At 42.4% G+C, this 72,089-nt stretch overlaps 1 protein-coding gene and 2 long non-coding RNA genes across 3 annotated transcripts in view; 1 reads left to right on the forward strand and 2 right to left on the reverse strand.

Moving 5' to 3' along the window:
- Positions 1–28,147: 28,147 nt before the first annotated feature.
- LOC115569568 (uncharacterized) lies at positions 28,148–30,382 on the reverse strand. Its single transcript, XM_030397551.1, has 2 exons — positions 30,264–30,382; positions 28,148–30,136 (listed from the first exon to the last, which is right to left on the reverse strand). The coding sequence occupies exon 2, from the start codon at positions 29,273–29,275 to the stop codon at positions 28,397–28,399; it is 879 nt and encodes a 292-aa protein (XP_030253411.1). The 5' UTR covers positions 29,276–30,136; positions 30,264–30,382; the 3' UTR covers positions 28,148–28,396.
- LOC115569578 (uncharacterized) lies at positions 29,710–31,012 on the forward strand. Its single transcript, XR_003981561.1, has 2 exons — positions 29,710–29,891; positions 30,770–31,012. It is a non-coding gene; the product is annotated as an uncharacterized LOC115569578 (long non-coding RNA).
- A 40,641-nt stretch (positions 31,013–71,653) lies between these two features.
- Positions 71,654–72,089, reverse strand: part of LOC115569579 (uncharacterized) — a 607-nt gene continuing 171 nt past the window's right edge. Inside the window, exons 2-3 of the long non-coding RNA XR_003981562.1 lie at positions 71,984–72,061; positions 71,654–71,776 (exon numbers count right to left, since the gene is read on the reverse strand). This is a non-coding gene — a long non-coding RNA (uncharacterized LOC115569579). The remainder of the gene's footprint in view (positions 71,777–71,983; positions 72,062–72,089) is intronic.

Here is a 72,089-nt window from a genome sequence, read left to right on the forward strand (position 1 = left end):
GTCCGTGCGTCATAATGTCTATAATAAAACAGGCAGCCCAAATCAAGCAACGTGAATAGTGCTTTTCACACTGTGCTGTTGTCCCCAGGCTAAAAAAGTGTCAAACTGGCACATTCCAAAGTGGGTTAACCCTGACTTTAGCCAAGGGCTTGCTGGCCCTGCTCCATAGCAGGGTTAGCCCGTACGTTGTGAGGTTATCCCCAGAAAATCAACTAAGCTTGGGGTCTTAGCCCAAGGCTAAGCCTAGGGCTATGGATAGCCCTGGACTAAGAAAATGCAGTGTCAGAAAGCCCTTTTGGGTGTTAGCCATGTTATAATAATTGTAAATAAAACAATGCATCTAAGTTCCATACAATTCTTTATCACTCTGCCTGCCTGCTCAGATTTTTACAGCTGTATGTATAAATTTCACAATTTTAACTGCTTCATAATAGGAGAGATCTCAGGGAACTCATCAAGATTATGAACATTTTCTGAACATGTTAATACAAATGATTTGTAACCATTTTTTTAAAAGCAATAGCACACTCTGGACCACAAGATATTATTATAAGCTTTTCATTATTTTGCATATGGATAATATGACAATAACATGTAATGTATTTGTAAACTTTTTTCAAGTCTAAAATTACAAGAAAAGCATGGCCGTACCGGCATCATGTAGGCTCACCTCCCATATGCAAATGTTTATTTTTCAATAATTGTTGTGTCAGTGTTGTCTGCCTGTAGATATACATCCCCTTCAGTCTTTGTTTTTGGATAAGTGAATGTTTTTAACAAAGAGAGAAATGAGACTTTTCAATTGCCTCTCAGCTGGTTGGTCACAGCCGTCATCCAGTTCAGCACCAAAGACAGAATTAAGCTACAGCACTAGTGTGTTTTGTCCCAGCAGCTATGCTTAACGCAAGCCATTGTACCTTATACAGAGGGTGCACTACAGGATTTTAGCCCTGATTTTCCAGTTGTGGAAGATTTTTTGAGCTCATTGACAGAAATCTCCAGATCAGAGGAGAATTGGCATCTATTCCCATGTGCAACAATTGCCATGGGGCCTGTTATATCTGGTCCTGACTTGTGTATGGGTCTCTTTCTGGTGGCAGTTATGTTTCTCTGTTCTCCTGTAAGTTTATTTTAAACTAGTAGCTAGGAAAAGGTGATTTTAGAAATCATACTGTCATTTGTTAAAGCTTTATTTCAACCAATTACTATTTATTATACAACAAGTAGTTCCGACCAAGCAATCTGATTGGTCAACAAGACATTTTGACCGCGCTCAAATCAGCATGACAGCACGCCTGACTCATTACTCAAAATATTACTCCGCCAAGTGTATCGGTGTCCATGGCAACATAGTAACTGTCAGAGCTGGAGCAAAAAAAATAAAAAGTACGGCTTGAAATTCAAACTTTCTGCCGTAAAACATGCAGAGGAAAAGTCGGTAGAAGCAGCCGCTAGACGTTTCTCCGTCGACCACAAGAGAGTGAGAGATTTGTGATAAAATAAAACGGAGCTGTCAGAGGAGGACAGCAACAGGGCCAGGCTGCCTGTTGGAGGGAGGAAGAAGTCCAGCGAGGAGCCTGAGATAAACATGCGGGAATTAGTTATCAGCAAACGGGCATGCCACAGCAGTGGCGTGCACAGACTTTTTGATGGGCAGGGGCGAAAAGAAAAAAAAAGGAACATACAGCGCGTTCTCGCCACTGAAGAGGGCACTAAGTAACTTAAAACAGACTAACTAGACAGACTACTCAAGTTAATTTGTAGTTTGGATCAGCATCCACGAGAACTGTGTAGACAACATTGGACTGTGAAGAACACACAGAGACATGGATGTATGAAGGAAATAAAACCCTAGGGGGTCTGAGGGTCCCCCAGAACATTTTCAATTAAGTAGATGCCATTTCCTGTATTCTAGTGCATTTTAACACCATATTAGCACCTGATAATCCAAACTGGTTCTGTGAGATATAGTTCTGGCTCAATATAGATCAAAAAGGGGCCCAACATAAAAGTCATTGCAACAGTAATGTTTCATAGTATTTCTTGATATTAATAGTCTTCTGGAGTTTAGTGTGTTTTCTTCACTCAATAGGGCTCTGTGATAAAAACACAGGGAACAATACACATTTAAAATATTTATTTGACACCTCAAAAGAAACAAACTATGATGAAGCATGGACATACAGTGGCTTGCAATAGTATTCACCCCCCTTGAACTTTTCCACATTTTGTCATGTTACAACCACAAATGTAAATGTATTTTAATGGGGTTTTATGTGATAGACCAACACAAAGTGGTGCATAATTGTGAAGTGGAAGGAAAATGATACATGGTTTTTAAACATTTTTAAAAATAAAAAACAGAAAAGTGTGGTGTGCAAAAGTATTCACCGCCCTGAGTCAATACAGTGGTGAGGTTTTGTCTCGTCTGGGTTTTTGTCTTGTGAATTTCCTGTTTTATTTTGAAAATCTAATTCCCCTCTCGTTTCAGGTCACTTGCCCTTCCTCATGTGTCCCTGGTCTGACGCCATCCCTGATTGTTTCCACCTGTTCCCCTCCCCCTCATGTGTTAAATAGTCTGCGTCTTCCTTTGTCTTGTGCCAGAGTATTTGTGTTCGTCCTGCATCTCCAACCCTTGCCTCAAGCCACGACTACGCCAAGATACTGTGTTTGTATTTCTGTTATCTTGATCCTCTTAAGTGAGTGACTTTTTGTCTGTAATTTTCTCAGTAAAGTGAAGTTTAAGTTTATAACCCTTTTGTTTGCCTCCGGTGGAGTGCCTCCTTTTGTTTCTTAACTTTCATAGATATTGATAGAGTAGTCTTGTTTATAGCCCTTGTCTTCCAACTCTTTGGAGCGAATTTTTGTTGTAAGTTCTTTATTGCCTTAGTGCCAGAGTAGTTTAGTTTTCCTTGCCATTTTATTTTCCCTCCGCAGTGAGCGAATTTTTGTTATATTTTTTCCTTTTTCTTTGGAGGTCTTTTGCCTCAGTCTGTTTTATGTTTTGTTTCCTGTTCCTTGATCAGCAGTTTAGAGATTGTGGTTTATAGCCTATTTCTTTAAGTCACGTTGCTTAAAAGAGTTCAAGTAAAGGAAATAGACACAGAATTAAAGCAATTCAATCAAATTTTATTGCGAAATATGAGTCCTATCTTCAGCCTAGGCCTGACAGTAGAACCACCTTTCCCTGCAATGACAGCTGCAAGTCTTTTGGGGTAAGTCTCTACCAGCGATGCACATATAGAGACTGAAATATTTGCCCATTCCTTCTTGCAAAATAGCTCAAGTTTAGTCTGATTGGATGGAGAGTGTCTGTGAACAGCTATTTTCAAGTCTTGTCAAAGATTCTCACTTGGATTTAGACCTGGACTTTGACTGGGCCATTTTAACACATGAATATTCTTTGATCTAAACCATTCCATTGTAGCTCTGGCTGTATGTTTAGGCTCGTTGTCCTGCTGGAAGGTGAACATCAGCCCCAGTCTCAAGTCTTTTGCAGACTCTAACAGGTTTTCTTTCAAGATTGTCCTGTATTTGGCTCCATCCATCTTCCCATCCCATGGTTTGAACAGTGCTCTGTGAAATGTTCAAAGCTTGGGATATTTTATCATATCCTAACCATGCTTTAAACTTCTACACAACTTTGTCCCTGACCTGTCCGGTGTGTTCCTTGGGCTTCATGATGCTGTTCGTTCAACAATGTTCTCTAGCAAACCTCTGAGGCCTTCACAGAACAGCTGTATTTACACTAAGATTAGATTACACACAGGTGGACTCCATTTACTAATTAGGTGACTTCTGAAGGCAATTGGTTGCACTGGATTTTATTTAAGTGTATCAGAGTAAAGTGGGGTGAATACTTTTGCACACCACACTTTTCAGTTTTCTGTTTTTAAAAATGTTTGAAAACCTTGTATCATTTTCCTTCCACTTCACAATTATGCACCACTTTGTGTTGGTCTATCACATGAAATCTCATTAATATAAAATTAATTTTGTGGTTGTAACGTGACAAATGTGGAAAAGTTAAAGGAGGACGAATACTTTTGCAAGCCACTGTATATGTTTCCAACTGAGCTGTGCACTTAAAAAGGCATTTTAAAGAAAAGCATTTTTAAAAATCAAAATAGAATAAGAAATCCCAAATGCTTAGCCTGGCAGGGGGTCAACTTAAACCTGGCGGAAACCCTGATATGCAATGCTAACCCCACTTTTAATTTTACTGGCTAGCTTTAAAAAGCTATTCCCGCAAGACTTAGCTAGGCTAGCCCCTCAGCCTAGGCTTAAACATGTGATAGGCATCTCTACCTGATAATAGCACTTCCAGGCTACATACACTAGTATTTAGTAATGCAAAATTGGTAACTTAATAGACAGCTTGCTATATTAGCTACCTACCTCACACAACAGTAGGATGCCGGGTTGCCCCTCACCTATTAAGTCCCCGCTGACACGCGACCATACGAGAGAGTGTGTCTAAAACTGAATACTTACATGGATGGAATGGACTTATTTTAACAACGGGAATGTGTTCTTAAAACTTAAGTTACCATCTATCTAGCTGCTGTCAATTTATTCCATCATTTACTAAATACAATGAATCTAACTGACCTAACCTAAATTGAAAATACAATCTAGAAAGTTTATTAGCCCGTCGGCCATTTGCAAAAAAGAAATAAATGCATAACTTAAAGGAGTCATCACCCAGAAATCGCAATTTCTCTCGTTAAATCATGCATATTGGTGTTGGACCTCTGTTGAAACTTGCCTGAAAAGCTGGTGTTTGAAAGTGGCTTATTTTTTCGCTTTGGCTCTTTTTCCGAACAGGAATAGCGCACAGTAGTGCACGTTCCTAAAGCACGAGATTTTGACTCTGCTCCTGTGGTGACGTTACCACAGGAGGCTACTTGCATATTAAGCATCGGCTCACAGCCGTCCTCAGCCAGAGTGAGCACGCCGAATCTGCTTATTTCTCTGTCATTTTCACGCCATACATCGTGACCGCCAGCATTGAAACTCAGGTCTTACATGTAAAACATGAGTGTGAAAAGTAAGAAGGAAAAAAACAGAATTTACCATTCAGAGACGTCCTGCTGTAAACGTGTCTCTTCCACCGTCTCTGCCTCTTCACTCTCCCGTTCGGGTTCCGACTCCGGCTCGTACATAAATGCCTGAATTCCGTAAGGTTCGTCATTTAGTGTGTGCGCCATAACAGGGGGCTGTTTATGTTTTGGAGTCTGTGTGCATGCAGGCTCGCCCCCCATTCCGGCTCTGTCCTTCCTGCGGCCAATCAACACGCGCCTCATTACATATTAATACAATGCACATCCGGACCAGTCAAAACCTTGCGCATAATCTCGCGTGAGAAAGTCGCGGTATGAGAAAGGGTCAGAACAAGCTCTGTTTGTTTTTTTTATTTTATTTTTTCTAATAAGTTTTAAGAATTGATCCAAAGCGATCCATGAGGGACTGGATATGTAAAAAACCAGGTGATGACTCCTTTTAAAAAAAAAAAAAAAAAAAAATATGGACTAATGGCCATAAACAGGGTTTAACTTGTTGAGACCATAAAATGACTCTGGGAAAGCTTGCATGCCTTAATTGGAATCAATACTCTCCATCCAATGGCAGAGAGCACTTGTGTTTTACCAACCACGAGGGCACTTAAGCACGCGTTCATACCACCCAAGACTAGAGGGCAGGTTATCATGTTTTGCCAACTGGGAGTGCGCTTAAACTTGTTTTAACCACCCAAGAGAGCAATTAAGTGTTTTATTTTCAGCTAAGAGGGCAGTTTCGTGTGTTTTGCCAATGAGGAGGGCACTTAAAGACGCCCTTTTGCCACGCAAGTGGACAGTTTATCATGTTTTAACCAGCCAAGAGGGCAGTTTAGTGTTTTTCACCCAAGAGGGCACTTTAGCATGCGTTTTTGCCTCCCAAGAAGGCAGTTTATCATGTTTTTTCCACCCAAGAGGGCAGTTTAGCATGCGTTTTGGCTACCAAGAGGGCACTTTATTCCATACTCGGAGTGCTGTGGTCGGGATACGCTCTGACATCTCAACAATCCGCGACTTCGTGATACAGATGCGAGTTGATGTAGCCACCAATCGGGAGGACATGGCGAAGCTAGCAGCGATAAAAGCTGCAGAGGAGACTGATGAATAACATGAAAATGCATTAAAGGGCTCTTACACCATCCCAACACCATCTCAACAAATAATAAATACACTGAATTTAGCGCTTGTTTTTCCAACAACTGGTCCACAAGGGGGGGCGACCACCCCCCCCGTGCACATCACTGCGCCACAGGAGAGTGTACTGCAAAATGATCAGGGCGTTGGAGAAACAAATGTACACCACTGTGAGTGACAGCAGAGATGAGAAGTTATCTGTGAGTGCTGGTTGGCTGAATCGTTTCCTCCACTGCAACAACTTCACTTGCAGAAGACAACTACTGCCCAGCAGGATGCCGGAGAATTCACAGAGAAGCTGACGAAGTTTGTGACATTTCATCCCGGATTTTTGAGAGGAAGCAATTAAACGCCTGTCCCAAATAAACGCCTTGTCTGTTAAGTGATTGAAACACATAAATGCCCCGGCTGTTATTTATTTTCCCTTCAGTGTGAGAGACACTATTGTGACCGCGGTGAAAACGTTTTATAAAAAATATGAACGAAAAAAAAATCAACATCTTTGTTATAACTTGGGCGATAAAAATAAGCATTTTCTGTTTATGTGTGCAGTATTGATTTAGTTCGGGAAATTCCGAGACTGTGATGAAACATTACGGTCAGCTCAGAGTTCACTCTTCTGGGACTAGAAAATCCTTTCTGTTGCTAGGTTGTTACTAAGGGTTGGATTATTTGCTGGACTGGTAAACTACGTTCCATTACACATGATTCTACTGACGTAACTGATTTTGTTTCAGTTATTAGTCAGACCCCATGTGTTTCCATGTGTGGCGGCACGAGGTGCGTGCTCTGGACGGCACTCAGTTAAGATGACATTTTATGCCAAACAACGCCACCCTGGGGGTTTCACCCAGGGACCTTTTTATCTTTTAAAGGACAACTTGTAAATTAAATAAGGCACTCAGGTCCGTTTTACAATGAGGCAGAGACAGCACAACTGGGTACAAAACATTTATTGATTTTAGTTTAAATAGTCTTAAAAACATATTAAGAAGTCACTCACTGGTCGCAAAAATGGGGACCAATCAGGGCTGAGACTTAGTTGGGGGAGATGGGTCCAAAACAAAGGAGATCCCAGGAACACCACACGTGAAGTAAATAAAAGTGAAGCAAAATCAACCTAAAAAGTGCAAAACACAAGAGGGACACCGCCACCAGGACACCAATCCACCACCCTAGGCTCAGCACCTGAATGGAGGAAATCAGACAGCAGGTGAGAACACAAACATTAAATGCAACTAATCACAAACAAGAAATCAAGACTTAATCTCACATCTAAGAATTGACACAATATCAAATCAAATAGAATTAAGATTTACATCAAATGAAATTCACCTGCAACCTGCAAAGACCAAAGAAGCACCGCACTGCGGATGCAAATAAAAGTCTGTGTCCGGACTGCGATGCAAATAAAAGTCTGTGACAACGCAGTGTGAGGCCAAGCAATGAGTCAAAGCAATAGCTACGTAAAGCAATGCAGCTGTTAGCAGCACGGCAGCTAGCGGTGAGGCAAAGCAGCGAAGCAAAGCAGCGAAGGCGGAAGTGAAGGGCGCCAGGAAGTGACGTGACCCAGGCTCGGTCAGGCAAGAGGACAACCAGGTGCCCTATGCCTGCCTTTATAAGGTGCTCCCTCACAGCGATTGGCTGGAGGAGCCACACAGCTGAAACCCATCAAACGCTCCTTCATACTGCTACACATGGAAACGCGACGTACACTCGCAAAAACCTTTAAAATTTGAGAGCAAAATGTCCATCAACATGGATATATTTTGATGATACATTTTATTTGTGTTGGTATTAGTTGTATAATCGCAATATTACCCTCGAGGGTGTGCTTTAACGTCATTTGAGCACTTCAGTGCTGCTTGCGGACCGCATCACTGTCGTGCTCAAATGACGTTAAAGCACACCCTCGAGGGTAATATTGCTTAAATCACTCACGTCTCTCAAAGATAGAGGAGGAGCAACCTTTACCTGCCTGGTTACGTGAATCCTATTCCTTCAGGACACTCTGTGTTTCCCCTACCATTCTGTTGGAGGGGCGGCCCGCCCCGCCAACGCGGGCCCCCGCCCCCTTGAAAAACGTGAAAATCTAGGTGCCAACCCGCGCTTGTTGTCTGTTTCTCTGCACACTGTCGGATGCTATTTACATTTTACACTTATCATTCAAATAAGCTAACGTAGCTGCCACAGATGTTTGTTTCCATCTATGAGACCTACATTTATCTTCCGAAATGAAGCTATCCAGCCCGTGTTTAATATCCAAAAAGCTGCAGGTAAATGAATCGGCTCGTGTTCTTCTACCGATATGACGGTGAAGTTTTGACCGCAGATCACCTCAGCAGACCCGGGCTGGGCTGCTCCGCCGCTCCGCTACAGGTGCGGCTGATCTGGACTTCTCCCACCACGTCGGAGCAAATGTGCAAACAAGCGTTATTTGGATAAACTGGCGGCACAACGGGGAACTAAACGACTACTTTCTCACACGAAAAAGCTTTAAAACCTGATGTTACTGGCGGAATTTAAAACAGAGTTACGGCGGTTTCAAGTTAGCCATAGCGAGGGGAGGTTCGCTTCCTGTTTATAAAATAAAAGCGCAAATTCTATCCTTATGGTTTTCTTTATAATTAAAGGACAACGGGTGTTTTATTTTTGTGAAAATGACCAGAAGTGCGTTACTTACTACGGCTGGCTTGGGTAGCACCGAATTAATCGGAACAAAACTTGTAACAGCTGTTATTATTATTTTATGTAAGCCAGCTTGTATGATCCTTGCAAGATAGCAAGTCAGCTGGCCTTGTATTGATGGCTAATTTTTTAAATAGATTGTGATGTGTGTGTGTGTGTATGTGTGTATGTGTATATATATATATATATATATATATATATATATATATATATACACACACGTATATTTTTTGATTCAGGAATGTTCTGCCGGACTCACAAAAAATCCCAGCCCCTACCTGTCCTGTCCAGCCCCGCGCAGCCCTTCAATGAAGTGTTTGAGTGTTTATGTTTTGTTAATGTTGTTCTGTTGTGTTTCAATTGAATTAAATTGTTCTATTCATTACCTTGAGATTTGAGGAGTTGCTGAATGTAAATTTTCAATGTAAAACTTTTTCAGCCAGACGAGCCCCCCCCCCCCATGGATACCACCCCGCCAACAAAAAAACCTAGGGGAAACACTGCACTCTGAATAGCTTCTTGTTTTGAGGAGTTAACTTATGCTGTTCAGATTGTGGTAGATTTTCAACTGTTCCCTTTTTGAGTCATGAAGACCTGCAATGAAGAGGACTGAGATCGCCCCCTCTTAGTATCTCTACAGGATAGTTTTGAGTTTAGTGTTTAAAAATGAACTAACAGAGATACGAGCCAATTTTCTTTTAGGAATCCAACAACCAAAGAGGCAAGTTAATGTGGTACACCCCAAAAATATAGTGACCACTTGTGGTGTTTCTTTAAGCTGAAAGATAATGATAAGATGAAAAGTAATATCCTTTAATTTCTTCGGTGTAATATTCTGCCAAATAATATGGTGAACCCTCTAATTATTTCATTTTTCATGTGTGACAAATATGTGTGGAAAATGTTAGCAGCAAACAGGTGGAACATGTGAGACAGGAACTATTGTGCCCCAGGTTGTTTCGGGGGGACCTCCCGCACGTACCTCAGATGCAACTTGGATGACGAACGATTAACATGTGTCTTCACTGCTGCTGATCTTTATCTGTATTTTACAGACATCTCTTTTGTTACTTCGGTACCAATCCTGGGACCCGTAACATTAATGTTCACATACATGGAAATAGGGCTGGGCGATTAATTGAATTTCAATTTCGATTTTGGCTTCCCTCGATCATGAAAACAAGATAATCGTAATAGAACGATCATTCTGCCGCAAGCCGTGTCTTGTGTTGTAAATGCAGCGAACCCTTCCATCTCCACCTGTGCACTCCGCCCCCGCCTGAAAATGTTCGCTGTCAGCCACGCCGGTGCGTGTTGCCGGTGCATGTTGCAGATGTGTGTTTTGAAAAAACATGTAGAAGAAGACGGTAGAAGATGGCAGAAATGCAGCCTTTGGTCGGGAACGAAAGGTAAAGCGAATTCTGTGGTGTTGAAACACTTCAGTTTTGAAGAGTCTGAATCGGAACAAACAAAGATATTGTGCAAGATATGTCACACGACCGTGTCTGCACCTCAAGGGAACACGACCAATTTATTTAACCATTTAAACTCCACACACAGTTATACATGACCAAGTAGTGAAGGAACAAAAAAACTCAAAAATGAAAAGCTCCTCAACTCCTGCCACCGCCACACAGTCCTCAGTTAAGGACACATGTTACAATGCCACCTCATATCCACCCAGCTCCCACAGGCATAAAGGAATAACGGATGCCGTCACATACATGATTGCCAAAGACATGTGCCCTATCAACAGCGTTAGCGACCCAGGGTTCAATAAACTGATTAACACATTAGACAAGCGTTATGTGTTATCATCACGTCACCATATCAGCAGAACTGCGCTGCCTGTCCTTTATGACGAATGTCGCGGAAAAGTTTACAAGAGAAGTGTCAACAGCGTTATATTTAGCCACCACAACGGATCTATGGTTGAGCCACACCGCGATAGTGTTTATTTTTTATTTTTTACATATTATTCAATTCATTTCATTGATATATTTTTCTGTTATTTATTTGCATTTTTCTTGTTTTTCAGGTCAAACTCATCGTGTTAAAAGAAATACCAGAGTTCAAAGTTCAATAAGTGCTTGTTCTCAAATCAATGAATAATCGTCTTTCATAATCGTGATTACAATATCAATCAAAATAATCATGGTTATGATTTTTGCCATAATCGAGCAGCCCTACATGGACAGTTTGAACTAACAAGAACAAACTTTTGTTGGTGAAAGATGTTTACACTTAAAAATATTTAATATGTCAAATAGCCAATTTAAATCGTAAGTCAATTCAGTAGAAACGGTATTTATTTATGGCTGTCATGTTTCACTCTGTGTTATGGTTTGTTTTCCACTCTGTTTTATTTTGCAGTATTTACCTTTTCCTCTTGTTCGGATCCCTTCTCCCTCCACCGTGATCTTTCCCCACCCTGATTTAATTCACCTCTTCACTATTACCTGTTCCCTCTAGTGCAGGCCTGGCCAACCTGCAGCTCCCAAGCCACATGAGGCTCTTTGCCTGGTTTCATGCGGCTCTTATGTTCATATAAAATTTTGTGTTCATGTTTTTTTTTAATGTGTATGCGTGTTCACTTGAGTTCAATATTTTCATCTCACACAAATGCACGTTTGATGTGCCTATGATGGAAATCGTCAACTACATCTGCACACATGCGCTTAATCACAGGCATTTCAAGAATCTCATCGCTCAGCTGGACCAAGGGCTTCCAGGTGACCTGCCGCTGCACTGCACTGTGAGGTGGCTGTCAAAATGCAAGGTACTTTCTTGCTTCTTTGAGCTTTGGGATGCCTCGAAACTATTCATGGAAGAGAAGGACAAGAACTATCCTGAGCTCTCGGAGCCCAATTGGATTATGGATCTGGCTTTTTTGGTCAACATGCTGTGTCAGTTAGACAGACTGAACCTGACCGTGCAGGGTAAGTTAAAAATGCTACCTGACCTGCTGCAAAGTGTGTTTGCATTTGTCAAGACACTGAAGCTGTTCAAGTCTCTTAGTTATTGTTAAATCTCATATATTGTTAAAGGGATAGTTTGTGTTTTTTGAAGTGGGGTCATATAAAGTACATATCTATAGTCGGTCTGTTCCCTGCCTTAACAGTCAACAGCCAACAGCGGTCTCCACGCTGCTCTCGACCGCTTGGTGTGAACAAATGCCTCAGACTGTTCCACCCATGAGTTGTTTGAGAATACAGACATTCACGACAAAGATATAAGACTGACAACATGCACTTTTGGACGATTTATAGACGGTTGCGTTTTTTCGGACAGACACAGTCACCTACACTGTCACTGTGTGCTCTGTAGCGCTCGTCTAGCAGTGGTTTGCAGGTCGCAGACTCCGGCATCTCCGTGTGGAATAGTAGTGTTCAAGCCACGTCAAAACGAATACACATATACATGACTTGGATCGATGAGCAGAATGTTTTTCCCGATTAGTGGATATGGCCGAGGACCCCTCTCCAGACAGGATTCTCAAACCACACCACCAGCACATCTGGCTCCCTCGCCAGTTAAAATGAACGCCGGTCGAGGCTATTACGCTAACTGGAGCTGGTTTGCAAGTTTACAGGGAGCAAGGCTTGGGATCGGGAATCGTTTGCTTTTGTCTGGCTCTCCCATTTGACCAATCATGCTGTTGACTGAGGTTAGGACCTCCTACCTCATTAACATATGGACACAGAAATACAGAAATAAATAAATGTGGGTGTGTCATGACTCTGAATTTATGTCTTTGTATCATGTCTTGTTGTGTCTTTGTTTTGATGTTCCATGCCCCTCTTTGTCCTTTATGTTTCTCCTATGTTCTCCCCTCTGTCTCCCTCTGTCTGTAGTTTTGTTTCCCTCCATGTTTCTCTTCTGTGCTCCTCCCCCGCTCATTACCACACCTGGCCTCCTCCCTCCTCTCTCTCCTCACCTGTTCCTTGTCTGATCATTAGTGTTGTAGGAAAGTATGTGGTCCTGACATGGGCAGCACCATAAATATATGATGTAGGAGACACTGCTCACACATTACTTTGATATATATATGATAATTAATCACTGGTAATTAATATTACACTCGTTAAAGGGGCACCACCTCGATGTTTAGTTATTGGAATAATCTGGAGGACATTATTCCAAACACCTAACTGTACCAGTTGGCTTGGACGGTTAGAGTCCATTCAAAATCAATTTATTCAGTCTCAATATTCTGAAGTAGTGACTTCTTTGCACGTATCCATCGGTTCTCCACATTAAAATTAAGTTCCAGACAAAGACAAATGATTATATATATGTTTATTGACTAAATAATTGGGGGTAAAATAAATGACATGACAATTTTAGACGAACAACAGATAACAGAGAAGGCTGTAATAAGGAAATTAATAACGTTGTGTGACCGTCGGTAGATGGTAAAGTTAAAGGGTCGGGTTATATATATATTAAATATTACGGGAGTAATTTTTAATACTATGACCTACTAAGACCCTAATCTTAATTCTCTTAAGTTAATAAGATAGAAGTTAGAACTTCGACAGAAGTCAGAACTTCGACAGAAGTCAGAACTTTAGACACCACTCATTCTCACGTGTGTGGATCCAGCTGCATGAAGATGTTCAGCCGGTTTTGTCTGGGAGTCAGGAGGCACTGAAGTTTGGTGTTCTTGAGAGTTCTGGGTTGGACTACGGCACGGCGCGTCGGTCCAGTAGCCAGAGGGAAGGCCGGTACTCTGTTGAGGAACTCTTGGTCCGAAGGCCCAGCGGGGTTTCCGCCTTGGGAGCGCTGGGGGCAGAGTCGGTCTCGGCTGGGAGCACACAACGTCTCTTTTTGTTGGAGACTCCTTGCAAGGCTTGCAGCGTTCTTCATCAGATGATCACAGTCTTGAAAAAGACTTTTTTTGGTGGTTTCAAATAGTGGTACTCAAGTTCTGATTCTGAAATTAATTCAACTTCTTCTGAATCAGGCGGTGATACTTTAACAGTAAAAAATCAAAAAGAAAAGAATTTGTTCTATTAAAAACTTGAATAAAAATAAAATACTTAAAGTAGGGATTCAATTTGCTTGTCCTAGAGCTTGTTGCAAAAAAAATTAAAGATTACTTTAAAAATAAAAATAAAAATGAAAAACAAAGAAGTGAAGAGAAAAGAAGAAGAAGAAGCAGGGGGAGAAGAGGACAGGGAGAGAAGAAGCGCCCGGAGAAGAAGAGTGAGAGTGTGGAGAAGGGGAAAGTGTCTGTTTTAAGACCTGCAGCAGGGGGGCCGGCTGACAGTGTCACACCTCCTGTGATCTGAGTTCCCAAAACTTCACCATCTTAAAAGTCGAATTTTTGCCTTCGTGAAAAGATGCAACATGATAATGATCATTTGTCATTCAAAAGAATTATAACCTGATTAACACATGAAGCACTTAAGTATACAACATATAACAGTAAAGTATACAATACACAGTAGAACCAAGGACTTATACATATTCCTTGTAGTTCTATCTTTAACAAAACATATCGTGTTATTTACCAGTTAAATGTCTAAATATTACACAAGGAATAATGATCTCCAAGTCTCTCCTCCATCGACAAAGGGGAGGGGTGGTTTCTGTTGACCTCAAACTTATTGAGTAATAAACTTCATTTGGGCTTGACAATAACATGGGAAAGATCTATTGTATGACCTTCTTAAGCTATTTTGGAATCTGCTAAAATTAAGAAGTTGGAATTGTAGTTTATTTAGGATGTATTTGAATTTGGGTGAGGATAGACTGAAAGGGGGATTGGTATGTCAGTCCCAGGAACAACAACGGTCGTAAATAACAGTTGGACATGTGAGGAGAAGAACACAGATTAGGTTTCCCATTAAGCCTTTCCCCACTGGAGAATGTTCCAGAGGCAGAGACATGCAGATTAGTAAGACATGTTAAATCACCACATCTATGTTAGAAACCAGTCCTCCTTCCTTTTGGTGTGACCAAAGAAAACTCTATCGGGCTTGACCTTGTTTGACCTGAGGAAAAGGGGTTCATCTTCTTTGGAGGAAGGGGAACAGACCAGATGTGCTTAGTCATTGTAAATTACTAAAAGAAGGTCTCTGGTGATCTGTTTATTGCAAGAAAAACAACATCTTCCCACTCGTGGAGAGGAGAGGATTTTGCCAGGCCAGGATATGGGGGCTTTCAGTCCCATATGCTGGAAAAAGGAGTCGATTTGGGTTAAAGGTAATAATGGCCGAAATGAGACCACTTTAAGATGCAGAGACAAAGGCTTATGTTCCTACAGTGTCTGTGTATTTAGTCTGTGTTTTCCCTTCACTCCTTGTCCGGTCATTGTATGTATCTGTCAGCCTCAGATCTTGCCTCATGTTCATGTTCATGTTCATGTTCCTGCTCATGCTCCTGCCTGCGTCTTGTCCTCCCAGAGCTCCTTTTGTCTCCAGTCTCTCCTTGGTATGTGTTTTTGGACTTTGAGTTTTGCATTTTGCATTCTGTTTTGAACTTTGGTTTTGAGTTGTACTTTGCCCTATTTCTTTGCACTTTGCTACTTTGTCTTTTGTCCCCGTTTTGTCTGCTTTTGGGTTTTTGTACTCAGCTTTAAATAAAGCTCTCTTTTTGTTTTTCCCTGATCTTGCCTCCTGTCCAACTGCGTTTGGGTCCACCTCCTTTATCCATAATTTTCCCCTTTAACCAAACCTGACAGGGTGAACAGAAATGTAGAAATAAATATAAAGCATTCATTTATTTCTTTTATTTATACTTTTATTTATTTATGTATGCATTTATTTAAGCATTTATTTATGTATTCCTGTATTTATTCATACATTTATTTATGCCTTTATTTATACTTAAGTCATCCATAGCTCAGACGCTCAACTTTGTACTGCAGTGAACAGGGTCCAGAGTTCAAGAACAGTTCAAGTGTACGTTGTATAGAGAAAATTTACACCGCTTTACATCGCCGTCAGACCGGTCTAAACTTGGGGGAGTAACTTGATGGTTAGAACTTTAACATGGTGATTTTTTATTTATTTTATTTTTTTCCCCCCCAATAATTTTAGATTTTCTTTTTTAAATAATGACAATGGCCTGAAAGAACTGTATTCATTCAGTGACTTGAACAGTGCGAAGACAAGGCAGGAGCTGAGAGGGAAAAAGGAAACTATGGAATTGCAAGGGCAAAAAAGATGTCTCCTTCTTGTGAACATAAAAGATGATGCCGTACTGTCTGTATTTCAAATGTGCACAGCAAGGTGGCTGGCACAGTGCAGCTAAATGAATGTTGTGGGCAAAATATGAAAGGCTCCAACATATCTACTTTCTCTTCTGATATGCCACAACGAAACCAAAATCCTTTTTAGATAATATCAGAATGTCAGATGCATTTCTCTTTTTGAGAATTCCATTTTTCATCAAAAATCAAACACATCAAACCCCAATGGTTTACCACAATGTTGCTACCTCTCAGTGCTGGCATCTGTTGCATTGATATTACACACAGTGACAGACATAAATCCTCAGCACTGATGCTTGTTTATGACAACTATTTTCACATATTGGTAACTCTTTTTGAAAAAAGATTTTTTTATGTTTGGACTACATGATTTCATAATTTACTTTGTTCCTCTGTATTACAATGTTTTTTTCCTATGGATTGTTAATACGGAATTGTATTACATGTCTTTGCTACGTAAGTTTCTGAATGGCTTCGACTTCTAATGTAATTACAGCCAGTGTCATTATTGGAAATCTGTGTAATGGTACTGATGTATGTAACTATGATTAACTGCTGGGGCACTTAAAGGGCATGGACTTAACAGGTAAGACATGACCTTTAAGAAGATTTTCACATCCAATCAATCACTAGTAAGTCTGTCATTAATTAGAGCGACTCGTCTTAATGTATCAAACTACAATGTGCTACAACCACATGTATGTGTGTTGTTTAAAGACTAGTTTCACATGCTACCTATTCTATGCTGTACATTGGTGCTAGTCTTTTGAGTTTAACTGTTTTCATATTTTGTTCTGCGGTCTTATTGTTTTGATGAAGCTGATAAGATTTCTCTCTTTGGTTGGAGAAGGCCATCAGATGGCGGATTATTAATTTTGGTTAATAAATTAATGATTTATTTTTTTTTTACTTTCAAACCTGTAATCTTCAGCCACAGTTGATGCAGACTCAAATGACTTAAGTTATATCACTTGAGGACATTTATCAGACTTCGCACAACTCCTTCTGGAGACACTGACATTTTTATACCTATGCAGTTATACTCCCCAAGACCTAGAAACATGCTCTGTGTAAAATATGTGGAGTTTGCCTTTGATTTGAAAAGCACTTTGGGAATATACCACTTGCATGAATGTCTCTGTTGTGTTTTCAAAATAAAAATTTAATTATGTTTGGAAGATAAACTTTGGTCCCAGAACCAATGTCTGTATAGTTTTGTAAAGGAATGCAAATGCAGAAAGTTAGCTCCACCCTGTTTTGCTTGAGAAAAAACGTTTTTTATTTTTAAACTTTATACTTTAGCATCCAATACTCTGTACATCTTGAACATATGGCAGTAATGAAAATAATAATTATACCTAAGAAGGATTTAAAAAAAAAATTCAGAATGAAAAGAAAAAAAGATCAAATAAACCCCAACAGTTTGTCACTAAATTACTGTGAAGAGTATTAAAAAAAAAACCCAAATCATTATATCAATACTGTGTCCAATGTTTGTTTTTTATTTAGAGTACAGTGTACATTCTCTCTCTCACTCTCTCTCAAATTCGCTTTATTGGCATGAATGTTACGAAAACTATGTTGCCAAAGAATCAACTAAACAAAACAAAAAATACAGTTCGTAGGTTAAAGTACAAATAAATGAAACTTAAAAAATAAAGAGAATAATGTGTGTGTGGAAGGATTAATAGGTTTGGGTATCATTAGGCAATTACAAGTTGTCATATACAATGAAAAACATACATACACATATAGTTCATGTTAAATGATAATAAAAACAACAATATTATACTATAGCAATAATGGTTCTGATCAGCATTTGTGGGTTTCTCTAGCATCATGGCAGAGTGTTACATATTGTGCAGCTAATTTTATAAATCGTGGATCTTCTCCCAGACATACTTTTAACAGTTGATCACATTTTGTTCCCTGATATGATGGATCTGCTGCAGTTATCTGCTGGAGGAAAGCCTCTCTCTCAGTTTGGTACAGGGGGCAGGAGAGGAGAAAATGGGCCTCAGTTTCTATTTCTCCTGAAGAACAGTGTTTACATATTCTTAATTCTCTGGGCTTCCATTCTTTCTGATGCTGACCTTTTTCAACCTGTAGTTGATGGTCGGTGAGTCTGTACATTGTTAATGTGCGTCTCTGTTTGGGTTTTTTTATGCTGACCAGATATTGCGCTGGAGAATATTCTCTATCCGTTAAGCGATAGCATTCTTATTTATTGATGGATTTAATTTCATTCTTCCAATTGTCAATGTAAGTCATTTTGTTGTTTTTGTCTATAGATGCTAGGTGAGTTTTGGAGAGATTTTGGAGGTCTTGGATTTTGAGGTGGCAGATTTCTCTGGTGTTTCTCAGAGGGTCTGTCTCTGGACAGAGGCTGTTACTGAGAAAGGCTCTGTGGTGGTAGGAATCAGGATCAGCTTGTGTTAAGTGAACCTGGAACTTAATTGACCTTTTGATCATGTGTAGAGAGAGAGGGAAGTGTCCCAGCTCTGCTCTACATGCATGGTTTGGACAGTTTCTGTGGACCTTGAGGATTTCCTTGCAGAATTGAAGGTTAAATTTCTCTGTGGGTGTTGTGTCCCATGAGGTGTGCCTCTAGGTAATTAGAGGGCCCCACACTTCACTTCCATACATAAGTATGGGTTTGATTACACTGTTAAATAGTTTTAGCCAAATTGTAATTGGGGGATTGAATTTATATAGTGAGCTTTTGATGCTATAGTAGGACCTGTGTGCTTTTTCTGTGAGGGAATTTATTGCTTTGTCAAAGCTGCCGGATGCACTGATGATGATGCCTAGATAATTATATTCCATTGTATGCTGAAGTGTGGTCCCTCTTACCCTGAAAACATGTTTGGATTCCTGTAGCCTGGCCTTTTTTTGGAATACCATGACTTTGGTTTTGTCAAGGTTGATATCTACCGCCCAGTTTTGACAGAACGTCTCCCGCAGAGAGAGGTTCTGCTGTACACCATGTTCTGTTGGGGACAGTAGAACCAGGTCATCTGCAGACATGAGGAATTTTATTTCTTTGCCTTGTAGATCTAATCCTGGGCTTGGGGACTGTTCAAGAAGAGTGGCCAATTTATTGATATATATGTTGAACAGAGTAGGAGACAGGTTGCACCCCTGATGCACCCCTTTTCCTTGTTTGAAGAACTCTGTTCTTTTGTTTCCAATTTTGACACAGCACTGGTTGTCAGAATATTTGGAGTTGATTAGATCATATATTTTACCCCCAATTCCATTTTGTAGAAGTTGTAAAAGTAACCCATTGTGCCAAATTGTGTCAAAAGCCTTTTTTAGATCTACAAAACATGCAAACATCTTTCCTTTGTGTTTTTTGTGAACATGCTGCTGGATGAGTGTATGGAGAGTGTAGATGTGGTCAGATGTTTGATGATTGGGTAAAAAGCCAATTTGGCTTCTAGACAGAATATGATGATCAGTGAGATATGTGATTAATCTGGAGTTAAGGATGCTACAGAAGAGTTTACTCAGGTTGCTGTTAACACAGATGCCCCTGTAATTGCTGGGGTTGTACTTGTCTCCACTTTTAAATATAGGAGAAATGAGACCTTTATTCCAAACACTGGGGTAATATCCAGCTGTCAACACCAGGTTGAAGTGTTTTTGCACGGCAAGTTGGAGTTTTAAATTACTGTGTTTCAGCATCTCTGAGTTAATGCTGTCTATACCGCACGCTTTTCCATTTGTAAGTGTTTTGAGTTTGTGCTTTATTTCTTTAATGGTGATGGGGTAGTCAAGGGCACACTGGGTGTCCTTCACTGTCATTTCTAGTTCTTTCAGTTTTTCTATTGTTAAAATTTGTAGGGGAATCAGACCGTGACACTCTGGATTTTTATAGAGGTCATCAAAGTAATTTTTCCAGATTCTGCTATTTTGAATTGGGTTGGTCTCTGTACATGGGTTTCTGTTGATGTTTTTCCATAATTTCCAAAAGGTGTTTTCATTTATAGCTTTTTCAATTTTTTGGAGTTCTCCCTCCATATAATGCATTTTTTTCACATGAAGGAGTCTTTTGTAATCTTTCAGAGCTTGGACATATTCAAGCCGTCCCATTAGGTCCCTTGGGTTCCTTTGTTTTCTGTTTGACAGTTTTCTCAGGTTTTGTCTGGATATAGCACATTCTTTATCAAACCATCGCTCTTTTTGTTTCATGCTGGATTTTTTAGTTTGTGAGATTTTTAATTTAGATTATTTTGCCAATTGAATAAATATTGTGTTTAAGTGATGTGTGGCCTGATTTATGTATTCCCTTTCAGGCTGATACTGGGTGTTGAAAAAAGTATCATGCATGTTGTGAATTTGAGCAGAGTCTAGTGCATCGGTATAGGCAGCAGTGCTCTCTTCTGTCCATTTGTATCTCCTCGGTAGAGGAAACAGCCTTGGCTCAGGGTTTGGATTCACAGTGGTTGACAATGACTTTTTCAGAAATAGGGTTATTTGGCTATGGTCTGAAAGGGGCTGTTGCGGTGATACAGTGAATGCATTTATATATTGTGGTTCAATGTCAGTAATGGCATAATCTACAACACTACTACCTAACACAGAGCATTGTGTGAGTCTGCCCAGAGAGTCTCCTCTGATTCTGCCATTAACAATGTACAGACCCAAGCCTTAACACATTTGTAGTACCTGTTTGCCAGTTTTGTTAACCATGCTATCATAGCTCAGTGTTTCCCCTACCACTGTACAGGCCGCCAGGCCAAGGAGACCTGCCGCAAGGCCAAAAAAAAAAAAAAAAAAATGCCAAAAATAAGCCACCTATCAATTCATTTATAAATCAATAATCATTATATTAGGAGCGCCTCTGTGCAGCGCAACGTGAGTCAACCTGCTTTGTTGCCTAGTAACGATGCGAGTACAGCTGCTGAGAGCGTGGGCATATATTCTGGGATGTTCTGAAGTTTGTTAGCTAACCAACTATGGCGCCGCCGAAGAAAAGAAAAATATCGCGGGTGACAGACAACTTAATATAAAGAAATTCTTCTGCCAGACTCCGGAGCCAAGGAAAATAGATGAAGGGAGAGTAACAGAGGCAACTCCAGAAAAAATGACAGGTGCAGGTGAGACGGAAGAAAGGGGGGCAGAGTGCAGTGGAGAGGGGGGCTGCTTGAGGACCGTTACTGTCCCTGACACCGGACCGACTGCCGACCCCTGTCCGGCAGGTGACCGCGGGCCCGGGCCGACTGCCGACCCTTGTCCGACGGGTGACGCCGGTCCGACTGCCGACCCCCGCCCGGACCGACTGGTAACGTTGACCCAGCAAAAAATAATACAGCTAAACACAGAACATCTGGCAGGGATCCCGAATGGCTTAATAACCATAACTACAGCCCTTGGTTGTACCACACTCTCCATGGTGAGTTTACAAATTGTTGTTTAGCTTATATTTTTGTTCTGATTGAAGAGTCAGTCTCTCTCTATCTCTCTCTCTCTCTTTCTCTCTCTCGGAGTGCATGCTGGGAGTGAGTGTGCTGAGTGCGAGTGGACGGTGGTGAGTTTCGGTGTTTTCGAACTTTTTCTTTGTTTTTTCTGACTTTCTGTTTAATGTTTGTGTTGTAGTTTTATTGTTGTTGTGCAGTAAACAGTTGTTTGTGTGATCAGAGGTGTGTTAGTGGAGGTAGAGCCGGTTTCCACGGTGAGGATGGCGTCCGGCACGCCGTTCGGGTTCAGCCTGACCCATCTGTGCCGGTGGAGGCGGTTCTCCTGGCTGTGGGGGACCGTGTGGGGCACGGTAACCTCTGCTACGCGTCCAGGATGAACCGTGGCGTGGTGGTATTTCTGAAAGAGGAGAGGTTTGTGGCGCAGCTGATAGCGGGCGGTGTCACGCTGAGCGGGGTTTACCTGCAGGTCTCGCCAGCACAGGTAGTATGAAGTGTTTTGAATGTGGAGATGTGGGGCACAAGCGAATCGCTTGTCCGCACAGAACAGCCGAGGGGCCCGAGCCGTTCGTGGGGCCGAGCGCCACGGCGGCAGCCGCCAGCCGAGCGGTGCGCCGGCGGCCGGGCCCGACGCTCCGCGGGATGAATCGCCGGAGAGTGCCCCCCCGCCGAGTGAGGTTGCAGCAGGAGAAGGATCCAGCGGACAGGCAGATAGACAGGTAGGAGAAAAACAGATGGAGAGAGGAGCAGAGGAGGCGATGACAGTGGACGAGATCAGGGAAGGAGAGGCAGCAGGTAAATCTGACGTCAGTCTGTCTGCTGCTGGACAGGTGAAGGAGGCAAGTGTTGTGGAGAGTGTTACAGGTGAGGGGAAGGATGAAGACATGGAGGATGACTCTGACTTGGTGTCTGTTGATGGATCACAGTTGGGCAGTGCAGAGCTTTACACACTGCATGAGATCAATGATTTCTTAGATGAAACGTTTGGAAAGTCTGTCAGTGTGGCTGAGTATTTTCCAGATGGAGAAAAATGTATTAAAAGTGTGTCGACTCTGCAGAGATAAGTGGGACTTGATTTACTGGATGAGAAGAAGCGTTTCCATCTGAAGAAGCACATGACCAGTCTGAGAAAGATGAAAGCAGTCAACAGAGGAAAGGCATCAAAGAGGTTAAAAACTAAAAATTAAAATGAAAATGAATATTGTGTGTGAGGCGATCTTCTTCCTACTGTCTCTTCTACCTGTCTCTGCTCTCCTCTCTCAGCCCTTCATGAGTAAGATCAGGGTCGGCTCTTTAAACATAAACGGTGGGAGGGATGGACAGAAGAGGGCAGTCATTTCAGAGATGATATCACAGAAATCACTTGATGTTGTCTTCCTACAGGAAACTCACAGTGACACTAACAATGAGACAGACTGGCGTCTGTGGTGGAGAGGACAGCATGTTTTCTGTCATGGGACGAACGTGTCTGCTGGAGTCGCTGTTTTGTTCTCTCCTCGGCTCCATGGGGACATCCTCTCCACCACAGAGCTGGTTGCAGGCAGAGCTGTGTTGATCAGAGCACAAATACACAATATCTCTTTCTGTTTCTATAACATCTACGCTCCAAATCGCTCCTCTGACAGGGTCAACTTTTTCCATCAGATTAGAGACTCAGTCAAACAGTGTGATCAGAGCGAGTGTGTAGTGATGGGCGGAGATTGGAACTGCACCACAGACTTCACTTTAGACCGGACAGGACAGGAGCCTCATTTACTCTCATCCTCCACGTTATCACAGGTGGTGTCGGAGTCAGGTGTGGTGGATGCGTGGAGGGTTAAACATCCTAAGGCCAGGCAGTACACATGGGTGAACGTGGTGGATGGGAACATGAGTGCAGCCAGGTTAGACAGGGTTTACATATCACACAGTTTCAGTAATAGACTCTTGAACAGCTTCATTCATCCAGTTGGTTTCACAGATCATCACTTAGTCACTTTAGATTTTCACACCTCACAAACCACTAGATGCAGCTCATACTGGCACTTTAATGTCCGACTCCTCCAGGACGCAGATTTCTGCCAGAGATTTGAGACCTTTTGGGCTCTTTGGAGAGAGAGGAGGAGGGACTTTGAGTCCATTAGTCAGTGGTGGGAGGTGGGAAAAGCACACATACGAGTGTTCTGTCAGCAATATACAAGTCATTCCACAACCAGAGTGAGACATGTCATACAAGATCTGGAAAAAGAAATTAAGGATCTGGAAGATAGCATAGCCACTGATGGCAGCACAGACAGTCACAGGCTTCATCAGAAGAGACAGGAACTCAGTTCATTCCTACAGGAAAGGGTTAAAGGTGCTTTGGTCACGTCACGGTTCACCAGTGTTCAGGACATGGATGCTCCCACATCCTTCTTTTTTAATCTGGAGAAGTCGGTCTCTCAGACCAAGCAGATGGACTGTCTCCGGCTCCCTGACGGTCGAGTGACGACTGACCCGACGGAGATGAGACAGCACGCCGTAGACTTCTACGGCAGCCTGTTCAGGAGAGAGGACGGTGACGGGGACAGCATGGACCAGCTGCTGCAGGGACTTCCTCAGCTCACCTCTGAGGACAGAGCTGTCCTGGACGCCAGCATCTCCCTGGAGGAACTCACTGCTGCTGTGACTAAGATGGCTTCTGGTAAAGCTCCTGGTCTGGATGGACTGCCTGCAGAGTTTTATAAACATTTTTGGAAGGTTTTAGGCGCCGACCTGTGGGAGGTGCTGCAGGAGTCCTCTCAGATAGGTCTGATGCCTCCATCCTGCAGACATGCTGTACTTTCTCTCCTTCCTAAGAAGGGAGACCTAGCTCTTCTGAAGAACTGGAGACCAGTGGCTTTACTTTGCACAGACTATAAACTACTTTCAAAGGTGCTCGCCAACAGACTAAAAATCTTCCTGGACTTGATTATTCATCGAGATCAATCATATTGCATACCTGACAGATCCATCTTTGATAATCTGTTCCTCATCAGAGACCTCTGGGACATCTGTAAACTTTGCAACATTGATGCAGGTCTCATTTCCTTGGATCAGGAGAAAGCATTTGATCGTGTTGACCATGGTTTTCTGTTGTCCACATTAAGGGCCTTTGGTTTTGGAGAAGGGTTTCTTTCACATTTGAGCTTGCTGTATAAAGATGCACTGTGTTCAGTGAAGGTGGGAGGTGGCCTGAGCTGTCCAGTGGAGGTTCAGAGGGGCATCAGACAGGGTTGTCCGATCTCTGGACAGCTCTACTCTTTAGCCATTGAGCCTCTGCTCCATACTTTAAGATCTAGGCTATCAGGGCTAATGTTACCCGGTATGCCGCAGCGCCCCCCACTGGTGGTATCAGCATATGCTGACGATGTCAGTGTGTTGATCAGGAGTCGGAGGGATGTAGAGCACTTGGGTGATGTTTTATCTTTGTTCCAGAGGGCATCATCTGCACGGGTGAACTGGGGTAAGAGTGAAGCTGTGTTGGTTGGGCAGTGGGCTAACAGGATGGTGCCAAAGTTGCCAGGAAACCTCAGCTGGGGCAGGCAAGGTTTGAAGGTGCTGGGTGTTTTTCTGGGAACGGAGGCTTTCATGGAGAAGAATTGGGAGGGTGCTATGGAGAGAGTGTGTGCCAGACTGTCTAGATGGAAGTGATTGCTACCTCAGCTTTCCTATAGGGGCAGGGTCCTAATTGTCAATAATTTGGTTGCTTCGACCCTTTGGCACAGACTGGTAGTCTTACCTCCACCCAGAGGCCTGGTTGAGGGCATTCAGAGGACAGTTGTGAACTTTTTCTGGTCGGGACACCACTGGCTGAGGTCAGCAGTTTTACACCTGCCGGTTCAGGAAGGGGGGCAGGGCCTGATAGACATTACAGCTCGAATCAAAGCCTTCAGACTGCAGACGGCCCAGAGACTGCTCTACAGCTTTGGTTCACCATGGATCGACACCGCCTGTGTGCTGCTGAGGAAGGCTGGACGGCTGGGATACGACAAGCACCTGTTCCTGCTGAAGCAGCAATCCCTCGATCTAACTGGTCTAACTCCATTCTACCAGACTGTTTTACAGGTTGTTACAGGTGTTTTTTTTTTTTTGATGGTCTTTGGATGAATTAGTTTTGTGACGGGAGAGGATTTATGTTGACTGGATGAATCTGAAATAAAGGTTGTTTTAAAATTCAAAAAAAATTCTCTCTCTCTCTCTCTCTCTCTCTCTCTCTCTCTCGCTCTCGTAAGCAATAATGATGAAAATAACAGACAATAGGCTAGTTTTCCCAGGTATTGTCAAATGTATGTAACTCTGTCATAATAACATGAATAAAGAACTTGTTTGTTAAAAAAAAATATTTATAACTGATAGAATCTCGTAGGGATGTTTTGTCGCCAAATGCCATCAGCATAAGCAGCCTGTTAAAAGAGGACCATCCCAGAGGGTTTTCATTGAAAAGATGTGCTTGATTCTCGTGTGGGTTCAGACCACCACGCCAAGGGCGGACTGGCGTATGGGGACACCGGGGATTTCCCCGGTGGGCTGGTGTGCCGGTGGGCTGGTGGGCCGGTGGCAGGGGCGAGCTGGCCATTGGGAGGTTCAGGTATTCCCGAACTGCCGGTCTGTTCCAGGCTGACCCGGCCGGTGGTCGGAATGTTTTTTTTACCCCATAAAACGGCCGCAGGTGGCACAGAGTGGAACGTCAGACTGGGTCAATCTTATATTTTCCATATTAAGGGGGGATGCGAGCGGCCCCACCCAACTTGAGCTTATCCTTGTTTCTATTGAAATGTGATTGGCTCAGCCGCTCAGTCTGTCATTAAACTGTTATTTTCCTGTTTGAATAAAGAAAGTTAGCAAACATGCTAAAAAGAAAGAAGCCGCAGAAAGAGATGAGTGGAGCAGAAAAATGAAGGGCAAAAAAGAAAAAACGGTTAAAACAGGATGCAGCCAAATGCGCCATATTAACGGCGCTTTTAGTGGTGGAGGGGTGAAGGTCAGCAAGGCTTCCGTCAGCCAGGCCAGTGAAGAAACGGACCCAGCAGCAGACCCAATGCCGGTATGTCGGGCTGCGACAGGTCGGGTTGTAATTTCAGGCCCCTTGAGAACTCTAGTTTGTGTTTTTGGATGTGTTCAAGGCACACAGAACTAAGCTGTCTGCCGATCGGATCGGATCGGCCGATATTTTGCATTTTGTGCAATTTGTAAGATCGGCCGTAATGTCTTAATTCACCGGTCCGATCAATGACGTCATTGTCGTGCTGAAACTTTTTGCAGATGCTCCCGTTGCATAGATTGCAGATGGCTTGTGTTTTATCTGTCTCATTTACTCCGAAGAAGTTCCACAGCACCGACATGTCTGTTTGCTAACTTAGTGATGATGTTGCTAGCTAATGATACAAGATTCAAAAAACTTTATTGTCCGTCACATAGTGACAGGGCTCAAAAAATAAACGCCACAAAGACATGAAGACAGAAATCCTGATCGTATAAAGCCTACACAGAACATTAAAGGTAGCCTATCAGCAATGTTACACCATACCTGCGTAAATCCTTAATCTGCTTTTTCAATTAAAAATAACATCCATACTGGCTGACCAGAAAAACGCACACATTTCCTTGTTGCAAAGAAAACATATTTCAGGAGAGAGTCTATGTTCAAAGTTAAAAAGACATTATTTGAAAATAAAGTTATAGGTTATACATCATGTTTTCCTGTTCTGTTTCTACATTAATATATATTTAAGTTTGTTTATTAGGATAAAACCCCTTGAGATGTACCATCTCGTTTTCGAGGGGGTCCCAACATGTAACACAATATAGCCATTTTTACCAGCTCAAGAAAAATACATTAAAGTGAGTAATTCATTTACAGCGTGTGTGTGAGGCAATTTTGTTGATTTTTATATTGTATTTGTGAATTCTTTGCAAAAGTGCCATAACGTTTATCTTTGTTGCTGTTACTGTTATTATTAGCTGACAAGGCCAGTGTCAGTCATGGAGTTGATGCAGAGGGACAGGATAATGCAAGTCATAGGAGTGAGGAGGAGGAAGAGACAGATGAGGAGGGACAGAAGAAGGAAGAGGAGATGGAAGAGGAGGAGGAGGAGAAGAGAAGGAGCAAGAGGAGAAGGAGGAAAGTGGAGCAGGAAGCACCAAAAAAACAGTGCCAGGTACAGGTGCAGTGTGCAGGACTGGGTTGGCAATTGGAATTATATTAAGATGTCATATGTTGATGTTCCAATTCCAGTCACACAGAAACAATAAGCCCATCCTCTCCTGCAGTTATTATAGTGCAAATAAAGTATTCATGTTAAAATTATGGTTCCACTTGCATCCGTCATGCGATCGGATAAAAGGCCTCTCCAAACCAAGCTCCCGGGCTGAATTTTAACCCCAGTCTGGGGTTTAACCACGCTGCAGCCTTTCAGGCCCATGCAACTTTGATTAAAGGTTAGATTAAGCCTAATGATGTCATTTAAGTGATATTATTCAGCAATATAGGCCTACAATGATTTTTAATGCAAATGTTTGTTATTGCTGTATTTCGCGTCTCGTCTGTTTAGGGTTTTTTCGGTGGGTACCACCGGACCTGAAAAAAATTCTAGGGGAAACACTGTAGCTTTGTCTTTGTGTGTTTATGCAAGTCTGGTACAAAGGGGGATGTTTGAAGATATGTTTGTTTCCTTCATAGTTAATGAAATCTGGCTCTCTACCAGTTCAGCTGGAGACTGGACCTGAGTCTGAGCTGGCTGCTGATGCTGCTGCTGCTGCCAACTGTATTGTTCCTGGAGAGCTTGAGGATGTAGAACAAACTGCAGTTCAGGTCCCTGAAGAGGTGACGTGTAGTGTGGTGCGGTTCGGTTGTGGTCTTGAGGAGGTGGGGCTGAGGTTTACAGCGGTGTGATGGGGCTGGGTCCCTGAAGAGGTGGGAGTGGAGGAAGGATGTAGTGTGGTGCAGTGGGGTTGTAGTCCTGAGGAGGTGGGGCTGAGGTGTACAGCGGTGTGTTGGGGCTGGGTCCCTGGAGAGGTGCGGCTGGGGCATAGTATCTTGAGGCAGGTCCAAGTCTCTGTGAAAAGCTCCGGCCATTGTTGGTGGTGCCTCTAGTGTGCTGCAACCTTCTGTGGAGGTTCCGGTGGTTGGATGTGCTCTTGTTGGTGATGTGAGGTGCTGATCTGTTGCGGTCGAGAGCTGTATCTTTAATATCTTTTATGAACAGTCGCACACCGCTCTGGTTTAGATGTAGGCTGTCATACAGGTGCTGGCAGAGGATCTCTGCGTGATGTGCCATATGGACGTTTGGTATTCCTGTGCAGGCTTTGGATATTTCAGCATTGATTTTGTTGATCTCATGCTGAGGAACATCTCTTCTGGGTAACAGGGTGGATATGGTTACCCTGGCTGTGGGGGCCACTGAGGTTGCTCTCTCTGCCACCTGTCGCAGTGACTGAGGTATGTTCTTGTTGTGTGTGAGGTCATTAGTTCCAGTGTGAATCAGGATGTGTTTAACACCCTGGAGGTCTGTAGTGGCCAGCTTCTTTATAGCCTCTGAGATGGTGGGACTCCAAATCATCTTGGATCTTCTGCCTGGGAAGAGACGTTTCATATTGATGTACTTTCCATTGGAATCACACAGAAATATTATTTCTGTGTTGTTGTGTGAAGCAGGTTCTGGTCTCCTTTTCTGGGTCCCCAGGTCTGTGGTGTCCAGAGGGGAGAGGGGAGGAGAAATTTGGGGACGAGAGGCTGAAGATGTCTGGGTGGCAGACATATTTGGTTTCCTACCCTGAGTCACGTGGTATGGGGACTGTTGGGCCTCCTGGTGCAGGGACTGCTGGGTCTCCTGGTGCAGGGACTGTGTTGGGCCGATGCCAGCTCCTCTATCACTCTCTTGAGTGTTCCTCTCAGTGAACGGTTGTCTTCTTCCAGTTATCTAACAGCTTGCTGAAGTTCATCTATCTGGTATCTCTGGTTTTTGACTGTGGCGTACATCTCCTTCACTAAATGGCTGTTATCAGACCTTTGAAGATTGCTCAGTGTCTTCTCTCTGAACTCTATGAACTCTCGCTCGAGTACCCAGATACCGTCCTTCAGGACTCTGAGATTGCTGGAGAGTTTTGGTGATTCAGAGTATGGTGTATGTGGAGGTCTGCTGGAGATGGGTGACCTATTCTGGAGCTCTTGTGGAGGAGGAGGAGGAGACACTTTGATGCTGCCACAGTCTTCAGTGTTTGGAAGCTGTTATCAAAGTTATCCAGACTGTTCTCAGATCCCTGGATCATAACTGTTCCATTGTGATATATGTTTACTGTTAAAATGGGACTTGAGCGGTCTGCATCTTCATAGGCAGTAATCTGTCTGCCTTTGCTTATCCCGTTCTTCTTAATGTGAGTAAACTGCTCACATATTACTGTGTGCCAATTTTCAGGATGTTGAGTGAAGAACACTAGGTTGCATTTTACCTTCTGGTTGTTCTTCTTGCTGAAGTCTGCTACCAGTGTTTCTGGGTTGGCAAGTAGCACATTCATTTTGAAGTCTTTCTTCTGCTGTGCTGTGATCACTTGTTCAGGGTATTGTATTTCACAGCTAGCGACCTGTCCTGGTTGCCTCTGTGTTACTACAGTTGATATATCTGTAGATTTTGAGATCAGTTGCTGCTGCTCAGCTGTTGCTCCACAGTGTTCCATTTGCATGGTTGGTTTCAACTGACAGTTGGTTCACTGTTAGTAGTTTCTGAACAGTTATTTTGGCAGAGATACCTTATTTCCCAGTCCTTGTCCTGGTGATGTCCCCAAAATGTTGCCAGTCCAGTTGTGATTGGAAAATCTTCTCTTCTTTTGAAGTTTTCCTCGCTGTATTATTTCTTCAGACCTTTGTTGTTGTCGTTGTTGTTGTTGTTGCTAGCCAACCGTCATTTGCACAGTAGCAGTAGAGTTCTTTTCCTCCAGCTAGCTATGTAGCAACTTCATTTGATAAAAAAAAAATACTTAGAAATCATAGAAAAGTCTGGTTTCTTTTCTTAAGTGGTTGAGTGTGCCTTCCAACCACTTGATGTTGTAAATTTGCATTGTAGATCAGATATTTTAAAGTGAAAACACAAAAAAAGTGAGGTTTTCAGGAGCTCATATCTTTTGAGCTCTCTCTCTCGCTCTCTCTCTCTCACTAGATGTCGTACATGGCTCCAGTTTGACTGTCGCTCTCCACGACTTCAAATTGTATTGTTTTCATGCTCTTGGTAAACTAAATACTCTCATGCTGTCTCTAGTGATCACCAGCCAACCGGCTTCCTGTGTTTCCTGCTCCAGCCATCCAGCCCTCCGCACCTATGCAGCCACTGACTCACTCCGTGCTCTTCGGCATCTTGACGCACCACACTACCACCAGCGTCACCATGAGCTGTCACATCTGTGCCTCCAACTCCACGCTACCAGATGGGGACCCTGCCTGGAGCAATCAACTCCCTCACTATCTGAACCATTGTGAAATCAATAAATCACTCCTGAAACTATGTCCAGCTTCAGTGTCCGCATTTGGGTCCTCACTCTACCAAACCCTGCATAAAAGCCTCTACAATATTACCATTCTTTATCAGTTCAATAAACAACCTTCCAAATGTTCCCTCTTTCAAACAATATAGGTCAGATTCTCAAGAGCCGCACTAGATGTTAAGTTATTTAAGTCTCGCATCCACTCCTGTCCCTTACTTTCGGAGTCATCGTTATGGTGTCCAGCCAACATGTTCTAAAATTGGAAGAACAGTCTTTTGACACATTTTTTTTTTAAAACATATGTTTCTAAGATGGAGAATGGAGGTTGTTGCACTGAATTCTTTAAGTGTACCAAAATAAAGCTTCTAAATGGTAGATATCTGAAGAAGTGTTTCTGCGGTACATCAAATTTTGCCTTTATCCCATTGAATGTCATTAGATTGTAATCCTCATATATATCCAGCAGTTTTACTATGCCCATGTTCAACCATGCTTTAAAACCCATGTTTTTTTTTTTGCCAGGGTGAAGTGATCATTACCCCTGATTGGGTGACTCCCCAGAGTTGTCTTGTTTCTCCCCAAAGTTTTTTGTACTACATGCCAGACACAATAGTGTTTTTTAAAAAAGGATTAGCAGTACTTTTCCTTAGTTTCTTAAAAGATGCTGAGTATAGATAGCTATTCAAATGTGACAAACCCATTTGAGGGCAGTTTTTCAATTTCTAAACGGGGCAAGAGAACATCCTTAGAAAACCAAAACATTGTGGCTTTCAACTGGGCCGCCCAGTAATACAATTCTAATTTTGGCAACTGTAACCCTCCCCTATCATAAGGTAATATAAGAGAGAAAGTCTGAGTCTTGGTTTCCTATTATTTTCTGACCTTAGGGGAAAATGAAGGAGGAGGAGCTAGTTGAATTGATTGAAAAACATTAGGTTGTATAGTCATCTTTATTATGTTTATTCTTCCCAATATAGAGAGAGGCAATGTTGTCCCTCTGGTGATCTCTTCAGACACTTTTTCTAGCATGGGCTCAAAATTGACTGGACTAAGATTATTCATCTTTGGGGTTATTCTAATACCCAAATATTTTAACCCTTCTGTGGCGTTCGCAAATGGGTGACATACTACTGGCTTCTTCCTCTCATTTTCATTGATATTCATATCGATTCTGCAAGCTGTGTTAAAAACACAATAATATCATCAGCATACAATGCTGTACTGTGTTCCATGTCCCTGGTCTTAATATCGTGGATTGAGGGACTGATCTGCTCGCTATTGCCAATGATACCATGGCTATTACAAAAAGTAGAGGTGAAATTGGTGATCCTTTTCTTCTGCCTCAAAATAGCTCAAAGGCTTAGTAGATACCATTGCAGAAGAATCAACAAGTATAATTTCAACCAGAAAAACTTTTTTGAACTGGATTTTGGAATGTTGCCAAAAAAATTCTCTGTGGCAAACACAAGTTTTTGATATTTTTATGATACTCTAAGAATAAAAGCTAATGTTATACATCACCGCCATTAAGGGTCTTCCTAAAGCTGGCCTGTAAAGACGGACTAGTGAGTAGATGACTCTCTGTGTTCCCTGTGTTGACGTTTAACCCCGAAAACCTCTGTAGTCTTATACATTTTTAAGGCACGCAAGCATTGTAATTATGGGACATTAAATGATGTATTTTTTTGTCATGGAACAAAATGTGTGACTATCTTCAGCCCGTGGTAACCACAGACCTTATTTCAACCATTTTAGGTTTTAGTATTCATTATTACAGCACTCTATTGATTGCAATTGATATTTGCACATATCTTGTATATCATATGTCTATATCAATATCCTAACAATGGAGAAAAAAAGTTTTGTAGGTATTTTAGAGTTTGTAAATTCCAGGAAAAGTCCCCTCTGCACTCGGGGGCATATACTAATATTATTATACAATAAATGCTCTCTTAATTCATATGAGGGCACCGGGTTGTTTCTGGGGAGCTAGACTTAAAGACTACTGTGCAAAAACACATTGAGTTTTAGCTTTACTTGTTACTCAAGGAAATGCTTACTGCTGTTAACCAGCTGCCTCCAAACACCTCTGGACTAAGACTGTACACAGCCTCTGACAGCAATGTAGCTTACAGTACCATTATGATTTTCACGATGGGCAAATACCACTAGCTTTGCTGCTAAAGTGATCGCTTACTGTTGCTAAATGTAGCTGCTATTAGTTAATTGTTGGTCCTATTTGCTGACACAGCCCTAGAGTGCCAGTAGCCAAACCCAGAAAGAAAACCACCTCAGTACTGTAATCACCATTGCCAAACTGGCCTTTATCTTCATGGGTTCTGTGTTGTTCCATTCTGTCTTTAAATCATTATTATACCACAAGTAGTTCTGACCAAGCAATCTGATTGGTCAACAAGAAATTTAAACCGTGCTCAAATCAGCATGACAGCACACCTGACTCATTACTCAAAATATTACTCCGCCAAGTCTGTGGCAACTTTGTAACTGTCAGAGCTGGAGTAAAAAAATAAAAAGTGCGCCTTGAAATTCAAACTTTCTGCCATAAAATATGCAGAGGAAAACTCGGGAGAAGCAGCCGCAAGATGTTTCTCTGTCGGCCCCAAGAGAGTGAGAGATTGGCGAAAAAATAAAACGGGGCCTCAGTGTCTGTCCGAGGAGGACAGCAACAGGGCCAGGCTGCCTGGTGGAGGGAGGAAGAAGGCTAGCGAGGAGCTTGAGATAAATATGCGGGAATGGGTCATCAGCAAACGGGCACGACACAAGAGAGTGTGATCAGAAAATGATCAGGGCGATGGAGAAACAAATGATATGCCACGGCGAGTGCTGGTTGGATAAATCAGCTATTATTTGGTTATTTACGGTAGTTGGGGAAATTACGAGACCGCGATAAAACAATGTCAGCTCAGAGTTCACTCATCTGGGACTAGAAAATTCTTTCTGTTACTTGGTCGTTACTACGGGTTGGATTATTTGCTGTAGTGGTAAACTACGTTCCATTACACATATGAGTCTACTGACGTGACGGATTTTATTTCAGTTATAAGTCGGCCCTCATGTGTTTCCATGGAAACGCGACGCACACTCGCAAACAACAATTTATCTTTGTTGGCATTAGTTGTATAATCGCAATATTACCCTTGAGGGTAATATTGCTTAAATAACTTTTACCTCCTCTTAGGCTTCAATAGAAGTGCACGGCATCTTCAATATGTAACCATTTACCATTTGGGGGCTCACACTCTCTCATACACAATCTTAACTTGCAATTTAAAAAAAAAAAAAATTTTGGCCTTTTTATGGCTTTATTGAAAGTACAGCTGAAGATGTGACAGGAAACAGGGGAAGAGAGAAGGGGAGTGACACGCAGCAAAGGGACCCGGGCCGGGAGTTGAACCTGGGGTCCGCTGCAGAGCCTCGGCACATGGGACTCGCGCTCTACCAACTGAGCTAAACGGCGCCCCATCTTAACTTGCAACTTAAACCAGAATGAAATAAAACACTCATTACAGGCCTGAGTCGATGCTTGTGAGCTTGGCGGCCTAAAACTGTAGTGGGTGGTTCAATTGTTTATACAAGCAAGGAACTAAAAACGCACGTGCAAGAAGAAGACAGCAGCAGTGCGAACCAGCAGGAGGCAAACTGTTCTCCACTGTGGTCCAGAGGAGCTTTCCCAGTCCGCAAACAGTCACAACTGTCCGTGTCTTGAATCACATGAATCAGCTAAGCAACAAGTCCATATGCTATTTCTTGGTGATTTAACAGTAGCTTGTTTTAACCATTTCTTCAAATGCAAAGCTAACAATTTGAAAGCGAAGGAATTACCAGCTATGCTAGGCTAATGGCTAATCGCGATTAGCAACACACACCGTTTATACACTATAACCTGTAGTCACAGTATAAAAAATTAAGGATGTCCGGATCAGGTTTTTTTACCCCGATCCCGATCCGAGTCTTTCAATATTTAGTATCTGCCGATACCGAGTCCCGATCCGATACTTAGCCTTAACTAATATTTTCCTGGATAATACAGCTGCATTAAGAAACAAAAAACTACTAAGGAACAGCTTGGATGGAGGTACTTTATTTGTTGAAACAAAGTCTATACTTTCATATGGCTCTTCCTTATTCTGCATATGCTATTGCAACATTGGCCTCCACCTTCCTTGTGTTAGCAGGTGAGTGTGTGATGCTGCACTGTGACAGCAGACCCTCGTGTACAGCCAGCTGAAGTGTGTGAGACGCAGCCCACGCTTGGTTCCTCCATTTCATCCACTGCTTTTTACAAATTCCTCATGTTGTCACGTAAAATGACGTGGACGCGTTGCTCGTCTATTTCAGAGTGTTCAGCATCTCCTCGATTGCCTGTTTTACACACTCTGCTGTATTAGACCCAACTAGTGCGCATACCCCCACGTTGTACTCAACTCAAAAGTGGAGTCAATATAATGTGATGCCTGCTGACGAAGAAAACCCTGATCCTCTATCACGGAGATGAGCTGGTTATCCAGAGCGATTCATTTAATTACGCTCTCTGTAATGTTTGTGGTCATGTTGCTGTCTCGAGGATATTTCTCTTTTCTTTTGAGAGTATCCGCAAGTGTTTTTTTGCTTTGGTGTCTTTGCCTGTATTGCTTGAGTGAACTTGTATTCTTTGAGAGTTTGTTTTTTATAAGCCGTATCAAATGAGTAGTATTAAATGCAGCTCCGCGAAACGGTCGTATTGCAGATGTTACATGTTGCCGTTGGACTGCTTTCGCTTTCTAATTTAAGTTATTTCCACACTGCAGACACTTTATCCACAGGTTTGCCAGAGTAACGTTACTTGCGCATCTGCGTTCTGCCACAAATTGTGCTCTGACATTAAAAAAAAAAAATCGGGCTTGGGTCCACATTCAAAATTGCCGATTCCGATCAGCGGAAAAATGCCCAGATTGGCCCTGATCCCGATACTACAGATCGAATTGGGACATCCCTATAAAAAACCATACAAACACTCACCTCCGCCACCCCATAAAAGGGATAAAGCGGTTACAGACGATGGATGGATAGACACTCACCTCTTTACCTCTTGTAGATCATAAACATCAAAACCCTTAGGATAACTGGTTGTCAATCCCTGGAGTTATAGATGTTATGACTCTCTTTATTTTCCTGTTCACTCTGCGGTGATAATCAGCTTCTGCCTCTCTCCAAAACTCCAGACCAAGCAGCTAGGGCTAAGCCCCGCCCCTCTACCTGAGAATGGAATTGGGTTAGCTGTTTGTTTCCGGACATTCCAATTAAATTAAAGTTAAATAGAGATACACATGCAGGCTCACTGACTCAGGTGCATATCAAACAAACTATTACCGCTACTTAGCATGAACTACAAACTTTGACAAATGATCAATAAAGATTAAGATTCGTATTTTTCTATATTGTCAAACCTTTCAAGTTACATTTATGTCAATGTTTTAATCATATTTAAACATTTAAAAGTGTTTTTCAAGACTATATACAGGCTGATGTGTCTACATTAATTATGTATCTCCAGATGTCTAAATGTATTTTAGCTGGGGCTACGAAAGTAAATAATACTCCACTAGTCGTTTCATTGGAACTTTTAATATATTCCAACAAACACCTGTCTCCTACCCCAATAAAGACCCACAGAGAATGAGAAGTAGAAGAAACAGAAGAAGTCAATATCAGACTGAATAACAGAGAGGGAACTGCATGATCATTTAAACTTAATATTAAGTATTGTTGTCAAAGAATGAGACTGCTAAAAGGGAATGTTAGGGTGGCTAATGTGCCATGTAACTATTCATTCATCCACTGTCTCTTAACTGTGAGGCTCTGCCATCTGACCCCACTGTTTTCCCATTCTTTTTCCTTCCTCCAACACTCTTTCTATGCCCTCTGTCAATAGTAAGTACTTCCCTCTTCCTGGCAGGTTGCCTGATGCTACAAGACTGATCTACTGCCACCTTTTTAACAAATTCTCAATTTCCTGCTGGGGCTACACAGATCGAAGGAGTCTGGGGAGGAGGAGGAAGAGGAGGAATGGGAGGCGCCCACAGACGGAGACAGAAAGGGGGTGAGAGAAAAATTGGCAACCAAAGAAATATTGAAAGAGAGGAGGTGGATGCATGAAAAATGAAAAGTAAAAATTGGTCACCATCAAAGTGGACTCCGCCCCCCTCCCCTTCTTTATCCATCTTCTCTTCTTCGTCCTCCCCCTCAGTTTCTCAGGGATCACTTGGCAACATTTCAGGGTTGGCTGCTTATCGGAAAGCTGTCTGCCCACGTTAATACAACACTTCCTTAACTTCTACCACACACTGTATGGGAAAGTAGCTGACTGCAGTTTCCCCAATACGTTAACAATCTGAGTCACGAACAACTTTGTGCTTGCAACAAACAAAGCTTAAAGCTGAAGTCTCTACTCTTTAGTTGCTCAGTAAAGTCATTTACTCACAGTGCAGTGACACATGTAGGCATTGATAATGCACTGATTAGGGTGTTAGGGTACACATATTAGTAACAGACATGGACAAATACTAACAGAAAAGCTTTTTTAAACTCAAGCAGTGTGATTTCAACAGAGAAAAAAACAAAACCTCCCACCACCCCATAAGAGTGTAAGCAAAGTTGGCGATGTTTTTTCATACTTAGAAACAGTACATGGGGACATTTGAGAGTGACAGACCTATGGGATTTCTCATTAGTATTAGCAGTACTGAAGACCTTTGTAGGTACTTAAATAATTCTAGTAACTTGTAATGGCTTTTCAGTTTTTATTTATCAGGTATTTCAAAACATAAATCAGGTCACAGAATGAAAGTTTTGAAGATATTTGAACATGTGTATACTGATCTAAATATAAGCTTGATAATGTAATATTGCCTTATTGATGAAAAAAATCTATTTCAAATGTTATCATCATTTTATTAACTTGTCATATATATTAGCATATTGGTGCACTCCCTTACTTCTTTGCAGAATATATATTACTTTGGAGTTACCTCCATCCTAAGTGCATCAGAATCAGTATCCCCTTTGTGTCCCACAAACGGGGAAGTGTGTTTGCCACAGCATCTAAAGGACGGAGTATTACAAAAAAACAATAACAATAGCAAAAAAAATAAACAATATAATTAAAAAGGTAAGAAATAGAATTGACATTGGGGGGTAGTGAGTGTCAGCGAGAAAATCAGCCAGATTTCATTGTTTCTTATTCGAGTTTCCTAACTGGCCAAGAGCAATGCAGCGCTGTGACGTGGATTTATGAAGTTGAAATGAGCAGTTGTCTTTATGCTGCTGTCTTATTTTAAAAACCAAAAGAGACAAACTGGCTGACGGCAGATTTCTAAGGAGATGAATGTTTCTTTTAAAGGAGTCATCACCCGGAAATCGCAATTTCTCTTGTTAAAACATGCATATTGGTGTTGGACCTCAGTTGAAACTTGCCTGAAAAGCTGGAGTTTGAAAGTGGCTCAGTTTTTTCGCTTTGGCTCTTTTTCCAAACAGGAATAGCGCACAAGGGTGTGCATTCCTAAAGCACGAGATTTTGACTCTGCTCCTGTGGTGACGTTACCACAGGCGGCTACTTGCATAACTAACTGCTAACTCCTAACGATTGATAAATTAGCAATTATCATATTGAGGTGCTTGTATCTAACTACAGGCAAGGTGAGTAGACACTCACACGAAATGAAAAAGTAAGAATTTACCATTCAGAGACATCCTGCTGTAAAAGTGTCTCTCCACCGTCTCTGCCTCTTCACTCTCCCGTTCGGTTTCCGACTCCGGCTCGTACATAAATGCCTGAATTCCATAAGGTTTGTCATTTAGTGTGTACGCCATGAAAGGGGACTGTTTATGTTTTGGAGTCTGTGTGCATGCAGGCTGGCCCCCCATACCGGCTCTGTCCTTCCTGCGGCCAAACAACGCACGCCTCATTACATATTAATACAATGCACATCCGGACCAGTCAAAACCTCGCATGTAATCTCGCGTGAGAAAGTCGCGGTATGAAAAAGTGTCAGAACAAGCTCTATGTTTGATTTTTTTAAATTATTTTTTTCTAATAAGTTTTAAGAATTGATCCAAAGCGATCCAAGGGGGACTGGATACGTAAAAAAAATCAGGTGATGACTCCTTTAAGAAAACACACCATCTCCACTTGCTGTAGACTAAACTGTTTGTCTCTTTTAATAACCAAATAAATAAATATTACAGTTTAAAACATGTGTTTTCTGTTTGAAAAGTACAAATACAGCTAGAGAAGCTATCTTGACATGCTGTAAAATAATGCATATTTACAGGCCAGGTGTATATATCTCTTGCTTTAATTTGCTGTGTAAACTTAAATTTGCTTTTCATTCTTTTTTTTCCTTCATTGGTTTACGAACACAATTAAGGTTACACAGCACCCTCATGGAATGACCCATGTGCCTCCTGTGCCAACTACCACAGCTAAGTCCTCTGAAAGTTGGCACGAGGATGTGAACACAGCACTAAACACTTGGCTACAAAATGAACAGTAGCTACAAGAAACAAGATCTTCAATGGCGAAGGAGGCCAGAGGCAAAAATCAAGGCAACACAGAGAGAATTTAGCCAGTTATCAGAACTGCAGAAAGGTGTGTCAAACAAAGGGCTACATAAGAAGAACAGTAAGATGTCCATAGCTGATTTACTTGAGAATGCCAAACAAAGACGTTCAGCCTTAACTTCCGACCTAAAGAGATACACTAGAGAGGGAGAGACCAGGAGAATATTCCAGGCTGGAAAAAACATATGAGAAAGGGAGGCATCACAAATAATTGTGGAACCAATGACTAACAAACTAAGAGTCGACCATGGCACCCTCCCTTAACAAGATCCAGTATCCGAAAAAGTGTCAAGTATGATGATAGCAGCAGGCCCTGACATGATCCATACCTACTGGCTGAAGAAACTAACTGTTCATTTGTGCCTAGCAGCACAAATGAACCAGCTACTAATGGATGGGACCCACATGGAATGGCTAACTGAAGGCCTGATTCTGAAGGTTCCCCAGAAGCCCAAGAGCACTTGGGCTGTGAACCCAAAATCTGTCTCCTGAAGAGTGCAGTCATAGGAACTGCACTGTACTATGTAACTCTTTTTCATTTTCTCTCTCTCAGCCATTGTGGTTCTGGCCTCCACATCATCATGTACCTTGATATTCCTTACATAAAGTGTAATTTCCTGCCAGTTAGCATGTTCATGGACATTTTATGAATGAGCATATTGTTCACATAGCTTATTCACATATGTTATATAACATGTATTGTTAGTAGATTATATAAGGTATACTTATATATGACTCACATGTTCCTGTTGATTTTGACATTTGTACTGTGGGGCCACCAGGTTCTGAGAGCTCTGCTGCCATTGGTAAAGTAGAGAATAAAAAGGAGCCAGAACTTCAGCTCAGGTCCTCCTCTCCTGTATCATGTTTCTAACAATAAGAGATCTAATTTAACTTTCATCATTCATTTGCCACCAAAGTCCAATCCATCTGGTGTGTCCTTTTGTGTTCATGCTATCTAAAGGTGAAATCTTTCCCAAATAGAAATGATAAAAGACGGTGTGACCTCAGCTTCCTTCTTGTGTTTGGTCTGAGGTGACAGGAGAGCTGCCATATCCTGCCTGTAATGCATTTGGCTGCAAAGGAGAGAAAAGAGGAATTGTATGTCTCTCACAAGACAGATATACCCTGATGAGGCACTGTACTCTTCATATTTTATTGAAGCCATCATCTGAGTTGAGTAAACATATTAGAGTCTACATTATTAATTCCAATTTCTCTTGGATTCTGTTTGTTCACTCCCAACTTGGTTTAACTGAGGTCAAATCCTTCTTCTATAGCAAACATGGCCACCAGAGAGAGAGAGAGAGAGAGAGAGAGAGAGAGAGAGAGAGAGAGAGAGAGAGAGAGAGAGAGAGAGAGAGAGAGAGAGAGAGAGAGAGAGAGAGAGAGAGAGAGAGAGAGCATTTGGAGGATAAATTATGTCACAATGCCGCGCGAAGGCTTGTCCCAATTCGAAGGCTCCTCCAAATGCAGCACAAATGCAGCCTTCTTTTCCCTCTTTCTGGAGGATGCACCGCTATTATCCTTCGCAGCCAGAAAGAAAAAGGCAACATCAGGTGGCGTAGATGGTCACTTTTGCGGGCTTGGGTGGCAAAAATCGTGACATGAGGGTAAGAGCAGGAACATCTGGTGACGCAACCAGGAAATATTACGAAGGCTAGACCGTCCCATTAGCGATGATTAAAATAACTGTAATGTGAGCACAGACTAAACAAGGCGTGAGTCTTAAATCGTTAGCAAACTGCAAGCCAACCATGAGTGCAACTGTGCTGTGTTTGTGTGGTAGACCAGGGACAAGGCAAGGCAAATTTATTTGTATAGCACAATTCAGACACATGGCAACTCAATGGGCTTACGGGGCATACAAATAACATTAAATTAAATTAACAATAGTATTTAATATTGATTTAAAAACAAGTAAGAAGACATCAAGAAAGAAAACATAGAAATAACATTGAGTAATAGGGAAGTAGGCTAAAATATAAAAGGGCTAAAAGACACAAGACTAGAAAATAAAAGACAGTGCAGCTGAAAGCCTTAAACATGCTTCAGTGAAAAGCAGTGGAAACAGAAAGGTCTTCAGCCTTGATTAAAAAGAGGTGAGAGTTGGAGCAGACTTGCAGTTTTGTCGGAGTTTGTTCCAGGTACACTATATTGCCAAAAGTATTCGCTCACCTGCCTTGACTCACATATCAATTTTAGTGACATCCCATTCTGAATCCATAGGGTTTAATATGACATCTGTCCACCCTTTGCAGCTATAACAGCTTCAACTCTTCTGAGAAGGCTTTCCATAAGGTTTAGGAGTGTGTTTATGGGCATTTTTGATCATTCTTCCAGAAGCGCATTTGTGAGGTCACACACTGATGTTGGACAGGAAGGCCTGGCTCTCAGTCTCCGCTCTATTTCATCCCAAAGGTGTTCTATCGGGTTGAGGTCAGGACTCTGTGCAGGCCAATCAAGTTCATCCACACCAAACTCTCTCATCCATGTCTTAATGGACCTTGCTTTGTGCACTGGTGCAGTCATGTTGGAACAGGAAGGGGCCTTCCCCAAATTGTTGGGAGTATGGAATTGTCCAACATCTCTTGGTATGCTGAAGCATTCAGTGTTCCTTTCACTTCGGGAACTAAGGGGCCGAGCCCAGCTCCTGAAAAACAACCCCACACCATAATCCCCCCGCCACCAAACTTTACACTTAGCACAATGCAGTCAGACAAGTACCGTTCTCCTGGCAACCGCCATCAGGTTGCCAGATAGAGAAGTGCGATTCATCGCTCCAGAGAACATGCCTCCACCGCTCTAGAGTCCAGTGGCGCCGTGCTTTACACCACTTCATCCGATGCTTTGCATTGCACTTGCTGATGTATGGCTTGGATGCAGCAGCTCGGCCATGGAAACCCATTCCACGAAGCTCTGTACGCACTGTTCTTAAGCTAATCTGGAGGCCACATGAAGTTTGGAGGTCTGTAGCGATTGACTCTGCAGAAAGTTGGCAACCTCTACACACTATGCGCCTCAGCATCCCCTGACCCCGCTCCATTATTTTACTGTGGCGACACGAGGGCTATTACTACATTATACACCAGATACCAACAACGCCACCTTGGGTTAGGGCCCAAGGACCCGTACTAAAGGTCAATTATTACCTTCAAAATGAAAAGGACACTCAGGTTCGTTTACTCAGGGAGGGAGAGAGACGGAGTTCAATGATCATATACAATACTTTATTATTAAAAGCAAACAAGGTTGGCACCACAGAAGAGAAAGGAGCCCAACTAAAAAGGGGGAAACAAGTCTGAGGCTTACCGGCTGGAGGAGGAGTTTGGTAGGGGAAGTGACATCCAAAAGAAAAAGGAGAACACCCCACGCACACAGCAAAAAGTGATGTGTAAATAAAGAAAATCTTGAAAAGGGATAACACAGCACACAGGGGACCACCACCACCCAGGAGAACCACCACCACCACCGTCGGCCTTCAGCACTAAGGGGAGAGGAAAAACATGATTAAAAGGGGCTCAAAATTAACAAGCAATCTTTTATAATGTGTGCAAACAAATGTAAATGATCAATTAATAAACTTAAAAGTGTTGAATTGGGTTAATAAATCAACCAGACAAAAACAAACAAAAGAGTCTCTGGCCAGAGATATCAACTCAACAATTAACCAGTTTTAACAGTTTTAACTCAAATTGATCAAAGTAACAACAGAAATTCAACCATTAAACAGAGAGTAAATAAGTACACAATTAAACCAAACCTTGCCAGATTGCACTTAAAACACTCACACACACACACACACACACACAAATAGAATTAGCAGTTTTAGTGAGTGGCTAACTAAGTCTAATAAGGCAGTGGTGCCTCATACCACTACAATCCATCCCCCCCATTTTCATCGTCAACCTGACGATGCACTTAAGGATCTCAACTCTAAGACCATGGTCTAAAGAAAGCAGACACAGCACTTGACTGAACGGCTGAGGGCCCCGCCTGAGCAACCTCATTGGCAGGCCTGGGTAAGCGATGAAGGTTGGAGTGGTGTCCAGCGGTATATCGGGTTGTCCGTCGCCTGACAGCTTCATCATTCCCTGATTGAGGGACTGCCAAGGGAGGGGCACTTAGAGAAGGGGGCCGTGCCGTTGAGTGGACAGGAAGTGCTGAGGGTAAGGTTACTGCACGTAGCGCAGCGGTGTCGCTGCTCCTAGAAGAGGGAGAGACCGAAGAAGCCAAAAGAGCAGGGTGCAATGGGACTGTCGAAGCAACGGGTGTCACTGATGCAGGAGCCAGTTGGGCTTCTCCAGCAGAGTGATCAGCTGGTGGGAAAAGGGGGTCCCTTACCACAACCATCAAGTCCTCTTCGTCAGATGAGCTCTCAGACACTGCCGGCCGGCCAAGTGTGATGGGAAGAGGAGCGGGGTTGTCGACTGAAGCAGCCATCCCAACCATGGCTTTAAGCAGTGTTCGGTGTACCCGTTTGACTTTGGCAGGGTCATCCTCTGGTGCAACTGTATACACCGCACCATTGCCAGGGGGAGCTTTAATCACTCGATGCACCACAGGATTCTACCTGTCCTGGATCTTATGACGACCCTTCCAACCAAACTCCTTTAAGATCACTGACTGGCCCACCAACAGTGGTTCTGACCAGACAGACTGGTCATGGTTTTCCTTCCGGCGTTGGGCTGCCTCCTTCAGCCGGTCTCGGACACCGTCAAAAGCCACATGTAACCGGGTCTGATGCTCCCGGACCCGGTCATTCACCGTCCCATCAACAGGATCCTGCACTCTCCCCAGCAAGAAGTCAACAGGGAGCCTTGCCTCACGACCAAACATGAGGAAAAACGGAGATTCCCCAGTGGACTGATGCGGTGTGGTGTTATAGGCATACAGTATCTGAGGTAGACAGGAGTGCCAGTCACGCTTCCTAGAGGGAGGCAAAGTGCGCAGCAGGTCATGAAGAGTGCGATTAAAATGCTCACACTGACCATTACCTGCCGGATGGTACGGTGTGGTGTGAGAGTTTTTGATGTTGTAGAGATCGCACAGCTGTCGAATGAGTGCACTTTCAAAGTTGCGACCCTGATCAGAATGAATGCGCGCTGGAACACCAAACTTGGAGAACCACTCCGTGATGAGCGTTTGTGCCACTGTAGAGGCACGCTGGTCACGAGTGGGAATGGCAAGCTTGTATTTGCTGAACACATCCGTCAGCACAAGGACGTTCTCCAGCCCGTTATGGGTTGGTTCAAGCATTGTAAAATCCATTGCCAGGATTTCGTTAGGCTCTGAAGCAAGCAGATGTCCCATGAAGCTACGAACGGGTGGCCCGGAGTCTTTAGCCACATGGCACCGCTCACAAGTTTGACACCAGCGCTTCACATCGGACGACATCCCCGGCCAATGGCACCGCTGCCTGAGCAATTCCAAAGTCCTGCCCACCCCCTGGTCCCCGTGATTTTGATGGACCTCCATGAGGACTTTGTCCCTCAGAGCAGCTGGCAAAAGCACCTGGAGAACTGGTTCTCCCCCGTCAGAGCGAGAGACTTGCCGGTACACCACTCCGGCCCGTTCAACCAATCGCTCCCACTGCTTGAGAAGCACCGAGGCTGGTGGAGATAACCGCTTACGATCGTCATGATTTGGGTATCGTTTCTGCCGCCAAAACGCAAGGACTTCCTGGGCCACAGGATCAGCTCGCTGAAGTTCTCCAACGTCTGCAGGCAGATGCTGAGGCAGGGCCTGAACAGCAGCCTGACAGGCGGTAGGCCCATTGGCCTGGAGAGCCCGTTGCAAGGGCTGAGGAAGTGATGTGCCGGAGACAAGGATCTCAGGGTCCGTGGTTCTGGGAGGATGCAAGCGAGACAGAGCATCCGTATTTGTATTACTCTTACCAGAACGGTAACGGATCTCAAAGTCGAATGACGCAAGTTGGGCTGCCCAACGCTGCTCCAGGGCTCAAAGCTTAGCTGACGATAGATGGCTAAGCGGGTTATTGTCTGTGAAGACAAGGCATTTGTGGCCAAGCAAGTATTCGCGAAATTTAGCAGTCATAGCCCATTTTAGCGCCAGAAACTCCAGCTTCATGGAGCTATAATTGACAGGGTTGCGTTCAGTCGGCCTTAAGCCACGACTGGCGAAGGCTTTGGGCCGCACTTTTCCTTCTTGCTCTTGGGAGAGCACTGCGCCCAGGCCTCCATGGCTTGCGTCGACCTCCAAGATGAAAGGAAGGGAGAAGTCAGCGTATGCCAGCACGGGTGCGGTGGTAAGCTTAGATTTTAGAGCCTCAAAGCTCCGCTGATGTTCTCCTGTCCATTTTTCCACAACTGGTTCAGACCGTCTAGACTTGGACCCCACAAGTGCAGCTACAAGGCGATGTAGAGGGGCAGCCAAAGCCTTCCACAAAGCGACGATAGTAGCTTGCGAACCCGAGAAAGGACAGCAGCGCCAAGATGGTGGTGGGAGGCTGCCAGTTGGCTACCACCTCAAGCTTGCTCGGGTCGGTGGAAACGCCTTCGGCTGAAATAATGTGGCCCAAGTAACGCACCTCCTGTTGAAAAAAGGAGCACTTCGACAATTTGGCCTTCAGGCCCTCGTGTTGTAATCGCTGCAGTACCACTTCCAGTCTCTCAAGATGTTGTTGAAAGGTGGATGAGAAAACCACAATGTCATCCAGGTACAAGAGCAGCGGCTGACATTGCTGATCTCCAAAAACACGCTGCATAAGTCGCTGGAAAGTGCTGGGTGCATTACACAGCCCAAAGGGCATGCGATTCCACTCAAAAAGTCCGAAGGGAGTGCAAAACGCTGTCTTGGGTCGGTCAGCCTCTGCCACTGGGACCTGATTGTACCCGCTGGCTAAATCCATAGTGGAAAACCAGCGGGCTCCCGTGAGTGCATCCAGCGACTCCTCGATCCGAGGAAGAGGAAATGCGTCTTTTCGGGTCCTGTGGTTAAGCTGCCGATAATCTACGCACAAGCGCAGACTACCATCCTTCTTTTTAACCAGCACGATCGGTGAAGCAAACGGACTGCAGCTTTCCCTGATGACCTGTGCACCCATCAGCTGATTAATGTGCTCCTTGACTACTTCGTATTCTGATGGCGGAATACGTCGATAGCGTTGACGGATGGGAGTGTCGCCAAGAAGCGGGATTTCATGTGCGATCAGGTTGGTGCACCCCAGGCCGCTGTCGTGAGTGGAAAAGACAGAAGCATATTTCCAAAGAAGGAGTCTGGCTTCCTTCTGTTCTTCAGCTGACAAAGCAGATAGATCAACCGCATCTACTGTATACTAAAATCTGCAGGTAAATGTGTTTTATTCACTTTTTTTTTTTTTTTTTTTTTAAGAAAGTACATCTCTGCTTTGAAATATCTTTGGATCAGATCAAGGTTTAATTCAATCTGATCAATATAATCCTGTGAGATCATATTGAAATACAGGGTCCTGATTATTCCTTTAGCACCACTTTGGCTCTCAGAAAATCTAATGTGGTGGTTATGTATTTTAGCATTAACATGTCTTTGTCCTGAGGAATTGCCTTTCCATAATCTTCTATTAACCCTTTAACATACACACCAAGAAAAAAGCAAAGGAAAAATTATTTCTTTGCATTTTTTATTCAAATATGATAATAACAACAATCATTGTTTTTTTTTAATTAGACCCTACAGTATTTCAGATATAGTCCTCTACCAAATGTTTGAGACGTCTGTTCGTAATAAAAGAACAACATTCAGAACAAGTCACATTAAGTGCAATTTCTTGACCAATAAAAAATCTGAATTTTTTGAATGCCTTTATTCTGCTCTCTCTCTCTCTGCTATTGATGGCTCCAAACACATGAAGCGTGTGTGTGTGTGTGTGTGTGTGTGTGTGTGTGTGTGTGTGTGTGTGTGTGTGTGTGTGTGTGTGTGTGTGTGTGTGTGTGTGTCTGCGCGCGCGAAAACGCGCAAAACTTCACACAAGATTTGATTAGAATTTTTTCAGGTTTTTTTTCATTTCAATGTCAGTGGGAGAAAAAGAAAACCTCCACTAAGCTCTACAGACACTGGGCCTCATTCACCAATATCTTCTTAAGAATCTTCTTAGATTCTTTCTTAAGTTGTTCTTAAGAGGTTCCTTAAGATCCTGGATCCTGGATAAGAAAAAATTCATGAATGCCACAATCTTCGTAAAATCTTCGTAAGTGGGACTTAAGAACAAATCTGTTCGTAAGAACGGTTCATGAATGAGGCCCACTGTTATGAATATGGTCAGACTACTTTAAACCACTGTGCAGTAAGGTCTTTGTAGAGTTTTAAAGACGATATAAAACAAATACAACAAATATTTTCCGTGGTCATGCAACAGCACAAATTGGTTTTGGTGGTCGTGCAAGGTTTTGACCTTCGAGTTTTGAGAGTTGAGAGATTTGTGACATTTAGTGTGTTTGGAGTGTATAGTTAGTGTGTTATATAGTGTAGTGTGTTTAGTGTGTAGTGGAGTCGTTTTTTTGTTTAATGAGTCAAAACAATGAGGAGACTGCTGAATGTGGAGCAGGCAGTCCAGCTCTTCATTGAGCTGGAGGAGCTCAGGCAGACATTGCCTGCATTTTTTTTGTGTGTATTTATTTTTATTGTTTTCATAACAAAGAGATAGATACATATTAACAGTAGTTGGTGGTGCAACACAGAACAGTACAAGTTTCTTGACAGGGGTTTTTGACATGCGGCAAACAGGACATAGGACAAAGATAATGGCACAACGACAAAGCAGCACAAGTTCAGTTTTTAGACATCAAATCAAGAAAAGGTTGCCAGATCTTAAAAACAAATCCTCTTTAGTAGACATAATGTACCTGATCTTCTCCAAGTGTAATACATTTCCCAGCTCTCTCAACCACATTTCAAAGGTAGGAGACCTTTCAGATTTCCAGGATTGTAAAATGAGCTTTCTGGCTAACAATGTTGAGAGTGAAACAGCCTTAGATTCCCAAGTACTTTTCACACTATCTGAATTGGCAACCCCAAACAAAACAGTGAGTGGGTCTGGGTTACATGGATGATTAAAGGCCTTAGTGAAAAACTCAAACAAGGTGCCCCAGAATGATTGTAGCTTATGACATGACAAGAATAAGTGGGATAGTGTTCCTTCCTCACTTCGACATTTAATACATTGGGATGACACATCCGGAAATATTTTCTGCAATCTGGAGGGAGAATAGTGTAGTCTATGTACTACCTTGAATTGTATCAAATTATCTCTTGCATTGATTGAGCTTTCATGAATGTTCTTAATACAAATTTCCCACATCTCATCTGAGATTTCCCTATCCAATTCTCTCCCCCAAGCCTCTTTAAAAGGGTCTGACAATGTGTTTTTCACATTCTGTATGATGCCATAGAGTTTAGATATAGCCCCTCTTGTATAAGGCTTGATTTGAGAAAAACTATCTAATGCTACATGCTGAGGTTTACGTTCATATTGAGGGACATGAGTTCTCACAAAATGTCTCAACTGTAGGAAACGGAAAAAATGTGAAGCTGGAAGCTGGAATGCCCGCTGTAGCTGCTGAAAGGAGGCCAAATGACCCTTAACGTAAACATTTCTCAAAGTGATAATACCCTTCTCTCTCCAGTTTGAGAAAACTACGTCATCCAGTGCAGGTTTGAATGCATGATTACAGCAAATAGGAGAATCCAAATAGACTTTGGGTGTTTTCAGAGTTGTTATTACCTGCTTCCATATCTTTAACGAATTATAAATTATCGGGTTATCATTATACAAGTGCTTCTTAATTTTAACTGGGCTATTAATAAGTGCTGGTAGAGAAGTGCGCTGACAGGAGAAGTGTTCAATTTGTAACCATGCAGGCATCCCCTCCAGGTTATTGCCTGGCAAACAACCCAACCAAAACGAAAAAATATTTAAATGTGCAGCCAAATAATAGGATCTAAATTGAGGCAAGCCGAGACCACCCCCGGACCGACTTTTGATAAGATGTTTCCTCGAGATCCTAGGTGTTTTGCCAGACCAAATAAAAGATGATATGATAGAATCCAGCTGTCTGAAGTGTTTTTGAGGGATGCATACTGGGATTGATTGAAATATATAAAGGAACCTTGGCAAGACCACCATTTTAATGGCGTTAATGCGCCCTACCATTGATATATCAACTTCCTTGTGACTATAATACCCAGGCTTGTGAACTTATCTGATACAATTCTGAATGGAGTTGTCCTGAGGAATGTCATATCTACCGAATTTGATAATGGCATTAGTTCACTTTTCCCCCAATTTATCTTGTACCCTGAAAGTGAGCCAAATCTAATTATAAACTGCAGCAGTGGAGATATAGAAGCTTTGGGGTTTGAAATAAATAATACAACGTCATCAGCATAGGCCGAGAACTTGCTGAGTTCCTAGATGTGTAATAGGGTGTATTTCAGGGCTAGAGCGTATATAGGAGGCTAGAGGTTCCAGAGCCAGAGCAAAGATAAATGGAGACAGAGGATCCCCTTGGCGCGTCCCTCTATATAGCCGAAAAGGACCGGATTTATTTAGATTTGTGACTACAGAGGCCATGGGTTCCTCGTATAGAATCTTGATCCATTTAATGAAAGAATTGCCAAATCCAAATCTTACCAATACCGACAGCATATATGGCCATTCTACCTGGTCAAAAGCCTTTTCGGCGTTGAGGGATATTATGACCACATCTTCCCTGTCACGAAGAGGACTATATAATATGTTAAATAGTCTTCTCATGTTAAATTATATATATCGATTAGGAATAAACCCTGTCTGATCTGGGTGAATGATTCTGTGAATATGACTGTTGAGAAGGTTAGCTAGAATTTTGCTTAACAGTTTAGTTTCCAGTGGGAGAAGAGACACAGGTCTATATGAGGAAACGTTTGTGGGGTCCCGGTCCTTTTTCAGCAGGAGAGCAATATTGCCCTGGTATCGTGTGTTAGTTAAAGAGCCCCTTTCCCTAAAGCAATTAAACATACGCAGGATTAAAGGTGCCAGCAGTGTGCTGTATGCCTTATAAAATTCTGCCCCAAACCCATCAGGCCCGGGAGCCTTATTATTTGGGAATTGGACTTTTACTGATTTAACTTCATCTAGAGTGATCTCGGCATCTAACTCTGCTGCAGCATCGTGATCAAGTTTGGGTAGATCACACTTTTCTAAGAACTCATTAATCTCATCATTACTAGCAGTGTTATTTGAGCTATATAGAGTACGATAAAAATCTTCAAAACATTTATTAATTCCCTGCTGATCTGTAACAGTCTGTCCTCTTTTGTTCTTTATTTGAAGTATAGCCTGTGATGCCTGAGAGTGTCTCAGTTGCCTCGCCAGCAACCTATGTGGCTTATCGCCTAACTCAAATAATCTCTGTCTTGAGCTAGTCATTTGAGAGCACACACGTTTTGAAAGTATGGTGTTATACTCACACTTCAATTTGGTGATCTTACCCAAGGTGTCTGTTGTTGGAGTGGACTGGTAAGACTGTTTTAGCCGGCGTAATTCAGACTCCATATCTTTCAAAGCTGCATCCTGCTTTTTACTCTTCCATGCTGTATATGAAATAATATGTCCCCTCATGACTGCCTTTAAACTTTCCCATAAGACCAAATCATCAACGTCACCCTTATCATTTGATCCAATAAAAAATTTGATGTGCTCCTCCATACGTTTGTGAAAGACATCATCTTTCAATAGAGCAGCATCAAAGCGCCAATTTTTGCAGCCTCTTGTACTCAAGTTTGCCACTTTCAGAGTTAAGGAAACAGGGCTATGATCTGAAACTAAGATGGGGTGATAGGTGACATCAACCACCGCCGGAATAAGTTTAGAATTAAGGAAAAAATAATCGATGCGAGAATAAGATTTATGCACTGGAGAGAAGTAAGAAAACTCTCTGCTAGTAGGAAATAACAGCCTCCATATATCCACAATGTTTAGGTTTTTGAGGACTGTATTTAAACACTGTCCTGATTTTGAAAATCTTTTGTCTAATTTTACATCGAGAACACAATTCATATCCCCCCGACGATGACATTTGTCTGGTCTATATTTGGGATAGAGTTGAAAACAGCTCTAAAGAACTCTGGGCAGTCAAAATTTGGACCATATATATTCACAAAAGTCACTGGAGTGGAACACAGGCAGCCCGACACCACTAGAAATCGGCCATTGGGGTCTGCTATTGTCTTATTCTGAATAAAAGGAATGTTCTTCCTAAACAAAATTGCTACTCCTCTGGCCTTAGCTCCAAAATTAGCCTGATACATCTGGCCCAGCCAGTTGGCACGTAGCACCATCTGGACCGAGCGTTTAGCATGAGGCATGAGTCTCTTGTAATAAAACATCAGGGTTCAATGATTTAGGATGAGCAAGAACCTTAGCCCTCTTCACTGGATTACCCAGGCCTTTTACATTCCAGCTTAATATCTTGACTGTGCCATTGTGTGACTTACTGTTAATATTATGCGCCGTTCATAACCTCATCAACATGCTTACACTCTGTCAACGTCCCAGCATAACATGTGTCCATTATACCACCAACATAAAACATGAACAGTTTGAACGCCCTGAACAACTTAACCCCCCACCCCTTTAAACTTGACAGGCTTCCCCAACTGAAACCCGTTTCAAACTTCCCTAATGTCCATTGGTGCGTAGGCATTGCTCCTTCCCCTCCTAGGCTCCACTCGAAAGACACTATTGAAAGTACATATTCATCCCTTTAAGAAAAAAAACTTTAAAAATGCATACAAAGAACAGCATATTTTACGGTCAGGTTTGATAATAGACCAAGCTGGATAAATCCAAAATATTTACCGGTGACCGTTGATTTAAGACGAGGAGGCGGATAGCTTGTCACAGAGAAAGCGCTCTGCTTCGTCGGGGTTGTTAAAGATCCTGGTGACACCATCCACGGTCACACGAAATCTAGCTGGGTGAAGCAAGCCATAGCGGAGGCCGGCCGCCTTGCATGTCTTGCAGACCTCATTAAACACTCTGTGTTGGTTAAGAACCTCCGCTGTCAGATCCGGAAAGATGAGAAGCTTTGTCCCATTGTATTGTAGCGGAGATTTCTGTGCGGCGAGTTTGAGGATGAGCTCGCGGGTCTGGCAGTAGTGGAGTCTGACTATAAACAGCCGCGGGCGAGCTCCATCCACCGACTTCGGACCCGGGGAGCGGTGTGCTCGGTCCTCGACCACCGTCGGATTTGTGAAGTGTTCAGCCCCAAGCAGAGCCAGAATCAGCTTGGTGATGAACTCCACTGGTTTACCCATCTCTGCTCCCTCAGGGATACCGATAATTCTGACGTTCTGGCGTCTTGACCGGGATTCCAAGTCCGCTAGTTTCTTACGTTGTTCATTCAAATCGTCTTGCAGGTTACTCCACAAAGTCTCAAGTGAAGTTAGCTTGCCATCATGTTCATTCACGGCCTCCTCCATGTCACGTACCTTTCCTGTCACAGCTGCCAGAGTAGCTTGCACGGCGCCCATGGTGTCTGAGATGGCCGTGAATTTGACTGTCATGTTTTGGCTCAAAGAGGTGATGGCTCTCATGAGGTCTGCTGTGGATGGATTCGACTCTGTGCACGAGGTAGCTGCGTCTAAGCTAGCTTCGCTTAGCTCCGTAGCTAATTCTCCGACCGTCTCACCCGTTTCACCGAGTTCTTCGTCGTTTTGCCATTCTTTTCCTCTCCTTTGTTGTTCCTTGTCTTCGTCATCCTTTTGTGCTGAGCTTTAGCAAGTTTTAATGAGTTATCTCAGTGGGAAATGTATGTCTAAATAAGAGTCGAGCAGAGCCTCCTCGGAACACAGCTACTCCATAGCTCGCCGGCCACGCCCCCAGCATTGCCTGCATTTAAATGTAAATAGTTACATATAACTTTGTAAATTTCAAAAACGTATGCACATATTTAGCAAACAACAATTTATATTTGCATTATAAGTAATAAAAATGGTTCGTTAAGCATATTTGTGGTTTTCACAGTGAAAAAGTAATATTTTCCTACTCTGATTTTATGTTTTTATTGAGATTTTAGGTCCATTGTGTTAATAGAGTGTGTCAAAATGAAAAAATAACTGTACAGTCACACATGTGAGGTTGTGCTGAAAATAATGACACCAAACAAGGCAAGGTAAATAGTTTTTACAGTGAAATATGATGGTAAAATCAAAAATAGTAAAAACGGCCAATTATACCCCAGACCTCAAATTTATTCTTGATATTTACCATATACAGTACAGAAATGGTGAAAAAATGATAGATAAATGTTTTTTAATCAAATATGTAATTGAATAACATTAAATTAACTTTAAAATTTTAACAACAGCAACCCTTTTGTTCATTGCTAATTTTATTATAGCTAGCTAGCTAATTAGCTAGCTTCTCTACCTTTACCATAAAATGACAACTCAACCGTTTGGTAGAGCATGTTTTGAAAAAATTATTTGACCCTTATGGGACTTATTGTTGTTGAATTAAGTTACATAATTCTGTTTAACAACTCATCTGAAATGATAATATGTCAACAAAATAGTCTTACATTTGAAAGTCCCGCCGATATGTGTCATCAAAGGACGAGTGAATTTTCGCTGTGTCACTTTCTGTTTGAAGGAATGCTGAAAAGGCATACTGCTCACAGACACAGTGCCATCTAGTGGATTTTGTTAGCATTGCACAACTACACCAAATGGTAGAGATGGCTCATTCAGGTTGACTTAAGCTTGATGCATTTATCAATGAAATATAGTGACTTAAAGTGTGGTCTACCAAATGGTTGAGTAGTGCACAGTCACCAGGGTAAAATTTTTATTTGCGCTTTGGTTCAGGACTTTTAAGTTTAAGTACCTTTACCTTTGTACAGACTGAAAGGTTGTAACATTAGACATGTAATAATGTCATTATAGTCGAATACCTCTGCGATTTTTCATCTGAATCAAAGCAGCTATTAAGTGTTCAGACACACTGTCAACATGGATGCTCTTGTGTGCTTTGTTGTGTATATCCTGGAGAACAGACTGTTCTTTGTACTATTCACCTATTGCACTACATAGAAATGTTAACTTCTTTTATTGGGCGAGATATATCATGCGTAGCCTTATCAGTCACATATTGTTTAGTGAGGAATGACCACTGGTTAGTACATGCTCCTGTAATGTGATCACTGAAAGGAGCCATTACCTGGACCTGATCCTGCTTCAAATGCAACAGCCTCTGTTGTTGTACTTTTAATGTACTGCACCAAGTTGTAGTGCTTGATGTTTTGTAAGATGCAACTTTGCTTACCATTTTAATTTTTCTTAAAATACACCCTTAATCAATAACCAGAACTCCAATTATTAATCAAGTAGAATTTTCTAGCTGTTTTGCAAATACATTAGTCAATATCTTGTTTTTGTTGTCAGAGGGCTATGGGAGCTGCTGTTATTTTTTGGATCTTTGTGCTCTAATGATAATTATGGTTGACTGTCACTTATGGTGTTGCTAAAGAGCACTTAGGTTAAATCAAATGATAAGTTACCATTATGAATTTCCTTTGCAGTCACCAGCCTGAGCTTGTTACTAATTATTTCTGTTTATTTCCTTTATAGGAAACCACACCTAATGAACTGTTTCCAAATCATGATCTTCAATAAAATGACTGAACATAATCTGAAATCCTTAACTTTTGATTATAATTCATCTATGGTGGGTTAGTTTCCCTGCACCGGCAACAGTTTTTTCAGGTTAGCCGAAGTCAGCCAATCCTCCTTTACAGACAGATAAATAAATCTAGCAAATTCACATTATACACAATTAAATTGTCCTTCATATACAGCCATAAACCACAACAAAACCAGGTGATATTAATAATAATAATAATCTCGTTTCAGTTTAGTGTTCTGTGAGGAAACCTTGGTCTTGGTGAAAGACAAAATGTATTTTTTTATAAAACAATGTTGTGAAAAGAGTGCGTGCGTGCGTGCGTGCGTGCGTGCGTGCGCGCGCGGTGATTCATCCACTGTGCCTATATGATTGTGTTCCTATGTGATGGTCTGGTCTCACCAGCTCTCTGTTGTGGGCCTCAAATGAATCACTCACAATTAATTACTCTGTGACTGCATCGACAGTCTGCAGCCCCCTGCCACCGCCTGTGGGGCCTTGTCTAACTGTGTTGGGTCTAATCTCTCACTGTGAGGCTGGATCTACCATGTCCCACTCAGAGGGGGGTAGTGTTTGTCCCAGTCAGCTGGGAAACTGCTGCCCCTCTTTCCCCCTGCCGCTCTGCTGCCAGATCTGTCTGTTAAGATGAGATAAGATGATAGCATAGCTGATGCACCAGCCAATGCCTGCTGGGAGTGGCTGCTGTTAGATAGACAGATACAAACGGCCTTCAGAATGTTTTCTCATTGTCATCATGGTTCCTTGTTCTTGTTAAAGCAAAGGTGTCCTTGCATCAAAGTCCAAACAGAAACATGCTAAAATCATACAGGGTGCATTCTGCCCTGCAATGACTCTAAATCCCACTATACCAATGAGCCCCCAGCCCTCATTGCTATGCAGAAGAAATCAGTCAGAGGAATCAAGCAGAGAAATAGTAAAATCATGAGCATCACATTAGCCCATAGCAACTGGGAACGAAAAACGGGACCATAATTCAATCAAGCAACACCAGCAACAGATACCAGCAGCACAGAAGTATTCTTGAGGTCCACTACTTTGGTCCAGACTGAATTATATAACATAACAAAATCTTGATGAATTCCATTTAGATTTAGTTTAGATGTGTGGTGTTTATTACCCCAGCAGAATGAATCTTGTTGATTTTGGTGATTCCCCTAACCTTCTAACACCACTAGCAGGTTAAAATGCTTTCCTTTGACTTTTCATCTAGTGACATCATGAATTCCAAATTTATATTCAATGTCCAGTGTGTAAGGTTTTATTGGCCTCTACAGTTGTGATTGCAGATTGCAATCAACTACACAATGGTAATTTCATGCTCATCTATGATGGCTGCTAAAAATGCATAAAAGCGGGGGGTTACGCGAGGATGGGTAAGGAGACGGTCAGTTATATGGGAGCTCCATAAACACCCGACATATTTAATATTCTCACTTAAGATACAACACTTTTTTGTAATGTTACTGCAAAAGTATGACTCTTGGACAGTTTTGGACAAGACAACATGAGACAACAAACCGCGACGGCTAACCACCAACAACACTACATCTTTATCCCAACATGGCTGCAAGCAGGAAGGTGACGACAACGAGATAGAACTGGAGCCTAGGCTCGCTAAAGTACTTGAAATTATGACCAGTAAACTGATGACGGCTATCAAAGATAAACTCGAGCCTTGGCATTCCTCTCACACACCAACGAGCTGAAGAGAGCGAGGGACCGACTGGATGAGGTGAAGGCCAGAATGCTATACCTGGAAACTGCTAATGAGCCGCAGGCTGCTAAAATTTTTGCCCTGTCAATCTACCAATGACCCCTCCCTATTGTGAGAAACATACAAAGCTGAGATCAGGGGTCTCATTATAACATACTCAGTCTCTAAAAAGAAGAAAACAGAACAACTCAAACTTGAGTTTGAATTGATGGACATTAGGAGAGCACTCTGGTCATCATCAGATCCATTATTGTTACAGAGGAAGTGTGCTACCCAGGCTGCCTTAGATGCCATATTAACCCATCGGGCCAAGTGCACTATATGCACGATAGATAACTTTAATAGTTGTGACAATTCGATACGCCTAACAAAGTATTTATCTCACCTAACTAAAGTCAAGACAGGTCCCCAGGTGATACCTTTACATTTTCGATGTGAACGGTGCATGTCATTTTGACAACAAAAATATTACTAACACTTCTATATTTGGTTATATGAAACAGATCAGTCCCTTGGAGATTCAGAAAAGATGGAATCCTTTCTGGGAGGTCTGTTATGGTAGACAACAGAGATCGAACCCAAACGCACGACTCAACTCAGAAAAGTCAGTTCAAAAGTCAATATTTATTGGTGACACAGTGAATACCAGGGTGCAGGGGGGAATAGGTGGCGTGCTGGAGAGTCCCGGGGTCCCGTGAGGAGTGCTGGTGGTGGCAGGTGAGTAGCTCTTTGTTTGGCGTCCTCTCCTGTAATGGCGGAACCGTGTGTCCCCGCGGTCAGCGTCGCGCTAGTCGAGGGATCCCAAGATGGAGGATGGGAGGCTGTGACCGGCGGCGGCAGTAGCAGGCAAGCAGGCGGGTAAGTTGGTAAGCAGGCGAGCAAGCAGTCAGGCAGGCGAAACAGTAGAATCAACTATGGCAGCGGAAGCAACAGGTCAGAAAAGCTACACAAGCAAAACAAGTCAGAGATAAACGATTTCACAAGGAGCCAGGATCTAACTGAGTACCGCTCAGGCTGAGAGTATGATCTGGCAATGAGTGGCTGGAGATCTGGAGGCTTTATGGAGAGGTTGATTAGTGGGATGAGATTCACCTGGCGCTACCTGCTGGAGAGAGAGACCACGCCCATGCACAGAGAACACAGACAGGGGAGGAGGAGACAAGAGGATCAGTCAGACACGGGAAACAGACAACCAACAAAAGGAGAAGAGGGGCTACCATGATGTGAATCATGACAAGGTCGTCACCCACCTACTATCGCTAATGCTCAGAGACATGAGTTTAATGCTCCAGGGAGGAAGTACTCTTGGTGCTTACAATCCTACAGTCAGAAAAAACCACTAGAGCCTGATGGTCTGACTTACAGCGCCTTGCAAAAGTATCCACCCCCTTGAACTTTTCCACATTTTGTCATGTTTTAACCACAAATGTAAATGTATTTTATTGGGATTTTATGTGATAGACCAACACAAAGTGGTGCATAATCGTGAAGTGGAAGGAAAATTATATATGGTTTTATTTAATTTTTTTAACAAATAAAAAACAAAAGTGTGGTGTGCAAAAGTATTCAACCACTTTACTCTGATATGCCTAAATAAAATCCAGTGCAACCAGTTGCCTTCAGAAGTCACCTAATTAGTAAATTGAGTTCACCTGTGTGTAATCTAATCTCAGTGTGAATACAGCTGCTCTGTGAAAGCCTCAGTGGTTTGCTAGAGAACATTAGTGAACAAACAGCATCATGAAGCCCAAGGAACACACCAGACAGGTCAGGGATAAAGTTGTGGAGAAGTTTAAAGCATGGTTATGTGGCGGCGCGAGGAGCGTGCTCTGGGCAGCACTTGGTTAAGAAAACATTATGCCAAACAACGCCACCCTGGGGATTTCACCCAGGGACCTTTTTATCTTTTAACCCTGTAAGACCCAAATATAGAAACACCTAAAAAAAATTTTTTTTGATCCTTCAGATATTGTTGTAGGAGGCCTCTGATGCAGAAATGAAAGAGTTTTAAAAAAAAAATGTTTATGTACGTTTTTAGAGAAATGTTGTAATATTGCAACGTTGGGCTTAGGTGGGAGCAGAATTTCTGTATGTGTACTCATGTTCTCTGAACAACAATTCAGAACAACTAAGGGTTCATTTGCAGAGTTGATTGCTTACTTAGCCCCATAATGATATATAACATTAATAATAATCACACATTCATATTTTTATGAAGAATTATAATTTTTTTTTTTTTTTTTTTAAATAGCTTTTTATAGTGACTTCTTCATTCCTTTTTTTCTTTTCATGGCTGACTTTCATTCATAGTGAAAGTCCCAAAAACAGTTCTTGTCTTCTGAAAAGCGAAGGTGAACATCACACTTGCTGCATTGCATGTTAGTGTATCCTTTAGTGCAATGTCTGCAGCTTCCTCTCCCTGTCTTCACTGGGAAATGCGCAACTAGGTCCTTGCGTACATCCAATGGGAGGTGTGCACTTCTCTTGGATGGTATCTTCTGAGGAGTCAGAGGGCTTCCTGATGTCACTGTTGCTGGGCTCCCTTGGCCTGAAGATGGTCGTCCTCTCTTTGGAGTTTGGAGCGCCATGTTCACCAGGATGAGAGAGGATGCTGGCTGTGCCTGAAACTGTCTCCTGTTCATTGTCTCTTTGCTAGAGATCTTGAGAGAGGATGATGGTGTGCCAGAAGATGTACATGTACCAGCGACGGGATTTGATGGGGGACCTCTATTTGGCTGTAAATGAGTCCAACAAATCCACAACTCCTATGTACTTGTTGTTGACACCAACAATGTAAGGCCTCTCAACTTTAGTGTAGGTTCGGCTGGCTTTGTCCCAGCGTTGAATCTTCTGCACAGGTTCAGGTCCAGCAGGATAACACAAGTGTGATGGCCCTGTTGTCAGACCATTTGACAACACAGATGTTGTGATTCCCCTCCACTCTGACGTCATCGCTTCCTCTCCCCTTTTTCTTCAAGCTCTTCTCGTCTTCAAGGTCACAGTTGGGCAGGTGCACCTGCCTGGCTGTTCCCATGTAGTGAATTCCCCAGTGTTTACCAGGCAGACAATACTGTCTGCTTACTGTAAGTTGCTTTGGACAAAAGCATCTGCTAAATGCCCTAAATGTAAATGTAAATGGCTTAGCCTATGCTCTCTACTTACCATGCTAAAAGAAATGTGCATCCCAATCACCAGCCATTAAGTCACACAGTACTGCCTTGACATGACAATACTGCTTGTAATGCCCTCTAATTATCATACTAAAAAGGAAAACATGCATACCCCCACTTACATCCACACATCCACATTCAGGAAAATGTTCACCTTTCTTAGAACTGAATTGTCTGTTGATATCCACTTTGTGGACAAAGTTGTGGAATTTTAGGTCAGTCTGATCAAATTAACTACATTTTTTAGAGATAAACTTTTAAATCAGTCAAATTTGACCAGAACACAAAACAAGGGTAGTATGTATACTTTCCATGTATAAAAAAACACTCTGTTTCAGGCAGTGGTGTAGTGGAGGGAATACAACCTGTTTGTTCCCACTGCAAAAAGCCTGCTATTTTGACTACCACACTCACCCAACGTTGTAATATTACAACAATTATATAACAAGCTCTAAATGAAATTTGATGAATCTGTTCTACAAAAACTACATATGTACATGTTCTAGACATGGTAATAACAACAAAAAATATAAAAGACATTTTACTTACTTGAATCTGATTAATTTAGTCCAATGAAACAAAGCAATGTTGTCCGAAGGAAACCATGAGAGGTTGTGTGAGTTCATGGCTATGAGGCGGGACTTATAAATAAATGTACTATCCAATAGCATCGTGAGACTGAACAATAGGACCCAATGACTATGTAAATGTGGTAAAAAACAAGATAAGATACAACAGATTGTTTTTTAGGGTGGCTAAAGGTAACGTTGTAATATTACAACAGTGGGTCTTAGAGGGTTAAAGGACAACTTGTCAACTAAATAAGGCACTCAGGTCCGTTTTACAATGAGGCAGAGACAGCATATCTGGGTACAAAACATTTATTAATTTCGGTTTTAACAGCCTTAAAAACTTTAGAAGTCACTCACTGGGGGCAAAAAGGGGGATCAATCAGGGCTGAGACTTAGTGGGGGCATATGGGTCCAAAACAAAGGAGATCCCAGGAACACCACCCGTGAAGTAAATAAAAGTGAAGCAAAATCAACCTAAAAGTGCAAAACACAAGAGGGACACCGCCACCAGGACACCAATCCACCACCCTAGGCTCAGCACCTGAATGGGGGAAATCAGACAGCAGGTGAGAACACAAACAAAATTAGATGCAACTAATCACAGACACAAGAAATCAGGACTTAAATTATCAAATCTCTAAGAATTAACACAATATCAAATCAAATAGAATTAACAAGATTTACATCAAATGAAATTCACCTGCAACCTGCAAAGACCAAAATAACCATAAAGCTAACATAAATCAAAATTACAGGTCGCAGTGAAACAAATTGTTACAAAAGAAAATAAAGAAAATGTCAAACTACTAATCACAAAGAAAATGGAATGAACTCTCCTACTGTGCTCTCTCGTGCACACGCACGCACACGCACACACGTGACAAGGTTGACAGTACACACAGTTCAGTATAGCGTTGCCAAAGCAACGATTAGGCCACGGCAGCGCTTAAACAAAGCCTGCACGAAGGCTAACACTTTTAGCCAGCTGTAGTGAGCAGCCAGGAGCCAGGCAGACAGCGCTGAAGCACCGCAACCGCGGATGCATATAAAAGTCTGTCAACGCAGTGTGAGGCCAAGCAATGAGTCAAAGCAATAGCTACAAGGCAAGGCAGCTAGCACTGAGCAGCTGTTAGCAGTTAGCAGCGGAGCAGCTAGCGGTGAGACAAAGCAACGAGGCAAAGCAGCGGAGCCGTGAGGCAAAACGGCGAAGCAAAGCAGCAGTGATTTCTTGCAGGCTCCGTCAGGCAAGAGGACAACCAGGTGCCTTATGCCTGCCTTTATAAGGTGCTCCCCCACAGCGATTGGCTGGAAAGAGCCACACAGCTGAAACCCATCAAACACTCCTTCATACTGCTACAATCAGGATATGAAAAAATATCCCAAGCTTTGAACATTTCACAGAGCACTGTTCAATCCATCACCTGAAAATGGAAAGAGTATGGCACAACTGCAAACCTACCAAGACATGGCCGTCCACCTAAACTGACAGGCCGGGCAAGGAGAGCATTGATCAGAGAAGCAGCCAAGAGGCCCATGATAACTCTGGAGGAGCTGCAGAGATCCACAGCTCAGGTTGGAGAATCTGTCCACAGGACAACTATTAGTCGTGCACTCCACAAATCGGCCTTTATGGAAGAGTGGCAAGAAGAGAGCCATTGTTGAAACAAAGCCATGCAGTTTGCCACAAGCCATGTGGGGGCACAACAAACATGTGGAGGAAGGTGCTCTGGTCAGATGAGACCAAAATTGATGTTTGGCCTAAATGCAAAACGCTATGTGTGGCAGAAAACTAACACTGCACACCACCCTGAAACATGGTGGTGGCAGCATCATGCTGTGGGGATGCTTTTCTTCAGCAGGGACAGGGAAGCTGGTCTGAGTTGATGGGAAAATGGATGGAGCCAGATACAGGACAATCTTGGGAGAAAACCTGTTAGAGTCTGCAAAAGACTTGAGACTTGGGCGGAGTTTCACCTTCCAGCAGGACAGCAAGCCTAAACATACAGCCAGAGCTACAATGGAATGGTTTAGATCAAAGAATATTCATGTGTTAAAATGGCCCAGTCAAAGTCCAGACCTAAATCCAATTAAGAATCTCTGGCAAGACTTGAAAATTGCTGTTCACAGATGCTCTCCATCCAATCAGACTAAGCTTAAGGACTCCTCTTCGGCCAATCAGCACCTACGTTTTCACCTACGTAATTTACCTAGTTTGGATAATCTTGGACTGTTGAAAATCCACATGAGATGCACGCGAGAGCCATCCACTTCATTAACAGCCTTATGGTCACCCCCTCTCCACTTCTTTCTCCGTTTCGTGGCGGGTGGCAACCAGTCAGTATCAAGGTAAATTACGTAGGTGAAAACGTAGGTGCTGACTGGTCGAAGAGGAGTCCTAGTTATCAGCGCTGGATTGCTCTTCCTCAACTACCCGGATGTCAGTCACAGTAAATTGAAACTGGATTTTGAGAATTTCAATTGTGAGAACTGAATGTGAAAACATATAGATAGTTGAATTTTTCAAACTAATAAATTAATTTAAAATTATACTATTCATATTCAGTTTTTTAATGCAATTATTCAAGCTTAGCGATTCAAATTCAAATATTGATGATTCAAATTCAGTTTCACATATTTCAGCCCATAGGACTTGCAGCTGTCATTGTAGAACCACCTTTCGCTGCAAAGTATTGACTCAGGGGGGTGAATACTTTTGCAAGGCACTGTATACATTTCATAGAGTTTAATGACTTGCTAGTGGACCCTTTCCTGGAGATGCTAGAATACTCTTACCCAGCAATTAGTGGTATAACTGTGGGCAAAGCACATCACGAGATCTCCCTTTTACGCTGATGATGTGTTGCAGTAGGTGTCTGGGCCGTGACCTCCGTTCTGTGTCTTGTAGACGTCTTTAGTTCGTGTCAGCTAAAGATGAGAATATCAACGTTTGTTGTACACTCTGTGCTGGCGACAAAGTACTTCAAAAACAATCAAGTCAAGTTTGAAGAAACATTTGGAGTCGGAGCACAGTTAAGTTTACAGAGCAAGTCCCACCAGGTTGTGTTAAGCAGAGAGCTGCGAGCAAAGTCACGGCCTCGACTTCTGCAGGAGGCCCCCCACCACCCAAACAACAAAAGCTGGACTTTGGTGCAAAACAAGTAAGTGGGGGAGAGTCGAAGAAGTTGGTCAGGTGGTATGTTGTAGAGGAAATGCTGCACTTAAACACGGTTGACTCATTTCATGCCATAATAAACAAGATCCCTACTACCAGGGGCGCCACCAGGGATTTTGGGCCCCATGAAAAGAAATCTAATTGGGCCCTTGTATAGGCCGGCGAAAAAATGTGATGCCATTTTTTATAAAACTATGCATTTTAATGATATTTTTGACTATCATTCCCATATTTGTGAAAAGAACAACATGACAGTTACTTTGTTACTGATCACTGTCTCCCTTGTAGTCCCGCATGCAGGTCTAATTTATCTCCACAACTGTTGACTCACAGGCGGTGGCATTGGATTTGGGGTGAAAATATACATGTATGAGGCTATATGGTCGTTGCTATTTAATCTTCTGGTTTCCAGAAAATATAAACATTTCTCTGATTGTACTGAGAGTTGTATTGAGTCACACAGTCTGCATGCAGCAGAAATGTTCTCCTCTGTTCCTACTGCAAAGCAGGAAGCTGAGAGTCCCAAACTACTGACCAAACATTCTACTTTAGTGATAGCTGAATTTGAACTGTATCATATATAAACATGCATATGCTCTTTTTATTTAAAAACTGTTTTTAATATATGAAAATCATTCTGAAATAAATATGGATTATAGGCTATTTTTATTTTATAACTCTCTTTTAACCCTCTGAAAATGATATTGGATCATCTGGCATTAACATTACTGTCTTCTGAAGGCCGTCACGGGCTCAGATTTTTAAATTTTTCAAGCCATAAGCATCATAGAAATCTTGAAATTGAAACGAATCCACTGATACCAAACATGTCATGCTAGCCTACAGGGAAAGGAGCGAAATATCGCTCCAAATTTGAACTGTCTTTACCGCGAGGTCCGCGCCCTCAACATGAAATGATTACTTGTAATAATAACTTTGAGTCAGCACTTAATGAGGGATGAGATGAAGATGAGGAACCTGCTGCTGCTCAAACTGAGAAACTAGATTCATGGCTGCCTTACTGCTTTCAATCTTTACAGCTGCTGACATTAGCTCTAACTGTTCTTAAACTGTGTTAGCTGTGAACTGTGCTCACCTTTCTTTTGAAATTAATGTGTGAGGAGTTGTCTTCCCTCTCCTTGCTTTCTTTCCCTCTCTGCCTTTTCCTTTCGTTTAAGGCTCCAGTGTTGCCAGATCTCACGAGAGAAACAAGCAACCAGCTCTATGGAAACAAGCCCAAAAAAAGCGTCTTGGCGCCTCAAATAAATAAAATAAAGCCTAACAGGTGACCTAACCTACCACATTGTGTAAGTGAGAGGCCATTTCATAACAGTACACACACACACACGTTTCTGTTGCATAGGCAACAGTAAATTAACAGTAAACTCAGTCAACTTGTCTTTTTAAACTTTGAATAACTAAAACTTTTAAACTTCCAGTGCCAGCATGCTGTATTAAATCTGCATGTGAGCACGTATTTCACACATGCAAAATCGGCAGAATGCTTTCGAGTCATCACCCACCTGAAGTCGGATCCTGTCCCTCAATGCACTCTCTTTCTCCCACTCTTCATTCTATATTTTTTCCATATTTTCCCCATTTATTCCCAGGTATTGTCGGTCTGTCAGGTGTAGTTATGCTTGTGTGTGGGTGGGGGCATGCCGGCTCGGGTAGGCGCGGTAACCAAGGAAACAAGGTTATGGACAGATCCTGGAAAAGGACAAACTATCTCGTTTGAGTTTCGCTTTATTGTGAGCATCAGAAGGGTACAAGGAGCAAACCAAGCCTAAATGAGCAAATACACTTACAGGCTCAAAAACCTGCAACCCGCGACTACCAATAATTATAAGCGACTTTACAGAAAAACAAGCCCAAAGTCGCTTATAATAAACGGACTTGGCAACTGTGTAAGAATCCCTGGTTTTGCTTCTTTTGGAGAAGAAGAGACGGAGAATGCACATTAAGCTTGCGCGCTGTAAACAAACAAACAGTAGATGGAGAAACCGAACACAACAAGAAGATGAAAATGGCTAGTGCAAGGAAACCAGAATCGTTTGTGTGGACCGTTAATGAGGTCGAACTGCTGCTGTGACTCACACTCAACTACAAGGTGAGTAAGTTGCAAGAAAGGCTCAATATCTTCTGCAGCACGAACACAAGCATGTAGTCCGCCATTGTTGTCGTTATGAGACGTCGCGGGGTTCAGCGGGGTGGGGCGATGATGTCATCGTTTTGGAAAGTATATGGATTCACTGTCCACATGAAAACGCGAGGGCTGCGTTTTCAGATTTTTCCACCCTGAGACCCGTTTTCAAAAAAGTGTGTTTCCAGGTGCTGTGTTTTCAGGACCCGTGTGGACGGTCGGCTGAAACGATGTAATACATGTGCGTTTTCGCAAAAGAGCGTTCTCGTCTGGACGGCCCCTTAAAGTCTGGTCGAAGCATGCTGGCCCCACCCCGAAGCAGTCTGTGATGATGGCTAGCAACTGCGGCCAACCCCTGATGACCCACCTTCTGCTCCTCCCTGTGTTACAAGACTCAACTGATGTTTGTGCAGGAGAGAAGGACTCAGCTTTTACTACTTTTGTATCTTCTTACTGAATCTCGCTTCTCTTCAGTTTGAGAAATCCGCTGTATTTTATTGTTTCATCTTGTTTCCTTTCAGCTGTTTCAGGAGTCATTAAGTTACTGCTAGTGAAAACCGCAACATTTCCTGATTTTGCTGCTTCATAATAAAATATTTAATGACATAGTATAATAATGGGTGATTCATTTTGAAAGATGTATGGGAAAGGAATCCAAATTAAATGATATTCTTCAATGATACAGCAGGGAGAAAGAGTTTTTATAGACGCTCCACTGTTCAAGAGAAGCACGTCATTAGTTGCAGACACGCCTTCAAGTGGGTAGCCCTGTTGTCATGGAAATGCAAACCCCCGCTGACGTGCTAAGTCAAAGTGAGTCAAGCCGAGCCAGCACGTGTGTTTGGAAAAGCCTGTTGTATTCTTTTCATGTACACAGACTTGTACCTTTATCTTTCTATCTTTTGCCTCAAAATAACCTCTCCCACTTCTATGCCCACCAGATATTTGTTGTGCCCTTGGTCAGCACGTTGGTCCACAACAAGGCGTCCTGAATACTAACAGTTAAATTTCACCATCTGCTTCTGTTGAGCGAGGAATTTCCGCCCCAAACTATTTCGGTACAGTTGCTCAGCAGCTGTCAGTAACAGCAGTAATGCTACTGCCTGTGCTTATGTGTGTCTGTGTGTGATTGTGTGTGTGTGTGTGTGTGTGTGTGTGTGTGTGTGGATGAGATGAATTTTTAATGATTCTCATGGGAAAACTAAGTCACAGGGTCAATAATAATAGGATGCAGCAAAGAAATTAAGAATGTAATGAATAGGTATGAATGAATCACTGCATTATAAGGGTGTGCCGAATAAGAGCAGCAGAACATAATCAGACTGCAATTAAATCAAAATGTGTGTGATATGAGATATATGCAGTGAATCTGTGATATGTGATATATGAGATTTATACAGTGACTGTGAAATTATCACTGTCTCAAAATGTTTTTAAATGTATGCATATGTGCATTTTGTCCCAAGCTGCTCACATAATGCACAAACCAGCGTGGGCAGTGCTGATGTTTGAAACACTAGCCAAGAGGGAGAAAAAAAACACTGATTTATTCTTTTGTGTCTGATTTCTCCAACACAAACAAATTGAAAGGAAAAATGAGGATAGAACAGGGAAGAAAAAAAAACTTGTGTTGGACTAGCAGCACCTCAGGGCAGGAGAGATCTGTGGTTTGTGCATGTGTTTTGAATACAGAACACAGGCCGCAATAGTGGCTGTCAGAGCACATGGAGGCAGACTCACAACACACAAGCACATATGCAGTGATATGTATACCCGATTGCACACACACATGCCTTGGAGAGATGCATGTCCTTTACCAACAAGGTAAAGAGAAGGAATCTGTGGTCAGCATACACCTACTGTAAATTCCGGACTATAAGCCGCTACTTTTTTCCCACGCTTTGAACCCTGCGGCCTATAATATGATGCGGCTAATCTATAGATTTTTACGGGCTAGTGGCCTCCAGGGGGCACTCTAGCAGGAAGCGCAAGAGCGAGACAGACAAGTGGAAGAGATAATGCGCCGAGGAAGACGCTAGTTTGTGTTTTGAACAGTTGTTTTGTGCATCATGCACACACCCTCATCATGGAAAACACGTGAAGAAATGCATATGATGCAGCTTTTAAATTAAAGGCAATCGATCTGGCTATCAAAGAAGGAAATAGAGCTGCTGCACGTAAGCTTGAGAGACGTTGGAGACGGCAGCGTGAAGAACTGACTCAATGCAAAAAGACGACAAAAGCTTTCAGAGGTAATTAAAGCAGATGGCCCGAACTTGAAAACGTTCTTGAAGACTGGGTGAACAGACAGAGAGCAGACGTGGACACCTGTGGCCTATAGTCAGGTGCGGCCTATATATGTACACATTTTTTTTTTACTCAAAAATGAGGTGGTGCGGCTTATATTCAGCTGGTTCTATAGTCTGGAATTTACGGTAATCATGTATCATGCATGTGAAACGATCAGTTTCTACTTAAATTGAATAAACCATCTTGTCTTCCTCTTCAATAGTTTTCTGTGGTCTGTGTTTGAATAAAATAAAATCAACAGGAGTCTTAAATATTACTCGTGAGTCCACTGATTTAGCATAGTACCACTACAACAGTGACTCTAAAGGCTTTATATAATTTTATGCAGTCATGAACAGTGTAGAAATGATTCGGACCCCTTCACGTTTATTGCAGCCTAATCTGAAACCATTGTAATTATTTTTTTCACCTCATCATTTTTTATTTTTTCCAAATTTATTAGAAAGGATAAACTGAAATATTACATTGACAAAGGTATTCAGACTCGTTACTCAGTACTTATTTGGATCACCTTTGGCAGCGATTACAGCATCATGTCCTCTTAGGTATGACGCAACAAGCTTTGCACACCTGGATCAGGGGATTTTCTGCCATCCCTCTCTGCAGAGCCTCTCCAGCTCTGTCAGATTGGATGGGGACCGTCTTCAGACAGCAATTTTCAGGTATCTCCAGAGATGTTTGATTGGGTTCAAGTCAGGGCTCTGGCTGGGCCAATCAAGGACATTCACAGAACTACTCCTGCTTTGTCTTGGCTGTGTTCGAAGGGTCATTGTCCTGTTGGAAAGTTAACCTTCAGCAGTCCTGTGCCACCACCATGCACTGTTGGGATGTATTAGGCAGGCAATAAGTGGTGCCTGGCTTCCTCCAGACATGATGCCTAGAATTGAAGCCAAATTGTTTAGTCTTGGTTCATCAGCCCAGAGAAGTGTGCTTCTCACAGTCGGAGTGTCCTTTAGGTGTTTTTTTGCAAACTTTTACTAAGGAGAGGCTTCTTTTTGGCCACTCCAGCATAAAGCTCAGATTGGTGGACATTTGCAGTGATGGTTGTGTTACCACCCTTCCCGTGTTATAATTTCTCCCTGTTTTGTGTTGTTTATTTACCTCTCCTCTCGTTTAAGATCCCCTCTCTCTACTTGTGTGGTTTTGCCTTCCTCCCTGATTGTCTTCTCCCGCCCTGATTACTTTCACCTGGTTACCCTGCGTGTCTATTTATAGTTCCTGTGTTCCCCCTGTCCATTGCCAATTCGTCTTTTGTCTTTGTACTTAGCGTTCCAGCCTTTTCTGATCCCAAGCGTTTTCTAGATTTCCAGGTTTGACCTTTCCGTGAGCTTCCTCGACTTCGCTTCTGCATGATCCCTGTCAGATTTTTTTGCCCCGCTGATTGCTTTACTGTGTACTGAACCTTGACTCCTGTAAACTTTGTTACCTTGCCTACTCTGTCTCAGTCGTGCTTTTAAGTCCTCACCATCGTGTGTCCCTGTCGTGATAGGTTGTCCTTTTGGAAGTTTCTCCCATCTCCACACAGCATCTCTGGAGCTCAGAGTGACCATTGGGTACTTGGTCACCTCTCTTACCAAGGCCCTTCTCCCCTGATTGCTCAGTTTGGCAGGCAGCCAGCTCTAGGAAGAGTCCTGGTTCTCTCTTCTTCCATTTAAGAATTATGGAGGCCACTGTGCTCTTCGTGTGTGTGCCTTTCCAAATCCAATCCAATCAATTGAATTTACCACAAGTGGTCTCAAGTCAATCTGGAGAAACATCTCAAAGATGATCAAGAGAAATGGGAGTTACCTGAGCTAAATGTCAAATGTCATATCAAATAATCTGAGTGCTGATGTCAGTGTCATATTTCAGTTTTTCCTTTTTAATAAATTTGCAGATAATTCTAAAGTCTGTTCTAAACACCTGTAAACACACTTGTAACATGTCCATTTGTAAAAGTGTGCATTTCCCCCTTTAGAAGTGTTGGGCTCCTTTAAACCAACACTGTAACTTTTTCCCGTTGAAATAACACCTTCAAAATCATTGTCATATTACAGTGACTAATAATACAGTGAATGGTGTCTGTCTCAGCTATTGTTTCCCCTTTGGCTATTGTAATATGCTATATGTATAACATATATTTATCTCAATTTATCAATTAGTTTTCACAATTTTCATAATTAAGGGCCCAAATTTCTAGAACCCTCTAACTACAAAGCAATTAAATTTTTGGACCTCAGTATTTCTAAGATCCTGCGTATCTTTCCTTTAGCCTTTTGACTTAAAAAAAACTTTACATCTTACTTTAAAGTGACAGCACTAGTTTTGGTGTGTCCCCCAAGAATTGCTCATGTAACTGTCTTTTCAAAGTTGACAACAGATTTTCACCCCCACGTTTGACAACACAGCTCAACACAGAGGATGATATGTAAGAACATCAGAGGGGTATTGCACAAAACCAAGATAAGGGATTAAGCTGGGATATGTTGGTTATCCTGGCTGAACTTAGCCTCAAGTCGGTTGCATGAAAGCAGGTCAAACTTAACCTGGCTAAGTTACCATGGTGATTTATTCTCTGCAGCTAGCCTGCTCCAGACCAGGCTAACAGCCAGGCTAAGATTAATCCTAGAGATTCACCTGTATTTCCACGGTCAATCCTGTGAGGAATTAATGTGTTTTACAGCATGACCATGGTCTTTCTAAGTATGTTGCATCATTTTAATTATCCTGCATTAAAATATTACACATATATCGTCATTTCAGTCAGTCTTTTTTATATTTATTCAAGTGGTAGTATGGGTAATATAGGGCCTGTGATGTCATTGCTGCATGCCCAGTACTGCATAACATTGCAGGCCTAAGAAAGTAGAGGCCCCCCCGAGTGGCTGTTGATGTTGTCTGGGAAAATGCTCCCATCTTCCCAGACAACATTAATGGCAGACTCGTCAGGGAGCAATATATTGCAAGTTTTTTCACGTAATTTTTGAATTTAGCCTATCTTTAGTTATGATAACCATCTTAAATGTTACTTTTTGCTGTGTGTGCACATTTTGTTTAGCATTGGTGGGTATCTTTTAAATTCTGCATCACATTCATGAAAAAGGGAGGACGCCACAATGCTTTCTAGTTGAATTTTTTTTATTTGGTAGTCCTCATTTGTCTTGGTTGCTTGGATCCTGGAATAGAGAGAGCAAAAGCAACAACAATTAAAACACTGTATTGCAGTTATGGTTACTGTGTGCACCGAATACTCACTTCTCTTTCTAGTTTCTGGATTTCCAAGTCCAGTTTTCCTGAGTGTCCAGCGTTTAATCTCAAGATCCAGCTCCATTTCTTGGAGCTTTCTCCTCTTGAGTTTGATTTCGACGTCTGCCAGCTCTGTCTCTCCAGGTGCTTTGTGTATAGTCTGACAGTTTGTGAAGTCTGTAAAAGAAATGTCAATTAGCACAGCAGGATTTGTGCATAATGTAGATTTACTTTAACCAATACTCACAATGTTACCAGGCTGTTTAGGAGACTGTGCAGAATATGGGCCCTGTTACACATATATTTTCTATTACCACCACATCACTGACTTCATATCCTTTGTGGACTTAAAAAAAGCAGTATATTTCCCTAAAACTGACATACCTCAAGCCTTCTGGAGTCCAGTGACACAGTCTCCTTATCTGCAGAGATGCATTCTGCAGCTGCAGATGTGCCTCCCCCCTGCCATATACATACATGTATTGAGAGA

This window comes from Sparus aurata, chromosome 19 (genome assembly GCF_900880675.1).
Source record: "Sparus aurata chromosome 19, fSpaAur1.1, whole genome shotgun sequence".
NCBI lineage: Eukaryota > Metazoa > Chordata > Actinopteri > Spariformes > Sparidae > Sparus > Sparus aurata.

What these genes read in the sequence shown, in the direction of transcription:
- LOC115569568 (XM_030397551.1), bottom strand. Translation starts at nt 29,275, where the DNA reads ATGTCTGCCACCCAGACATCTTCAGCCTCTCGTCCCCAAATTTCTCCT.